Source organism: Diadema antillarum, unplaced genomic scaffold, assembly GCF_040938485.1.
Source record: "Diadema antillarum isolate AM-2024a unplaced genomic scaffold, OU_Dant_1.0 scf00000192, whole genome shotgun sequence".
In the NCBI taxonomy this organism is placed as follows: Eukaryota; Metazoa; Echinodermata; class Echinoidea; order Diadematoida; family Diadematidae; genus Diadema; species Diadema antillarum.
In genome coordinates, this window is record NW_027271081.1 from 4,605,005 (window position 1) to 4,665,952 (window position 60,948).

General features: G+C 38.9%; 2 protein-coding genes across 2 annotated transcripts; one reads left to right on the forward strand and one right to left on the reverse strand.

Moving 5' to 3' along the window:
* Positions 1-15,581: 15,581 nt before the first annotated feature.
* LOC139723507 (monocarboxylate transporter 2-like) lies at positions 15,582-25,720 on the reverse strand. The gene is made up of 6 exons (XM_071634745.1): positions 25,125-25,720; positions 24,500-24,793; positions 23,570-23,919; positions 17,774-17,999; positions 16,682-16,825; positions 15,582-15,958 (listed from the first exon to the last, which is right to left on the reverse strand). Exons 1-6 carry the CDS (start codon positions 25,480-25,482, stop codon positions 15,582-15,584), a joined length of 1,749 nt encoding a protein of 582 aa, XP_071490846.1. The 5' UTR covers positions 25,483-25,720.
* Positions 25,721-51,609: 25,889 nt separating this feature from the next.
* Positions 51,610-60,739, forward strand: LOC139723508 (uncharacterized). Its single transcript, XM_071634746.1, has 11 exons — positions 51,610-51,703; positions 52,193-52,713; positions 52,855-53,353; positions 54,326-54,424; positions 55,159-55,281; positions 55,962-56,084; positions 57,125-57,227; positions 58,140-58,264; positions 58,698-58,826; positions 59,632-59,702; positions 60,731-60,739. The coding sequence occupies exons 1-11, from the start codon at positions 51,610-51,612 to the stop codon at positions 60,737-60,739; spliced, it is 1,896 nt and encodes a 631-aa protein (XP_071490847.1).
* Positions 60,740-60,948: the final 209 nt, after the last annotated feature.

Here is a 60,948-nt window from a genome sequence, read left to right on the forward strand (position 1 = left end):
TTCAAATTGCCGCATTATTTCTTGAAATGTGTGTGTCATTAACAAAGTTTAATTTTGTTCGCAACAAAAGTTCTTCTGATATTATATTTCACTTCTGATTTTGCCCTACCTGAATTATGGTAAAATTCCCTGAGGTGACACATATTTAGAAATAATATTATATCTGCACACACACACACACACACACACACACACAAAACCTTTTCGTATTGTTCATAATGAATCATGGAGATGCCATACAAATGTCATATTTCACGAAAATATGATTCTAAAGTTCAATGTCTTCTACCGTGTAGATTCAGGACAAGTTACGTACAAACTAACAAATCATTCTCTTCCCTTCCCATTGTGTTTGATTCCATGCTTATCAAAAACAAAACCTACATTCATGTCATAAGAAGGCAATCTATTGAATTTCACCTGGTATATTGCCTAGGACCATTTTTTACAAAAACTATATTCTTTTTCGCAGACACCACATTTTGGAATTTTCTTGATAATAGCATAAAAAACTTGAAGTTTTAACGTTTTTTCTTTTAGATTAAGCATTTTCAATATTCCCTTATCACGGGGAAATGATTTTTGAAAGAAGTAAATTTGCATCATTATGCATACTTTCTTTTCATTTATTTTCCTTGATTCATCCGAATAACACAGTCTCCTTTTATACCTCGGTGAGCTCGGTCTCATGTGCGTTGTTATTGACCCTTAATTGACACTTTTTCCTGTGTGCATTTTAATCATGCTTGGAGCATTTTCTGTTTATTCATTTAATGGGTATCGTCTTTGTAAGAGATTTTGTGTATATTTATGTGTTCGGTTGTGAGCATGCTGTGATCTTTTTGTTGTTTTCTTTTACCTGTCTTACCCCTTTCTTTCAGAAAATCTGCCTTATAGTCACGTTTGCCCATTATTATTAGTTATTGCTCATGACGGGTCTGTATTTTACAAGATAGGCTTTTCAACAGTTCCCTCCATTTCCAACAACTTTTCTTTAATACAATGAAATCACTGATAGCTTATTATGACTGTATTTTCTTAGCAGCATTGATTTCATATGTATATGCAATTGTTATATTGTACTTCAGACTTTTGTTGAAAATAAAATAAAATGAAATGAAATGAAAATGAATGACCTTGTTTCATTTCTTGTAGCATTGTTTCAACAATGCACAAAAATACATAATCATGGAAAAAAAATACCAGATCTGATTTAGCAAAAAGTAAGTATAACTAATAATCGTCGAACAGAATTCAGAAATAATGCCATTAAAACCATGTTGCCAATGGAATATTTCAAATCAAATTTCTATGTCAGACACAGAATCAATTCAATGTATATATATATATGTATATATATATATATATATATAGACAAAAAAAAATTTTAATGGTTACCTTGAAAGAATAAAGCGCTGTTCATGATTTAAAGGACAAGTTCACCTTCATATACATTATGGGTTGAGTGAATGCAGCAACATTAGTAGAACGTCACATCAGCGAAAGTTTGGGGGAAATCCGACAATCCGTTGAAAAGTTATGAATTTTTGAAGTTTCTGCTCAGTCATGGCTGGATGAAAAGACTACTATAGCTTGTGATGTCACATGTGTACAACGATATAAAGAAAGAATAAAGGAAATTCAACAAATTTCAATTTTTCTTGCATAACAAAAGAGCACTCGACTTCTCTCTTTCAGAAGGCAGGGGGAATAATATTACCCTTAACATACGTCAGTAACAAGTCGAAGGAATGTGCACTTAATTCGAAAAGTAAAGTTTTGTGAAATTCTCTGTTTATTTTCCTTATACTATTGTACGCATGTGACATCACAAACTGTAGTACTCTCTAAAAAAATCGAGTGAAAATATTCACTCCTAAAAGAGTGAACGCAAAAAAGAGTGAATTTAGAGTGAAATTGGAGTGAATTTTGAGTGAAAATGTTCATTTTCACTCGTTTTAGGGTGACCTCAGGGATCACTCAAAAATCTTCGAGTGATCCCTGAGGTCACTCCAAAATGAGTGAAAATTAACATTTTCACCCAAAATTCACTCTAATTTCACTCTAATTTCACTCTTTTTTGTATTCACTCTTTTAAGAGTGAATATTTTCACTCGATATTTTTAGAGAGTAGCCTTCTCATTCAGCGGTGACTGCGCAGATACATTTGTACTTAATAAAACTATAACTTTTGAACGAATTGTCCTATTTTCCCCAAACTTTTGCTGATGTGTTCTACTAATAGTGTTGCCTTCACTCAATCCACATGTATATGAAGGTGAACTTGTCCTTTAAGTTTGACGGATAATGACTTCCATACGTCAGAATCATGATGTCTAATTGATTTTTATGCTAACAAGGATCTAGGATTATTGAGATGAAAGTCCTAATGATCATCTTGTGGTGTAAGAATGAATAATGAGTATTGTGTCGTCAGAATGACTTTCGGATGTCACAGTGGCTTTGTAACATTACGCAAAGTCGCCGTAGGAATGGGTAAGTAGCGCGCAATAAATGCTTCGTGATGTCACAATTGCTTTGTGACATCATTTCAGAAATAGTGCACTATTTTGAAAATGTCATCATAAACAGGGACGTCATTTTCAAAATAGTTTGCCATAGAGTGTCAAACATGCTGTTATTTTGAAATAGCCTAAAATACATTAAAATTTGTAAGCTCTTTCAACCGTTCACATTTACAGAGCAAAGTTTATATATATATATATATATATATAACAATGAATACATTGGTTAAGAGTTGTAGAGTGCAAGTATATAATTGCGATGCAAAGGCTCGAAACACAATCGCATGAATATTTCTACAATGTCTGATTTTTTGTCTTTGTCTGCTTTGTGACATCACATTAACAAAGTTTTAAACATGGACAAAGTGTGGGAAAGGGTATCTCACCATCCACAGTAAAAAAAAAAAAAAAAAATGATAATAATCAAAATTACAAAAGTATTTTCAAAAATGAGTATAGATTCACTTTGGGCACATTCAATTGATTTCATAGGTAAATACACAATTTACTTAATCCCCATAAAAACATCGAACATTTTACTTCACCTATAAGCAATGTCTATCATGGGGACACATTTTATTATCATTTTGTAACTGGATGATTGAAATCATAAACTTGATAGATATTCTATGTTGTGAAACAAGAGTCTCCTGAGAAAGAGACTAAACAACGCAGCGATATGTTATAGGAATGCTGTTATTCAATTATACACTGCGACCTTTGTACCGGGAAATATAGGTGGAGGCACTGACGTTGTGATGTGGAGATCACACGAAAACTTGAACTGAGGGATGTTAAAGCACCTTTCACGATGATAACAATACACACTATGTAACGTGGTACGCCAGTATAGATTTGCGCGCATTATGGTGTGCGTGTGTGTTATCAAGATTTTAGTAACTCTGAAACGTTACATTTTCATCCGTAAAATACATAGCAGCTCCAGAACGCCTTTATACTTGTTTATAAAGTTTGTATACATTTCGATTAAATTGGTGTTGGAGCGGGCAGGTGGCTGGGAGAGCATGCATGGGCATTGATATTCTTGCTGACCCTCAAATCTCCGTCTTGTATGATGTATTGCACTGTCATGATAACAACGTAATAATAATTGATTTCATAGTGCGAAATATACCATTTTTGATCGATTCACAGGCATTTGAGGGGACAGTATTCCTTGTATACTAAATTGTTGTGTGTAATGATGTTCGTGTGTGCCAATATGTTCTGACCAACATTCACGTTTTCGAAGGTATAATTCATAAAAACAAGATTCTTGATTTGAATTTTCACCCTCATGACGAACCCTCAAGGCATTTCATAAGATAGATGCAACGACAACCACTCGTAGCTTAACTATACTCAAACTGCATTAATTGAAACTTGCTACCCCTATAGCTATTTACACACATTAAGATTCCCGCGTGGGAATTCCCCCGTACATGGAGAGCGGTGTAATTTTATTGAGAGACGGTTGAGGCAGATTTCACAGCAGCGGTCTTATGAATCATAGTGGTAAAAATTTCAGTCAGCCACTAAACGTTCGTCATCGAAAAAGAACTGAGACTGGTAGAAGCACATCTCGTCTGCGTTTCCTAATCTATAGACAAGATGGCTTCATGCAAATTTGAAGAACATTTGGCCTGTCCAGTATGTCATGGCAGGATAGTGGACGCAAGAGATCTGCCGTGTGGTCATTCCTTCTGCAACACGTGCATCAATAACATTATATCCCATAGGCGACAATCGTGCCAGAAGAAAATGGAGTGTCCATATTGTCGAAATATCACAGAGATCGGCAAGCTGGAGAACACCCTGAAGCCAAACTACATGGTTAATAATATTCTTCATGCAATCAGCTCTTCACATGAGAACATGTGTGATCGACATCACAAAAGTGAAAGGAATTACTACTGCGAGCAGTGTGAGGTTCTGGTGTGCAGTCACTGTGTCATCAAAGACCACTCTACTCATGAAAAAGCGCCCAAGACACTAGAGGAAATGGTGGGGGTTATCGAAGATGAAATGGGTGTACTGATCATGCAAGGTGAAGAACAAGAAATCTTTCATACCGAATACAGGAGTTCCCTGGGGAATATTTGGTCAGCGGGAGACCAAAAGTTCCAGCGACTGGAAGACGAGGTCATGGCGGAGTATAACATCCTCCAGAAGCAGTTAGACGAACAAAAGGAACGACTGCTTTCCTCGATCACAACCATGAAGTCAGACTTTCAGCAAGGGGTCGGGTCGGCGTTGTCTGCCAATGAAGAGCTTACGTTACGTGTGTCGGAGTCTCTTCGTACAGCCAGAGAAAAACTATCAAGCTGTGACCCTGTGGATCTCGTCTCCTCATTCAAGTCATGGGCTACACAACTAAAGGCTGACCTCATATACGAGATCCCGCACACGAGAGAAGAACGAAAGGCACTGAACATGGTAAAGCTCCTTCACTTCCGAAAGCGCATGCAATCCCAGAGCTGCGCTCTCGAGATTGGTTCCGTTGAACATCGCGAGCCAAGCATCTTGAGGACGAAGCAGACAATGACACCGAAGAGGATATTATACGGGGCACATAATGAAAATCGATCGGATTGCATGTCATGGAATCACCTGATGAATCCTCTGATGACGAAGAATCCTATACCTTTCAATGGACAATTTATGAACGATAATTTTGATCACTGGATAGCTCACAAACGCTCTGATTATATATTGATTCGTTATTGTACTAAAACGCAGATACAAGTACTTGTTATGTGGTCGTGTAAGGAGTTACGAATGTTAAAGCAGTCATTTCATTAGAAACTATAGGAAATGCAGCTGGACACAATTGTCCTACATATATTATTATGAACTCTTCTTTGAAATCTTGAATTTAACGGATGCATTTATTTGCATTCATGGGCAGATTGTACTGACTGAATTGCCTCAAATATGTCAAACCATACTTATAAAGAAACATAGTCCACTCTCGCCCTATCGGACAGAGTATTGCATATGCCCTCCCAATACGTGAATCAATCATTTTTATATTCGTCTTGCTAGTGTTCTGTACGCGACGAGCTGCTATACCGTTTCAAATTACGTAGCATAGCAAAAAGAAATACAATGTGCTCTTTTTTCTGTATGTGAGAATAGAGAAGGTAACAGAGTACTGACTGACTGACGTGACTTGTGTTATTCGTGATGTTGTTTTATAAGTTTATAAGTTTTGCTTCCCAACGGCAGGCTAATGTTAACGCTGCTGACTAGATGTTTGGGGCTCTAGCGTCTAGTCATCAGTCAGTCTCTCCGACTACCGACATTCTGACCGAACACTATCGACTTTGTTCTCAGTAGCCGATTTAAACTGTGACTATCAATTCTAACTCTTCATTTTCAAATGGAATATAATCATGCTTCTCACAAACAGATTAATTTCAAATTGCTTGCCTGTGCGGATTCCGATCAGTACACTCAAAACATTTGTAAATGTTGTGTTTAAAGTCACTTTACGTTTGTATTTCATTTTGTATATATCCAAGCTGGACTTTCTGTATTATTATATTTTGCTATATTCTATGTGACCGTGCACCTCAAAACGAACACAAAGTCGCACACACTGATTTTGCGTAAGGACTGAAAATAAGTGAAATGGGTCAACCTAGCCGAACTTGACTTTTTCATATTTTCTGAAAGAGCGTGTCTTCTTTTACATTATGCTGAAATTTGGTAACATATTGGTAACATAAAACGCTCAGGAAAGTGTGCTTTTTTAGCGGTTTATCTCAAACATTTTTGGTAGAATAGTGTGATTAGGTGTGTCTTTAGAATCCCTTTTTCATTTCTGAAAAACCTTGTCCACACTCTTCATTTTCAACTCTTAATAACTTTTGAAAGGATAGTGCTACTGCTTTGAAAGTTGGCATTAATTATGGACAGAATGTGTTAATGAGGCATGCTTAATTTCAATTTAATCTGATAATCCCTTCATTGTTGTTACTCTTGTGGTTTACTTCCTGTTTTTTGTCCCATCATCTCACAGCCAGCACGGTTTGGTAAAGATTAAGCGCTTGAATAGACACTGTACTTCAGAGCCTCTTTTCTCAGTTCACCCTTTTCCTAAGTTTGTGCTTTCTTTCCAATATTTAGATAGGTTTGATTTGAGTTATACATCATATTAAAGCTTAAAGTCTGCTCTTTCAGAATATGGTCTTAACTAAAAATTTATGTCTGGCCACTTTTTGTTTGTTTTGAGGTGCAGGGTCACCTATGTACTTTCCATCGAGAAATACGAAAATAAAATTGAAATTGAAATGAAATTGAACTGTATGTACTTATGCATCAAAATATCATCCTTATTGCAACTAATTGACTGATCGTAAATAAGCACTGATCCGATCAGTGTTTAGTAGTAGCCGTCTGCTGTCATAACAAAATCATTGGCGTACATACTCGGGCAAGATTCGAACTTACGACCTCCTGATTGCTAGAGTTCAGTTTGTATCAGAAGGTCGTGGGGCAGTTTGACAATAAGCTGCTATGATAAAAACACAAAACAAAAACTTCAAGCAAGAATTCCTTCACTTTTTAGTATTTTGCTCTGGTACAACATAGTACCGATTTTGTGTTACTATGTAGTACTTTGTATATTAAAATATTTTGTGTCATACATGTCATGCACAGCCCGTGCCTCTATAGACGGGCTGTGTATGTCGACGTCGAGTTTCTTTATGTATTGTTAAATATGTGTATGCTTTTTCCCCTTTTTTGATCGGAAAGTTTTTCTCCTTTTTTGTGTAATATAGATGTGTAATAATTTGAGAGGATTGAATGAATACATTTATTGGTAGTGTATTTTGGTAATTTTGTACAAATAAATTGGTGACTAGAAGTAATGTTTTCTGGTGTTAGGTTTAATTTATTTTAATGTATTGTTAAAATAGCATTCTTCTATTTTGGTTTGAAACAGGTCTTCAAAATCTAAATGTATCATGTTCGTTTATAAATGTTTGTAAATGTTTGTATTTTTGTTTCATTCTTTCTTATAGTGTATTATATTTTCCTTGTATTTACCTGCTTTTGGGCATATATATACAATGAAATGGATTAATGAAATTAAATGAAATGACCCTTTACCAAATTTCAATATATTGAAATATCGTAAGGTAAATGATAGTAACTCTCTTGTAAATTCGCTCTTTATGTTTCGCTTAAATGACAGTCAGTTGCTATCTTCTTTTGTCTTGTTATTTCACGTGAAAAATTGCATACACTGACAATTTTTACTTGCATAAAGCTATGATGGTGATGGTCCTGAAGTCCATACGACACAGTTATATGACTACATATTTGGAAATTTCTTCCTTGTGACCTTCGGAATATAAACAGATAAAGCCCATGTGTTTGTTGTGTTTATTTTTGGGTAAGAAAGCTTTTAAAAACAAATTACTCTCTGCAGATCAATGATCCTCTAAAGAAATTTGATCTAACAAAAACTATTCTCAATTTCATCAGCACATTGTATGCACTTCAAAATTCTGAGAATGTTAAAAATGAAAACAAAATCATATAAACAAATATAATGTTTGGTCATTTGCCATTTGAATTGACTCATTGATTGCAGTGATGTAATGTCAATGTATGTGTACTATACGTTAAATTCTTCCTTGAAAAAATTGATTCACTCAATCTTTTGTGTAACCATGAAACCGACTGTTGCCGTTGCATTCAAAACTGTCAAATCAGCACTTTTGATAGTGAGACAAGTCATGCTTTGCTGTACAGTAATCCAGGTGATATATGCCTAACTTTGTGCAGACAAAGTCCAACAGGCAAACATTTGATGAAGCAGTACAATCTCTCAATTCCTTCTCCCCTTTCTCCGGTCATATCTTTACGCAAGTAACTCTTCTCTTTATTTTTCTCTTTATACGTTATTAATTTTAAGTGGCTACTAGCAAATCAAGCTACACTAACTCTATAGCCCTTCTGTGTTATCCATTGTTTCTCTCATACATTTTTGTAAATCCAACGTAAACAAAATAATTTCAACTCAACTCATGTATATGCTACCAACAATGTGTGTAGGAGCCTCCGTGCACAGTACTCATGCAGGAAGCAATAAAATCAAATAAAATCAAATCAATTGAATCTTCCCTCCAATCATTCGTTTCTATTTCAAATACAATCGCGATAACGCCTACAGAAGATGTCAACTATTTCTTTTTTATTTCAAGATATCATGTGGATTTCGCTGTTTACAAAGTGTATAACACCTAAAAAAGAGAAAACTGTACATAATAATCAAAACCCAGTGTCATAAAACGTACAGAATTACGCTGAAAAAAAAAAACACCAGAACGACAACATCTGGGTGAGTGAAAATACTGCAGTAAAGGTTATCATCGTCGTCCGACATGCAGAGGGATTCCCCTTGTCTTATATGTTTTAAAAGTGGTTGAAATATTGCGACACGGCTCGGACAGACTTTTTGAAATATTTGCCGTATATAATGTTGTAGCTATCGATAGCTAATGGATCTTTGCAGTATGGTAAGAGGTGAGTTTGAAATGATCGTTTTGGGAATGTGGGATCTTATCCCTCCTCACCCATCTGCACCCATCCCCACGCTTATCCCCCGTACTTTTTGCCTCCAGTACGTGCTAAGTACCACTTGCTTACAAAATGACATTTCAAGTTCAAGCTTTTATTTCATATCCCCCCCCCAAAAAAAAAAATATATATATATATAGGCCTATATATATATATACATATACAATGAAACGTTATACTTTGAAGACACCAATGACAAGATATCGGTACAACAATGTAATAAAAAACAAACTAAAGTGAACTGAGATACAAATATATGTTGTAAGTTTTATGGTAAATTCCGAAAGAGAGATATTGGAAATGGAGGGAGGGAACTGCTGAAAAGCACGGCTTGTATAGTATTCAATAATATCACGTATTCCCTATATATAACACAGTGCGTATCAAAAAAAACAACAACACAAGATTTAATTTCAAATTTGTGAAGATTGTGTTAACTTTACACCAAAGTGAGTAGCAACATCTTAAAGCCACATATTTCCTCTTTCCAATGATATCTTATTTATTCTTACACGGTCATGGATGGCTGAGTAATCATTCTTTTTGGACAATGGGTCAAATTGGACTTGGGACCAAGTTTCAGTTTCTGCATTTAACTATGACGTTGATTTTCATAGAGAAAAGCTGAATGTCTCGGCTGGACTTCATGGAAACGGTTTGCTCCGAGGGCCCTACTTTGAAAACTACATGAACGGAAATGGATACCTCCAAATTTTAAATGAACATGTGATTCCTGAATTAATGGAAAATTTTCCTGTGCAACAAATTAAAAGGGTGTGTTCAGACGCCTATGGTGGGCACAGGATGGCGCACCAGCCCATCGACCAGTTGCAGTAACAAACAGATTGGCTGAGGTATTTGTAAATTGGGTGATTGCCTTATTTCATGATGTGGGCTGGCCACCACAATCTCCGGATCTGACTTGTTGTGACTTTTTTTCTTTTCGGTTATCTCAAGAGCAAAGTGTTCATTACCCCTTCACCTGACATTGCAACTCTGAGACAAAGAATCACTGATGAGCTTGAAGGTCTACGCCACCAAGCCCCAATGATTCGCAGGGCTGTTCGTGAGATGGAGAGAAGAGCTAATCTCTGTGTGGAAAGGAATGGTGGCCATGTTGAGGGGCATGGCATGTAATGTTAAAAAGAGATATCCAAAAGAAGACAATGGTAACGTAAGTTGCGATTATAAATTTCATCATTCCATTAATTTGTTAAGTTAATTTCTAATAAGGTGCATCGATTCTTGTAGTGTGTAAACTTGGTCCCAAGTCCAATTCGACCCATTGTCCAAAAAGAATGATTACTCAGCCATCCATGACCGTGTATGAATAAATAAGATATCATTTGAAAGATGAGATACTGTATGTGGTTTTAAGATGTTGCTACTCTCTTTGGTGTAAAGTTAACTCAATCTTCACAAATTCGAAATCACATCTTGTTGCGTTTTTTTCCGATACGCACTGTATATATACGTATATATATACATATATATATATATATATATATATATATATATATATATATATACAGTGTATATACTGTATATATACAAATACATGCATGATAAAACAAAATTTGCTAAAGACTTGTGTGAAGACTTGTGCACCAAATGATTTGCATATACACCTGTACATGAACGTGGTTGCTGCTGAAAGAACAGCTTCATGAAACCCCCTATACACACCTCTCATTTCTTGAGGTCTGGGATCCTGCACGGCGAAACTTTGGAGTAATCCTAAAACACACATTCACTCAAACTGTATATGAGTGCACAGGTGTCAGACACCGGTGGGTAAACAGGCACGAACTGTGGCAACAATGCATAAAGTACACATAAATCGATGGATTTCGCCTGTGTTGAATGATGAGAAAATGAACACATTGTGATGGTTTTCATAATAATCATCTTTATTTACAGCTGTCATTGATAATACTTTCTCATCGTGCTGACAAGATTCTGTTATAACATTTTATGTGGTGACACTTGGTGTGCAAACTAAACATGACAAAACAATGAAGTGCGTTTTTCATTAGAGCGGTAAAAAATAAACACAGATAAAAGCGCAATTCTTTTATACACACAAAATGAGTTATACAGGGCCCTGTTTTATGAAAAGATTAAATCGACTTTAAATTTCCCTAACACACAGGCTGTCATATACTTATAATAAAAATCAACTTTATAATCCATTTTAACTCTTCATAAAAGAGGGCCCTGGTTGGTTCGAATACACAAACCACAAAGCAAAAGATAAATACAAAATGCGCGTTCAGAATGAACGCAAGTCCATTTTTAACAGCAACTTCATGTTGCGCACAAAGCAAATTCAGCATTACCTGAAAATTACTCCATCATAACAACAACAACAACAAATCAAAGATAAGGATTCGGAGCGCAATAAACGTTGACTTACAAGCACAGTGAACATTATCAATCATAGAGCATCATTTTGTAAAAATGGACAAAACATTAAGGCGTGGTGCGAGCCATAACATAACCGAATGCAACAGCTAATAATCATCATAAGTACAACATTGGTATGATCATTGATAGTGGGCATTATACGGTAGATGCAGACAGAGTCCGTTTGCCTCACTAGGCTACACTCTGTGTAGTCCCACTATAAAGAAGTGAACTTCTATATTTGAGGGTTAGTCCAAAAGTCGGGACCCCACTGGGCTCAGAGGTGGCATTACATGCCGCATTTACTGCATCTATGAACAGGCTATAATTATGTTAATGGATTCCTACCCTAAAGGGAAGTTATCATACTCTACAGGTCTATAATGTTCTACACTCAACATCAATATTACAAATCTTTTGATCTTTTTCATATATACTACTTCAATAGTAATCACCTGTACTTAGGTTCTTTTAGAGACATTCTAAGTTATAATTGTATTCGATATGATTAACACATTAAATCAATAGAAAGGACAAATTCCAAGTATCAGTTTGGAAAAAAATGGTGCAGCTGTATAGTGTATAGGTCTAGAGGACATGGTATTGCTTGTCTTGTTTACTTATCACAACACAAAACAGCTGCAAAATACAAGTATCATCGGTGCGCTGAGACGTTAACATTGGTAAACGATGAAAAATCTGAACAATACGACTGGGATAATTTCGCCATGTAATGGAATCCCTGCGCTCGACATGGACCTCCACTAACCATTGCTAACGGTTTGATGGAGCTATTGAATCTCGACCACAAACTAAGGATTAACATTAGAAACCCTTGCAGACAGAGATTATTCAAAGAGTGTATCTTTCCGTCATATTTCAAGGTACATCAGCATTTAACTTTCCTATATAGCTCACATCATTGGGGGGGATCTTCATCTAAGTGTCTATGACCTCTAATCTTGAACTTTGACCTTTCATACATTTCATGCAATTCATTACTTATCAATTTCGATACCCTTCTGAAAAGATACTACGCTCCCTTTTTTCTGATTAAACTATAAATATGGTACTATACCAAGTATCTGTACAATGTTTAAAAATTTGAAAATAGGCGCTAATAATTCATAATCTTATCATTTATCGTGTTCATATGCATTCATCATGTAAACCCACTCAGAAATTCTGACAAGATAACTCAATTTTTCTCCATTCTATCCACATATAGACTATACTTGTGAACATCCCCAAAGAATCATAGTAAGAAGATTGTTCAAAAAATTGACTTTGAAATGGTTTTCCCCATAAAACCACCGAAACAAACCTATAAATAAACATAGGCACACGTTACACTGTATGCACTTTTGGTGCATTTAAACAAAGATCGATGACAGCGTTCTCAGACAAACAAAAGAAAAATATTACATCAGATAATTGTTTACCTTAATGGGAAACAAAGAGTATTGCTAGGCAACAAACATTACATAAGCATGCTGATTACACCGGTCTGTTTACTTATTGCAGACTGTTGAACAGAGCCTTAAAACCACTAAAACCTAATTTAGTTTACCTTCTAAGCATGAATGAGAGTAGTGAAATACATGTACAAGTCTCACACTGGCAAGTTTGGGACCTGGATAAACCATATCCCTGTGACGCCCGATCCTCGGAGGGCATTAGCATTGGGTATTAACCCCAGAAGAGCAGGGGTGTCTTGAGGCCCCCCTTTCCGGAATTCCCCCGAGTTTCCTGGCTTTTCCTGTTAGCCTAACTTGACTTTAAAAAAAAATAGTGGTGATGAGACATACGGTTTGCGTATACTGCTACACATGTCCATCAAACTGTATATGGGTGCTTTTAATTTACCCGTGTGTCGTTCTATGGCAAATAAATGCTAAGTTCCAAAAATCAACACCACTTTCATTCTTGACACTTTAACGGAGACTTTTGATGTGATAACACAGTGATACAAACAAGACTGAAACATTGGATGTTCATAATAACAGATTCATAAGAAAATCAAAGAAACACGTACAAGCATAGAACTGCATCAACCCTGAAAGCAACTAAAAAATGCGACGAGCAAACGCAATATAAAGAAAAATCTTAATTCTAAATGACTGCCATTTGCACAATGGAAACCAATTCATCCAAAATTACACAAAATAATGTCCTAATATGAAGGCATTAAAAAATCGAAAAAAAAATCGAACTCATTACCACACCCTCCCCGCCATGGCCATAAGAGCCACCAAAATAGGTCAGTCAATTTAAGGTTAGACTGCCCTTTAATTCATCTCTTTGCCCTACCTAGTCACATGACACAGCTTGCTTTGCGGATGTATCTAGATTGAAAAAGAAAACTGAAATGAAAATTTGAATGTCTCGACATTCTTGCCGATTCTTTCCAATGAATGATATAGCCACATTACAAAACGTTTTTATAGGTTAGGGAAAAGCCTCCACTTAGGCCCTTGCAAGACTTTAAGTCATCACGAATGACTTTACAGGCCATCAGGAACGCGCTCAAATTCGGGATTATAGCGTACAGTATTATTCTATTCCTCTGCATACGGCACTTAGATTTCCTGTTTATTCATCTTTACTCCTTCATGACTTCTTCTTCGTCGTCTTCTTCTGCTTCTTCATCCTTCATCTTCATCTTCTTCTCTTTTTTTTTTGAGAACATACCCTCGGCACAGCACAGCAAGACTCATCCATCATGTCCATCCTCATGTCTTGGAGACTGTGTGCTGCGAAATTGAGGAGCACCACTAAAAAGAGCTTGGCACTTTAATCGGTTCACACCCATACCCGTTTCCTGCGATCATACAAACTGTCGTAAACCGAACGCCCTGCACAACTATGATAAGAAACGTCTTGAAGTAGCCACGACGAGACATATTATGTACAACGTATCAAATTTAAAGTGATTTGATATCAATGCACGGACAGACACACACTACTAATTTCGCATACGCAATGCAATTGATTAAACAAAACACACGAATTGGAATGACACTTGTCCCGACACCTGTTTCGAAGCTTTTCCGATCTGAAACAGATTCACATTTACTTCGACTCCAACGAGGATGACGTCACTCTTGGATCGGCTCCTCGGAAAAATGGACACCAAAAAAAGCAGTATGAGGCCACAGGAAAAAAACAGTGCCTTACCTCATGGCATACGACGAAGTGCAGAGAAAAGCAAAGCAAGTCATATTCACCAGAAGAAATGCAGCTCGTCATGCGTGCTGCCAAACTCACTTTCTTATTGGTTAATATGATCCCACGTACTGTATGCCTGACGCATGACGTGTGAAAAGACTATGATGTCCGTGCATGAAAGCACGCTTGCTTTGGCGGTAAATCTGGTAGTCTGAGGTTCGTTTTATCACGTCGAGGTAAGGTTGTGCATAGTTCATACCAGGGAATATAATTAGTACTATTGTGATGTTACTCTGGCATAAATAGCAGTAAGCAGTCTTTGCAAATCTACATCGGCGTTCTGACATTTCATAAATTTTGTTCATACCTTTTACTGTGCGAGCAAGAGATGTTACAAGTTACAAAAATAGCAATCGATAGCTTTAGGCACCATTGACGTGTAATAAATAGGAATTCTCTTTATTTACTCCACACATTCTTCCAGTCACATTAAACCACTATTTAGAATTTACCACCACGCACAGAGTAACATACTTCCTCAACATCTTCTCAATATTCTAGCACGCGCACACAAACAAAATAGGCACGGTCATACAAACAAAAAACCCAGGGACGCAAAACGAGATATGTGAATAGTATCTCTGCTCCATTTCCCCATGCATGGTATAGTCCCACAGACACACTCATTCAGACATCACTCAACCTAAATAGTGTTAAAAAATTATAAATTAATGAATAAAAACGACTGCAGTAGGCTGGCTTTGATAACATTGCACTTTTTCAACTGAAGAAAAAAAAAGGTCGGTTCCACGCAGGATTTGGTCAGGAGCATCGCAGTGAGACAAGCCGCGTGTAGGCCTACTTGCAAAACTCGTTATAGAGATACTCCTACACGACGGTGACCTTGTCGATGACTGCATACTTTGGTGGCTCTTTAGGTGGAAAGGCCCACACCTCTGAGTATTCTGGAGGCGGCGGCGACGGCGGCGGGGACGGCGGAGGCTCGGGGCCCTGTCCTAGCGGATGCCCGGACGAGCTTTCCGCCTCCTCGCGTTTTGCCTCGCGCGCGGAGTCGGCGTCGAGGCAGCCTTCCTCTTCCGCGACGGCGGCGGAGGACTGTTCTAGCGTCTGGGCGGCGAACTGCATCTTGTTGCGGTAGTTCTTCATAAAATACACGGCCAGGTATTTGGCACACGCCACCAGCCACAGCACGGAGAAGCAGTAGTTGGCATACTTGTACGTCCCCGTCAAGTCAAAACTGAGACCTATGAACGGCAGAGTAACAAGATACACAACATCAGTCACACCAATACAATACCGAGTGAAAACGTATAATACCTGTGTAACAATAATTATGGTGTGATTTTTGCCTTTTTGGTTTCAAGCAGGGCTTTATCTTGCCTTACAGCGTCTCATGTCCATCTGTTTCTGTTTAATCGCTCAAAAAATATACATTTGAAAAGCAACGTTCATTTACCTGCCGTGACGACATTAAAAATCTACTTCTCCTCCTAACCCACGCAGTGAAAGCCAAACGAAAACAGTTTCACAGACATCTGGAACGCGGATGATGAGTTTGACGTATAAACTCCCATTTTCAATGATTTTCCAAATTTTAGAGTGAAATGAGACATGTCCGTTATATGGACGTTAACGCGAAACTCACTGTGCCATAGTTAGTCGCAATCTTTTCCATGGAAAACCAAATCTCTGAGATAATTACAATGAATTAGTCATCTATAGGTGTGATAAATCTGACGGCATGTGGGTTGATTTTTCTGAGCATAAAATGGTCCTCTCAAAGGCGAACAAGATGACAAGTGCAGAAAAGTCAAATCGAATGCACTGAGACTAGAGAACAAGATACAATGCTCGACTCACACGATGCAATTAAGAACCTCTTTCCAGACTTTGACCTAAGAATTTACTTCGATTTCCGCAAAATCAATCCACGTGGTTTTGACTGACGGAAGGTTGACGACTCTCACCTGGTATGATTGGGGCCAGCAGGCAGCCGAGGCCTGTCATAAGGAGGATGAAGGCAAAAGACTCCTGGTGGACGGCGTGTCCGAATGTCTCAACGGACGCGGCGTAGATGATCGAGTACAGGATAGCTCTGGCTATTCCAACAACTGCAACGAAAAATTAAACAATATGATGTGATTATAGGTGTACTACAGTCAAACCTGTCTATAGCGACCGCCGTCTACAGCGACCACCTGCCACATGCGACCACTAAACACAATTCCCAAAAGAGAAAAGCCATGTTAACGACATTGCCTAAAGCGGCCACCTGTCTATAACGGCCACTTTTTCCGTCTCACTTGGGGTGACCGCTATAGACAAGTTCGACTGAACATGTAGTTGTAGACATGTACTAGTACTGTGCGTCCTTGAAGAGATTCTACCTACAAGAAGGCCGATCAAGTTTGACTCAGCGCTGCTGAGAGGAACACCGAAGATTAAGGGCTATATGGTATCTGAAAGATTACTTAAAAATTTTGGGTTCGACTTTGCAAACAGAATGTAACATCAGGTATGGTGTCAAGAGGAATTTTGCTCTTTAGTTGGACTCTAACACGGATTTGTTGCATTCTTCTGTGTATTACCAGATATTCGTAGACGAAATCTTGGAAAACTGAAATGAGGACGACCAACAGGATTTTTTTTTTCTTCTACGTAATATAAGATATAGCGTGATAATATCAAGAACTTCATTGGAAAGATACGATATTGAGAATTCTTGATCAGACAGAGATTTGGGATTTCAGGTCGGATCATTTCGCCAAAAAAAAAGACAATGAAAAGGCCTTGCTTGTCGACAAGGAATACTCTGAAATTTTCACACTTCTGATGCTTGGACACTCTTGACGAAATGCGAATGAAATGTCTGGCTAGTTTCATACATATGTTTGTTTATGCACTGTAGTGCATGCAATGTTTATTCAAAAGAACTTTACAAGAGCAGTTAAGACAATGGCATATTTACTACTTGGGTAAACAACTTTTGGGTGAAAAGAAAATAGACTCTGCTCTGAATGCAGACGGAGTGGAGGCATGATATTTCACTTTCAACGCACCAGTAACATATGTAATCATGGCTGCGGCCTGTGTCGTAACTGTAAGCATGAAAGTGACCCCCGCGTTGGCCAGACACACAGCCGGGATGATGAGAATGCGGGAGCAGGGCAGCCGGTCACCGACAAACGCCACGACCAAACGCGCCCCCGTGTCGACGAAGCCCAAAATGGACATGTACAACGCCGACCGCTCGTTGCTGTACCCCGCCAGCGTCATGATTTCCACCTATGGCACACAAGGAGGCAAAAAGAAACAAAATGGATGCCGTCAGATACCCACATCACTGGCACACATGCCGTAGCGCCTGTTAGAGCGATACGCTACATGTCACGAGAGTGTTAACTTAAAGGAAGTGACTATACATAAAGGCAGAATTTACTGAAAAATGATTTTAAATTTGTGTTAAAATAATTCTAAAAAATATACCAATCTCAAGGGGTCACCATTAATGCCATTTAATTGTGATTTTTTTTTCTGGCATGATAAAGAATGAATACATAAATTGAAAAAAAATGAAGATTGAAAATATGAATTGAATCCGAGCAATTTTTCCTGCCTTTAGGAGTTGAGATATTACTTACCTTCATATTATTTCATAATTTCTTATCAACTATAAAACCGAAAGACCATCAGATCTGATGATCAAATTTGTTTTGTCTCTCTCTTTAAAAAAAAAAGGGAATTAAAGAGACTATTTCTTTATGTTGGTCAAAACTCCTGTACTGGGTTAATTTTTTGGCTTTTTAATAAGACAGCAATCTGAAAAAGTGCAATCCAAGTTAGGAGAAGACATGTCTTCTTTACAAAGACCACACAACAGAAATGGGTTGCATATTAAATTGCAAATTCATACACATCATGCGAGCCATGCTTTACCATGAGGTACAGGTCTCAGATTTACACATCGGTATATATATGCTAATATGCGATGAAGAGGTGTAGATATCTATTCTTTTGAGCAGAAAATAACATCATACATGAGCTTTACAGTGGGAGTATATTGGTGTTTGATTTTATTTGAAGCATCCATGGCACAAACGCAATGTTACAAATATATTCTGGGAAAGCATGATACATGGATTCTTAACAAAATGCTTCTCGGTATACATTGGATTTGACGATAGACACTACTACACGTGACTTGTGTGTATTCTTCGTTTCTGCTGCTACTGAACAAAAGTCGACGGAATATCAAAATGAAAATCAAGAGGTCACATAACAACACGCATCGGTCATCTCACTTCATTCCAGTTGTTTAAAGTTGTAATAATATCCCAAAATTTCCTGGAACAGCTTCGGGGGGAAAAGAAATTGCCGTGCAGACGTGGCGAGCTGATTACAAGACATTTACAAGTCTGCATATCAATGAAACTATTTTAAACACTTTGTTTGATGTTTAAAACATCTTTCATTTCCTGCATCTATTAATTTGATGAAATTTTGCCACTCGCCATGAAAATGGTTTAAAAATCATGTTGGATTTTTGTTATTCGATGATAAGTTTTCCCACAAAGATGAGGAATATTTAATAAAAAAAGATGAAAACAGAAGGCAACAAGTAACAGGAAAAACTGAACACGAGAAATAATATCTTTTCCTCATCTCATTTTGTCATATATTCGCCATAAACCTAGGGAAGAATTTAAAAATGGTTCAGTGAATTAAAAAAAAAAGAATTTTCCAGACGGGATGCCATTGATGGCATGTATCCTGAGCAAAACATTATGAAAACGAAATGGAAAAAAAAAATGACGATCATTAAAAAAAAAAAATACGATTGATGATCTATCGATGTTCGTCGAGATCGAAAGATGGAGGTCTCAAAGTGACGTCAAAGTTGAGGCGATATCGCTGACTGTCGCTTTGAAAGAGCCATGGAGTCGTCGAATGTATCAGAGAAAAAAAAAGTAAAAAAAGACCCTCTTTAACTTGAAATCCCCAGGATATCTAGATAACTGACTGCGGTCATTTGGAGCAACCTCTGCTAATGTGGAATGGTTGTCAAATTGTGGGCTTTTTTTAGTACGTATTTTGGAACAATTTGGAAATTTGCAGTGAGTGAAATAGAAAGTAAAACGATACGAATGAAATGTCTGCAACCAACCATAGCGTAGAACCGACATTGCCACTCGCACGGTAAGAAACATGAAGAAATGGAGACGCTAAATTCATTCATCTGCACAGCGTCACTGCCTGATTATGAACGGCAAATAAGTGCCAATCTTTGCAAGCTCGACTATTTTCTTGCCATTCTGAGCAAGCCAGAAAACACTAATGATTAAAATGAGAACGTACACTTTTAGCTCTCACTGCAGAAACATTCTCATGGTCTCCAGCTTGAAGAAAATTGACCAAATGTTTTCAAGCAAGAAAACTTCATACTTCTTTTCTCTTCATTATCATAGATTTCTTTCTACTTCGTACGGCTTTGAACTGGCCTGTTCATCTAATTACTGCATAAATTATACACAATTGAAGCAGAAAGAGTTTGTATTATATGCATATTACACACTTTTGGCAGGCTTCTTCTTGTTTCTTGTACATTGCGATTGGCAAATTACTGGTTCGTACGAGCAAATACAGCACACATGGCTGTTTCAAATGAGGGTTAATCCAGTCTGCTTTGTTCCTCACATACTATGTTTCTTGAAAAATGTTTTTTTTTTTCACTTCACATGCCTGTACTTCAATCATGAATCTAAAGCAAAGTTGGCCAATGGGACGAACGCGTCCTTGGCACGTCACGCATTAGTGGTGATAGTAATTTGGTAGTGAGATCTCTTTATAAGATTATGATCAAAATCAGGTAGCTTTATGCAGCTAGCATTCGTTTCACAAACATCTCAAAATGTCTATTAAACAGCAGTTCATCTAAAAACAACTTTCCTTCACCAATTACCTGCGAGATAATGGCGTAACGCATTTTTTAGGCTATGAAACGATTTTGTTGTTTTGTTTATCACTTCTGAAATATATCCAAATTGCACTCTATAAATCATGATTTTAATTTATGTAAAGCAGACCATATCTTCGTTTTCGTAACACGAAGAAAATAATTCTTGTTAGGTTTTTCTTTGTCATAACTGTGATGGAGGAACAAACCAGACTGTTTTACTGGCGCCTTATACTCACCAAAATGGCGCCAAACAGAGGAAAGTGGGCAAAAATTACATGGTACAGGCAGCATCAGTATCCTCCTTGGGTTGTGACACAATTTACTTTTGAATTTGGCAAACTTTGAGAAGTTCTTTTAATCGTAGCCTAGAGAAACTAGAAGACTTACAAGGCATCTCCATCTTCATGTCAAACATGTGAAGAGCCGTTTTCTTCTGTTTTTTTTTCCAGGTGCGAGCGAATTTGCAAGAATGATTGGTTCAGAATGCTGGAAGAGCATTACTCAGCTCAAACAATCAGATATAATTCCTTCGTGAAGTGCTTTGAGAAAATAGTGTATGCCAAAGTGGTTACTTGCACACTTCTTTTTCAAAAGTGTGGTTTACTGCGCAAAAAGGAAAATGAAAAATCATCCATGTGAAGACGCTTGACAAGAACTTGCAAGAAATCATAATTAAAATGTAAGTTTTTGGGGGGGTTTTTTGCCAAAATGATTAAAACAATTGCCAATGTCTAAGGAGTAGTGCTTATACTGAATCTCAGTACCTCCGGCATCATTTCAGATGGATCGGTTTTAGGTGTGTGTCAAAATCATTGCTCTGTGTGATCTAAGAGGAGAAATTTGTCTTTTTTTCAGTAAGCAGTAATCTTTACATGAGTTCTGTTGACTTCAAATGGATGATACGGAAGACAATCGCTTCCAAGAGAACAAACCTCTTCCAATTATTGAGGTCTACACGTGGGATGTCATGCATTCACATCTAGACGTCATTAAGATTGGAAGAAGTTTGTTTGCTTGAGATCTTTGTTTCTGCTTTCTTGTGCTCATTGGTGCTTTCACTAACAAAAATGAGCTTGAGATTATATCGATTTCGTTAGGTTCTGATGCTGCCTGTACGGGAAAAACAAACTTACGGCTGGAACACTCCCCGGAACAACAAGATTCGCTGTCCGGTAAACCCTGCTGATTTAATTTCTCCCAGTCGACCACATTCCCTTTCTCTCTCCCTCGCTTTCCACACATCCGGGTCGCTAGTTGAGGTTGAGTTCATCCATACAAGCCGGGAGAACGGCGTGCCTCGTCATCGCGGATTAGCTATCTGGGGGCCTCCTGGATTCTTTATCCATTCAAGAAAACCAGATGAAAGGCCTGGGTGCCGGAAAACGTGTAATGCCTACTAGAGCCAGCGAATGAAAGCAACAGCCTAAGAACGACTCCAATTGAAGCATGCATGACATGTGCTTGTGTGAGTCATGTGTTGTGTGTGGATGACTGTGTGTGCTTGAGCATGGCACTCAAAATGTGTGTTTCACCAAGTTCGCATGGCGTTTTTATGCACCTCTGTGTCACGTCTAGTGGTTTGGCTCACCTTGCTAGTGTTCAAGTGTGGTACGATGAAAGAAAGACCCATTCTGGATCGTCATTCAATTTATGGTGTTTCACGCAAACATGTATAGGTCATGTCACCTTGCCTGCTTTGATTTTCTTCTTGGTGTGTGTGTTTTGTTTTGTTTTTTTTCACTCTGTAAAACTGAAAATGCGATGTTTCTGCTAATAGCATGATGAGTACATATCGTGCTACATTCGTTCTTGTAGGATGTTCCCTACTGGGAAAAATAAATGAATAAAATAATATCCTTCCTTGAAGCTTGAGCTTAGATCTATCAGTTGGTATTGGCTCATTTTATCTCCCTCCTCTTTTCGACAACCCAGTCTTTTCATCACCTTTTCTTAAACGGAGAAAGGATCTCGCAATGCAGCTCCCCAGAGTAGCTTCATCCAGGCTGGTCACGACCCTCGACCGACAGGGTGAGACGCCCGTCTAGGTCCAATGCCACCCAAGAATGGACGTCCCCGGGTCCAGACTGCAGGGCCGCGTTAACACTCCGATCACCGCCGGGCCCATCACGGTGGAACCATCGGCCACAGTATTAGCCTGACCCGGAAGTCAATGCACGTAGTGCTTCCACTTGGGGGAGCGATTTCGTGTGCCACGAACAGGTCACGCACTTGCAGAAGACTCTAAGTGGCTGCATGTATAAGAGAGAGGCATGGCTAGGCAGATGCGGGACAAAGTCGAATATCTACTACACTTGATGTTGTCCTGGATATGCCTCAATGGACATCTGCTATCGACGTACACAATTTTTTTTCCTCTCTCGCTCTCGTTCTACTTTGAAAGGTCCGAAAGATAACGATTAAAGCTTGAGTATTATCAACATATAGGGACAATCAAATAAATATCATTCCCTTTTAGGGGGAGGCAATTCATTGCTGCGGGACTCATGCAAATTGGCAAAATTCAAACGTAATGAAATAAGAAAGAAACACATGTGACAAAATCTACATGGTCTATGTGTAACTTCATGTAGAGGTAAATTATTCTGACCACGAGAGGTTTGGGAAAACGGCAAACTGAGGTGTACGTCAGATACATATTGAAGAACTAAAAAGGCAAAACAAACCGCGACACAGTATATATGTGGAGGAAAAAAGAAATAAACCTATAACTGCCACATAAAAGCTGCTATATTTCGTTCGGGTTTAAAGCACACATGTTTATATTGTGATTCTCTTTCTGTTATCTTGTTTAAAGTTCTGTTTCTCTCCGTTTCTGTCATAATTTACGTTTATAAAGGCTGAATTTTAATACAGACACGACAAGCACAGGATCACTCACCAGATTTATGGCGTTGCAGAGGAGAACCATGCTGGATATCAGCGTCGCCAGACCAAAGATCCAGTGCATGGGGTCCTTCAGGAGCAACTTGTAGTTGTCCTTGGATTTACGCAGCTTCTCCTTCTTCCGTCTCAGAGCGAGTTCTTTGGCGTGCAGTTTCCTGAGTCTGTCCTCGTCAGGATTAGGGGTAGCTTCCGGCGACCTGTCCTGCGGGGGCAGGGGCGGCAGCCTGTAGAGCGAGCTGCAGGCGAGGCCGCAGACAAGGATGACGGATGATATGACGCGGAGAGACGACCTCCAGCCGAAGCGGTCGAAGACGATCTCCATTACAGGGCAGAAGATAAGCATCCCTGTGAAACGTTGTCGGGTTAATTAGGGACAAAACAATCATCAAAACAGGTGAAATGGTTTGCAAGTTCCGAAAGAGACGATAAAAAGTTTAAAGAGTACCCCCGTAATAACGAACACAGTTATAACGAAATTCTCGTTACACAAAGAAAAACACTCAGGTCCCAACATTATTGTCTACTTATCTTTATACACTTTATTGTTTGGCTATAACGAAATATAACAAAAGAAAACTGCCGGTCCCGAGAAACTGCGTTATAGCGGACAGTTGCCTGTGTATGATTTCGTAGGGAGCTATTACGATACATCGTTTGCTACGGTCTAGATTTATAGCACCCTGTAAGACCCAACAAAATAACTATTATAAGTAACACTCTGGTAACGGTGGGGTGACATGATAACCTCATTACACGCAAAATTAGAGAGAAACACGAATTCTGCAATTCTTCAAGTTGTTCAGTAGACTAGGTCACTGTGTTACTGCAGACAGATTAACAATCAACGATTGTGTCTTCACCTCAATTATACGGCTCTACAGGTGCCATACAGGTGCTATATAGGTCTACCTTATCAATGACTCACCTATAGTCGCTCCTACGCCGGGCAGCGTTGTGGGCATGGCGCACTCGTGGCTTTCGAAGTAGGCAATGACGACGTTGATGGTGCTGACGAACACGAAGTTGATGCCGACGCCGAACAAGAGACCAATGGTGATGAAGAGCACCCATGCTTCTTCTACGTACGTCGATGCGAAGAGGCCGACGAAGCAGAGAATGACGCCGACCACGGTGATTAAACGAGGTCCGAGTCTTTGGTAGATTGCGGTGATAAGTGGCGACAAAAGAACTAGGGCCCAAGCGAGAGAGGCTACCCAACCTGTGTGAACAAAATCAAAGGATTCGGTTATTGGCGCTTTTGTACATCTGGAGACATAAACACAATGGACACGCGAGGACATTTCATTTACCGTAATTTGCGTCCTAAATCCCACCCTCGATCGGCGTGTGACGACACGAAGAGCGTGTTCCACTCGTACGCCCGTCGAGATGGCCCATGCACTAGCTATACCGCTGAAATGCTAATGGAAGATCGAAAATTAGCTAATCACTGCAATGCCTTTCCAGTTTAGGTCAATTTGGCCCAGATGCTGTCGATTACGCCGAGCTCTCATCAACTGCTTCCTTAGGTTTAACATTTCGCAATTCACCTGTTTCTGTTGCCGAGGATTGCAGGTCCCTTCTGAGGCACATGTAGAGGACACCAAAGCTGTTGAAAAACCCCATAAAGCACGCAAACATTAACGACGAGGCTATGGTAAGAAGCCATCGGTAGTACCGAGGGCTCTTCCATAGTGTCGTCATCAGTGATGTCATACGCGAGATCCCGCGGCGACTTCTGACGGCTTCGTCGAATCCCTCGCCGACATGGAGCTGCGGCGTGCCGGGACCGATGCTCTGCTGGGACGAACGGAGAGCGGCTCGCAGAGGCGATTCGTCCGGCCAGATGGACGAGAGGTCCCGCTGGGAGACACACTCGTAGACGATCCGGCTGCTTCCGGAGTTCATGCTGTTCGCCCCAGTGATCTAGTCGTGCAGCTGTAAGGCAAGAGGAACAAACGTACAGACGTGATTGAGCCAAGCCCACACTACAGGCTGATGCAAGAAATGATGACATTTTCAGCGGAGCAACTTTGCAGGCACATAAACATACGGAGGGTACACATCCAGCATGAGACCTAAGTGAAAATGAAAGGCACTTTTAAAGAAAGATTTATGTGCACATGCATAAAATAAGACATTTGCATTTAATAAATCATGTAATTCGTGTGTATTTTTGTCCTTCTTTGTTTGTATACGGTTGAAAAAAATAAACAAATAAAAACACACAACTGACGAGACAATAGAAGGACGAACCAGAGGTGGAAGAAAATCACGCGATTGTCTTATTACAATATCGAAAACCTAAAGAAGAGTTTATGACTGAAATGTACTTTTCAGGTTGAATGCAAAACAAGAACAGTAAAATATGTCTTTGTTGCGTACGCTTCCAAGTTCTCTTATAAACGATCGTATACATCCATCTAGTTGCTGACATGTCATGCTATCTCGAGAGCAAAGAATACTCATAAGAGTTTCATTATACTCATTTAAGTTGGTATACGCTGCACAATGTCTATCTTCGTGTGGACAAAGGGCTACTCCTGAAGCCATACATTTTTATAATAGCGAGATTTAGATCTGTGACGCAAAGGCTATAAAAGACGACGCAGCCTCCCGGGTTGAACAATGGCAACAGCTGCTACGCGCATGTGCAGAACACCATTTTCGGCCTAATTAGCGTCGTCTTAGCGTTCGCGTCGCAGATTTAAAGCTCGATAATGAATGCAGAGATGACGCACTTCGAAAAGAAGCCGACTTCTCGGTCTTCTCTGGAATCACTTGTTTGGTTTAAAAAAAAAAATGTTGCTATTTCATAGCGACTTGCAATAATCATAAAAGATTAGTCGATTTCTTGACGTAAGTCTACATGCGTAACCTCATCAGATAAAATCTCCGTGGAAACGTTTTTTCTATTTCCATAGCAAACCAACAGCTTACTAATATCTCTTTTATCATCATTATTTTCTCTCTTTTTTTTTTTTTGGTATGATTTTGATTTTGATTTTGCCAAAGGTAATTCTAGGCCACAGAGTGTGTGTCTGTTTATTTTATTCTTTTTTTTTTTTGGGGGGGGGGGGTACTTTAGGTTTAAGATGAGGTGCTCCTGTAAATTTCGCAGTATAATGTATTACGAGTTACAATCAGCAATCTATCAACAACTATCAGCAATCTATCATCACTTTGCATTTACGCGCAATTTTCATGTGTTAGAGTGATACACATTCGGTGCTCTACACTCGGTGCTCTACACTCTACACTGCTCTTTACTCGGTGTCAACTGCGGCGACCTATGACCATGCGGGCGTGGATGCCATTATTCTGGAAAGCAAAACAATCCTTGTGTTGGCGTATACGACTCCGTGACTCGGTTTCACTTCAGTTCCCGTATCACGATCCATGATCCAAGACGAAACAGGATTCGCCTGGCTATCACTTAAGTACCGAAGTGAGAGAACCGCCTTAAACCGGATCAAGATATGCAAAACATCATCACTGCCAAAGTCAGATAGCAAAAAGGGTTCCACTTAATGGCCGTAATTACATATACCCGCCTACACGAAGCAAGCTAGGTTGCAAGAAACCTCACAAGTACAAGGTTTCGGCCAAGTCACGTTGCTGCACTGTTTGTTGTTGTCTTTCTAGTCCTGCTTGTTTTATGAGAATGGTAACCCGTAACGTAAGCTTGAAAGGGATAGGCCGCAAAGCGAAGACTGAGTGGACTAAAACAATATCGTGCCCACACGCAGAAGAAAGATTGATGTTGAGGCATTTTGTCATTATCAATACTTCGAAGTGTTATAAAAATATCCCACAAACAAATCTTTTCCAGGAAAACGTTTTGAAAAAGGAAGCTGTATCATATTACATTGCGCCCTGTGCCGTCTCTTTTTTGCCTGGTTTCATATCGTTAATACAAAAATAAACACACACAAACACGCAAACAGTTGAACAGTATCGGCGAATTCGATACGGATGATAACTTCCGTGTGTGTTGGGCCTCCGGCGTTTGTCGGGTGACTTCACGTGGACTGCATGTGGACTGCTGAAGATCGATGGGCATGACAAATTCAGCTTTGCCTGCGAATACTCGTGATCAACTGAACAATCCCGTTTCACACAGCGCAGTATAACCATGGAGCTACAACGTACCTCCATAGTCTAACCATTGTGTTTGTCACAATACTCACGGGGTCGCATAAATTGATAATAATAAAGTCTTCTTTATCCAGGGTAGCCTCTTCAGTGTTTCTACCAGAGGGCCCTGCCACTATTATTACCCTCGTGTTGCCAGCTACCCATTTATACACCTGGGTCGAGAGGGACATGGTGGGTAAAAACTTCTTGTCCATAAGAAAAGGAAATAATATGTAGGCCCTACGTCAGAAATATAAGATAAGATCTTGAACATATTGAGTCTGCTGCGATATGTACATGATCTGAATTATCCCATTTGATATAAAAAGTAATGGATATGTTTAGTCTGATTATCATTATGTGATGTAGATGGCAACATTATACGTGCAAGTAGTGCAAGTATAATATTGAAAGTAATCGTACACCAGCCCCCGTGGGTCTCATTATGACATTGTGTCGAAGAGCCAATTACAATTCGAGGATGGCGTAATTATCCTCATTAGCTCGACATAATTCCTCTACAGACCTCTAGCGCGTGAGTGACGGCGACCTATACATGGCCCAATAACATGTAATGGCTTTGGATAAGCGAAAGAAATGTAATAATCGGTGACTCATTCATGAGCAGACCAATTGAAAGTCAGGTGTCAGCCAACAAAATTACATGTGGGTATCATTGTCAAACGAATCGACAGCATTCATTGCGTGACTCCTACATTCCTATAATGATTTCTTTATTTGATTTGTTATCCTTTTCAGAGAATTTCGGAGGAAGGAATGCCCTCCTTTAATTTTTGTTTTCATTGAGAACCACTACCCTTTAATTTATGTTTTCATTGAGAACCAAAAGTAGTTGATACATTAATACGAATAGTGACTCGATGAACTTTTCCTTTCGAGAAGGTCAATAGCATTTTGCGCCAGTATAAGGAGTAACACCGAAACTCGATTCTTTACACTTGACCCGTCACTCGCGTGCGCCAACGCTTTAAATTATACACGAAGACACTCCGACATCATGACATTATACACAGCACTGTCTAGACGGCTGCTGAGCAGTATCCATTATGCATTCACCTGATGGTACCGTTTCGTGTCGTGGTGCTCATCGAGTCGCATTCGATGAGAGACGGGGTGGGGGGTGGGGGGGGGGGGGGGGCCTCCGCTCACAACATTAAGCCTGCAGAAAATGACCGGTGCCGTGGGGGTGACTCGTTCACGTACGGACAAATCTTTTCTGCAGATGATCATGTCTGTTTCACGCGAAGCAATAAACAGAAGATGCTACTGTTTATCGGTGTGGTTTGAATACACAGGCATAGGCTACTGACATATCGGAAAACAGACAAAAGAATAAATCGCTCTCTTGAGACTGAGGTGCCCATCAAGAACCCATCAAGTCGGATCCTTCGATGTGTGATTTTCCTAGTTGTGAAAGGGAGTGAAAGGGCAGGAGAGAGAGAGAGATGAAGAAGGCGGAGAAGAAGAAGAAGAAGAAGCCTGTTAGAAGGAGAAAGAGAGAGACTGCAAGTTGGGAAGATATGACGAAATAATTTATATATCTTCTCCTCGTAGATCAAGATTTTTCCCGATGAAAAACGTCTACGACTATTATTTATGCCCTGCAAAGCACACTCAGTACAGTGTATAGAACCCAGTAAATTCACTACGCTGAGAGTCGCATGCATGCTGTGTTTCTTGCGCTGAAACACACTGAAACGATACCCTTGGAAATACAATTGTAATCGGTACCTCATAACTAACTCAGTACACCACATTGTAATAAGCGAGGCACTGCTCCGACTACGGATGTATTGTAGAGCCGCTGTACGTCAAGCACCTAGTCTTCGATCCAGCCGCGAGTCGGCAAGCTTTTCGGCAAGCTTTGTCCAGGGTGGCGAACATGCGACATTTACTTCCCACCTGCTTCCAAAACAGTCAGCGCCTAAAATTGATAAAGAATCATTTCCAAAATTCAAGTGAGCGGTACCGACATTATAGAGCGCTCTTCTCGAATACACTGATCTTGCGCTGCAGAAAACTGCTTCTCCAAACATACCTTTCATCTGATGGGCTCGAGAAGGTATAGTAGTGCAAGGGCACCCCTGTACAAATACGCAAGTTAGTACATGTAAGATGAGCAAAAGATGAGTGACGAGAACAGATATTATGTGTGGAGTCATATACCGAATAATACGTGTGGACTGTGAGTATATTGCACAGCTGCAAGATGACTGATAGCGTGATGACAGGGATCTTCTGGTGAAGGGCCAAGTCTGCCGCAAACCAACGATACTGATAGGGCTGACAAACTTGCACCTTTTCATATTATTCTTGGCACCACTTAAAGGACAAGTTCACCTTCATAGACATGTGGACTAAGTGAATGCAGCAATATTAGTAGAATATATCAGTGAGAGTTCGAGCAAAATCGGACGATCCGTTAAAAAGTTATGAATTTTTGAAGATTCTGCTCAGTCATCGCTGGATAAAAAGACTACTATAGTTTATGATGTCACATGAGTACAACGATATAAAGAAAGAATAAAGAAAATTCAACATATTTCCAGTTTTCTCGCATAACACTCGACTTCTCTCTGTCAGAAGGCAGGGGGAATAATATTACCCATAACATACGTCAGTAGCAAGTCGAAGAAATGTGCACTTTATTCAAAAAGAAAAGTTTTGTGAAATTCTTTTTTTATTTTCCTTATATAGTTATATGCATGTGACATCATACACTGTAGTAGTCTTCTCTTCCAGCAGTGACTGCGCAGATACTTAAAATATTCGTAACTTTTGAACGGATTGTCCAATTTTCCTCAAACTTTCACTGACGCGTTCTACTAATATTGCTGCATTCTCTCAATCCTTATGTATATGAAGGTGGACTTGTCCTTCATTAAATTTAAATAGGCAAAAGAAAATGAAAATACGCAAATATCAAGAAGAAATACCGACGAGGAACAAACCTCCTCCCATGAATGACTCAGCGGAACGTCTTGCTTTATATCTCCCCTTTAGGTATCATCATTATTTCTTCTATCTTTTTTTTTTACATTTTTCTCAGCTGTGAAACGCTTGAAATGTTTTATACGATAAACAGATTCTTGTGCCTTTCAGAGCAAGGATCCGCAGAGACGAAAAGTGTCCACAATGTTAAACAAAGGTGGTTGAATATCCAAGGCTAGGAATTGCTGGTATTTTGAGATACTTCACACACATTAAAGGGATCGTATAGTTTTGGTTGAGATTTAATTTCAGGTTTCTAACATTTTTGGTGAGATAATGGGAAACCTCTTATGAAATATGAAAGAGCATGTAATTCCATGAGGAATTCAACGTTTATTTGATGCAAATAGGTTTTGAAATGGCTGAGATATCCAAAACAGAGCGATTCTAATAAGTGTGGGACCCACACTTTATTACGATCGCTTTGTTTTTCTTTGTTTTTGGATGTTTCAGTCATTCCAAACCCGTTTTTCATCAAATAAACTTTGAATTCCTTTTAAAATGGTGTGCTCTGCACTATTTCATAAGTGTTTTCTTGGTATCTCGCAAAAAGTTAAAAGCCCAATTCTCATCTCCACCAATACTGTACCATCCCTTTAAGTGGTCATTATTTTCTATCGAGGTATGGAGTGAAGTATGGAATCCGTCTCCCTTGCTTTAGGGCAGAACGCAATATTTGGATGAACACACACACACACACACACACACACACACACACAAACACACACATACACACACACACACACTCTCTCTCTCTCTCTCTCTCTCTCTCTCTCATACACAAACAGCTCTGTTTTATCCAGATCCTCCACTGAACTTCTATGCCAGTGGAAACGAATGACCGTACTGGAAGGCCGGAAGTCGCTATTATGTAACGACTATGTTTGGGAGAGTTCCTGGAGCTGCGGCTACAACATTGAGATTGGTGCATGAATTACAAGGTTCTGATCGAGATAAATATATGATAGCTTGCCTAACTAGAATTATATTAACGGAGTGACTGTACCATAATGACAATCATGCAGGCGTTATACTGCCCCGAAAGATATTCGGCTCTGATGGTGCACATTAAAGCATAGGGTCAGGGTTTCTTGAGCCATATCGTATGATTTCAGGTATATATCTTCTCAGGATCCAACGGCAACTTCGTGAAAGGTGGCAAAATCTTCGTGTAGTCGTGGTGTTTCCTTCGTGTGTCCGTCGGGTAAACTTATAAATAAAGATTTACATCTTCGTGTAGCCTTCGTGTGTAGTTCAGGGCCCCATTTCATAAAAAGTTGATATGATAGCAACTCTTGCTGGAATGGCAATTGTCATAGTAACGACAAGAATCCAGCTTCCTGATTGGCTGTTACAACTGGAAGTTGCCATTCCAGCAAGAGTTGCCATCCTAACATCATTCATGAAATGGGGCCCAGGTGTTATCTTGTGAGTCGGTGACCATGGAGCTACAGCACAGTGTAGCTCCATGTTGTGACCTTCTTCAGTTCAGTTCAGTTCAGTTTTTATTTCTGCATTTCAAAATCAATACAAATCAACAAATCAACAAAATACTCACATAGTCATTTACACAGCTAATATTCGTAACGTTTGGATCTTACATACATTTTCTTTTATTTCAAGAACGAATATCATATATGAAAGGAAGCAATAGGAAATGATCAAAATGAAATGCAGGGGACCATCATCATAAGCTAAGCTTGACGAGGAAGATGGCCCCAGGTAAAGAGATACATAAAGTAAATCTTGCCACTCACTGAGTGGGGGGTAATTGTGCAAAGGGCACAACGAAGAGATACGTAAAGAAAATCTTGCCACCCACTGAGTGGGAAGTAATTGTGCGAAGGACGTGCGGTGCAGTGCGGTGTGCACTGTGTTGGGATGAATCTTGGTTTGTCCGTTGAGTGTTATTTTGTGTATCAGTGTGATGAGGTGAATGTTACTTCAGTTATGGCCGTGAACTCATTGTTTAGGGTGTTTGTTGACCAGGTGGTATGAATATGTATCGTACTTACTTCGGCTCTTGATTGGCTGTTGACCACGTCAACTTCGCTCGAAATTGAAAATTTCCCATTCGTATCGCCATCTTGGGTCAATTTCGGGACATTTTGACGCCACCCTGACGGTTCCCCAACACCGACGAAGTCGTATTGTAATTTGGCTCTTTATGTGTGCTGAACACGAGTCGTTTGCTTGAAGCTCACTAGTAACGGCAACAATGCACTTAAAATAGTCAAGAGGCTACCGACAGGACTGTAAAGAATACTACAGGTATTATTGTTTACAACGATCATGGAGCTACAATGCATACAATCTGGAACGCACCGGTAGTGCATCGTGAAAATGTCTTGGGTATGACACGGAGAGGGAAAATAAAACTTATGAAGAAATGCGGCGGTGTTATGGTGTAACGGCATGTAGCGCTATATAGCAACGATGACTTGTTTCTTTAACAAAATGGCGTCGACGAATCTCCGTCGTACATGGCCCTTGAGGCACGAATCAACTATTCATTAACTTGTTTACTTGGCATTTCAGCTCCCGTGAACGCTGGGCGAGCGGTGCTGGGAGGCAGAAACTACCGTGGGGTGGTGCTGGATGGAGAGAACACGAATGTTGGATAAGAGTGATGATAGATGTGTATGAAAATTGACAAAATAATAGAGTATGTCAATCAAAAACATAAGGAAATGGAGACGCAACTAACACACAAGTAGCGTACCGCATATTCACAATAATATTATCTTGTGAACGAATTTTTCCCCCTCCTGTCTCATCAAATTTAATTGCCGCAATATTCTCATCCTGTTCGCAGCCATTTTGTGCAGAAATATTGCTTAACGGTCAATTGCGTGTGGCTACAGTAGATTAAGGCGCAGTTTCACAACTTGCGAAAGACTTTACGAAATAATAGAGCACTACGAGTTACACATTAATCTGGCACTGAGGCCCTCAAATTACTGTGACATTATATGCATGACTTTTTAAAGGATTGTATAGAGTTGGTTTGGATGGGGAGTTCAGATCTTGACTTTTTGCGAAATAATTAGGAACCACTGACGAAATATCGAAGAGCATACAATTTTAAGCGGTATCTAAAGTTTACTTGATGAAAATCAGTTTAGAAAACTTTAATACATCCAAAACCAAAGTAAAGCAATATGGCACTAATGAACGATGGGTCTCATCTTTTGTTAGGACCACTTTGTTTCTGGATATGATATCTCAGCCATTAAAAAATTCCTCTTATAGACTTGCATACTTTTTATTTCATGAGATGTTTCTCATTATCACACACACACACACACACACACACACACACACACACAATGGAAACCCATCTCAACAAAGACCTGTTCCTTTAATTCATGATTCACTGCAGGCTTCTAAAGGTTAAAGTCGAAGTTCCAAGTTGGTCTCAAAGATATGACGTAGCGCAAAGAATATAACATCTTAATGCTTCATCGCTGGAAGGAAGGCGCAGCGAATTTCCAATTCTGTCATCTCGTTGCCATGGTTACACATCCTCCCGAAATATCTAACTAGCTTCCGGAGATGCGGCGTAAGAAGAGATCATAATTGTAACGCCGTACTAAAATATGCACGCGTTTAGTCATCCTTGTATCTTCTCGAGCCCTCTCATCTGCGTGGGCGATGTTTCCTTGGCAATGCAAAGACCCCAATCCTCCCTCTTTCGGCGGGAGATCTCACGCTTTGAGGCCTTTATCACAAATTTTCCTGTTCTCCCACTTGAGTTTGAATTCTCCCAGTCTATAGGTGTGTTTCTCCTGCTTAAGATGTATTTCTCCCTTTAAGCTTAGTTTTCTCCCACCCAACTTCAGTTTTGTCATATATTTTCAAAAATAAAGCTAAGATAGCACGTACCAGAGAGCATCAACCCAGTACATATCATCAAACCCTTGAGCTGGATCTGGGTCGCAAGGGACGTTGTGCTTTGCGCACCTGAAATTTCGCGAATTATGATCCAAATCTCCAGTTGAAGAAATCTCCACATTTAATTAATGCTTGGGGCCCCGTTTGGGGTTGGAGTCTCTGGAAAATGTTAGCACATTTAGGACAGTAATGTTTGTTACACTGAAGAGCGCCTACAAAATATGGTTCAATATAGACTATAATGGCTTCCCCAGCATACATTCTAACTGTGGTATCTATACAGTAGCCTACTGGTCGTCTGTATGACCAAAAGCACACAGGCGCGTCGCTGTCCAACCAGGGAGGTAAGACCTCCCTGGTCCAACCGAGCGAAACTCCTTTCATTGCGATCAGCTGTCCGCATAACCGGTTAAAGGTCGATATTATTATGCATTGTACATTGCAGCCAGCGCTACACAAATTGGATGCAAGGCGGAAAATCTACTTCTACCTCGTAGTTAAGCCGACAAAACAACAACCATCATAAAACATGGACCAGCTTTTATACCATCTATAGGCCTCCCTCAGAAGTCAGAACTGAGTGCCAGTAAAAAGGCTTCTCACATCATTTAACTTATAACACAGGGACGCGCTACACACACATTGCACACACATACAAACACATCCACACCCATTCAACTTTCACAAACATTATACAGACATTCACATGTCGAAACAGTTATATAGTCTAAATCACGCTTCTCTCACTAATCTCTTCTCTACGGGTCATCTCTAACAAAGTTGAAATATGTACCCAGCTGAACCTTTTAAGATTTACAAAGGCATAATGTTAAATCCAGCTTTGTACAAATTATAGATTCATTTTCTCCGTCTTTCTAGTAAAGAATGTAAAGCTAGATTCAGCGCGCCTTGAACGTTTAAATTGTAAGTCCATACCTGCAGCACTGCCAATGTCAACATTAAAATGCTAAAACTTGAAAAGCAAAATAATTCTTCACCATTTCCATGTACAATGTATTCAAAGTAGATGAAATTTTTTGCATTATAGAATATGGTCACTATAATTGTTATATTTCTCGTAATGCTAAACGAAGTTACAATGGCATCCTGTGTTAGCAAAGAGTTAAATTCGTGATGTAAAATGTTCTGTGAAGTCAGTAAAGATGTAACTCAAACGTTTTACTTTTTTTCTGAGTTCAAGGTCGAGAGAAATGTGATATAGAGATAGGAAATTTGATAATCATTGATTGCATTCATAAACCACCTAGCTTTTGATGTGATTCGTAAACCATCTGTTCCGTCCACTGTGAAAATCATGGGAAGGGGATAAAACAACTTTCGGCACACGACGCATCAAATGATTTTACTACAACACCCTGTGTTGTTTATACCCGCAAATGGATGCAACGGCCGTTCTCACTCATAGCAGTGTGAAACGAGAAACATATTTGCAGAGAGAGAGAGAGAGAAAGAGAGAGGAGGGGGGGGGGAGAGAAAAGAAAACACTTTTCATGCGCAGTACGGTATATCAGTATACGTCCACTTACCTCTCACGTTTGGTGAAAAGCCAAGATGCGCAGGATCACAAAGAACGGAGCGAAACAAGGCTAATAATGGAAGACACAAATGATTTTTAAGAAGATTGGTAGTCCTATAGCTGATACCCAGTCTCAGTATTACCTTCACAGTTTCATCATCCGCCCCAGAAAATTTACAGTTTGATCAGCTCCGCCACCCGAATGATCGGTAAACCAACTCGTGTTTGCCAACATCTAAATAAACTTACCCCTTGAAAGTTGCGCGCTATAGTTTTCATTCCGGTCTGGTCTGTTGAACTCAATCAGATCGAATCTGAAATGCTCAATACTTTTGAACCATGTTAATAATCATAATTATGGAACACTTACCTTATATGTGGAAATCAAAAGGTTAATCCGAATCATCACCTTTCCGATCATAAGCCTCATTTTTTCTTTAACAGTTTGGCATAATATTATTTGGCTTGACTCGGCTTGACTCAAAAATATTTCGTGCAGACGGTATTGGGTATAGTGAATCGCCCGTGAGATGACAAAACTGCTCTCAAGAGCTCTGATTTAAAAAAAAAAATGACTTTCGTATATAGCTTAAAAATCAGCGTTAAGTTTAAAAGCCGCGATATAATGTCTTGATGTCATGATGACAAGCATATTAACCTCAGATCGAACGTTAATGATGGGCATATAGAGCTACATGTATATACTTACCAAGTAAAAACTGTGTGTCAGGTTCAGAGCAACGACAGCGGCATCAACATCACACGAAGAACTGTCGGAGAGAGAGAGAGACCAGAGCAGACGCAAATGGAAAAAATGGCTGCCACAAGATGTCAGAGGCAAATCGATGGAATTGTTGCGATGAAAAGTTGACGCTGATTACAGCGTTTGATTAAACTGGGGTCTGAGAATCTTTGGTGTGAATCAGCGACGAATCTTAGGTCATGTCTGTTATTTGGTACAAAATTGGACACGATTTTAGCAGGGAGGATTGTGAAGGTGACCGTTAGGGAGATTTTATAACGAATCTCAAATCGATCACAACACGCAAGCAGCCGACATGAAGATCATTCCGCGGTTTCACTCGGGAAAGAAAAGCAACTACATTGTAGATGTGCACGCACCCGGTACCCAATCACGTTGGCTCTGGTGTGCGAAGCAACAGACAGCTGCAATGGGGGCACCGGTCAGAACCGGTGTAGAGTATAAAATTAACATAAATTATTAGTTTCATGCTATTGCGCGCAGGCGCAGTGTTAACGTCGCCAGAGGCTTGGCTGGGGTTGATAATCAGATGCATGTGGAAGTCCACCTGCGTTTGTGGTAGAAGGACGCTTTCGCGTATAGTCTAGTAAAAGGCGTCAACTGACATAGTGAAATACAGATTGTACGTGTACTGTTTATTTCATTGGGGTGGCGCAAGCATGACTTTCGTATTCCTTTACAGCGTGTCATGAGAAACTATAACGGTTCCGGATTGCTATGAATCACAACCAACACAAAAAATTTGAAATGTTTATGATATTCGATCCCATACAATCCCGGCTAGTTAATTTTGCCTCGGGGAGAATTAAACGGCCGCGGACTGTCCTTGAACAAGGACTATCCCTTTCAACATTTTGCAGAGGCTGCCGCTTATGTTCTCTCTCAACAAGGCGAAATATATATAGTATACATGTACCTTTGTCACGTACCTACCATATTCAGTCGGAAATCTTGCATACATTCAAACTCTGTTCAATTAATCATTCGAAGGCACACCCAACGCTTTTCTTACATGAACTTAATAATTATATATCTTGCCTTATGTGGCGAGAGGGAAACCGAGACTGAATCGTTTATTTAGCTCGAGTCGTAATATACTTCCTTTATTTACTGAGCATTCAAACCAAATATTAACTTTTTTAAAGAGCGCCATCGAAATCAAACTGGTCATGATGGCGGTTTCCTGTATTTTCTAATTATCATTTAACGACAAGATGATACATGGATATGTTAATTAGATAATTTCTGAGGCATGTAATTATTACATTGGTTAAGATGTTCTCCTAAACTGTAATGAATTATACGTTGCACCTTGCAGGTCCCTTATACTAGTATTAAGTTATGTGTCTACAGTATGTTATATTATTTAAGTATCATGTTCTGTTTGGGTTTTGTGTGTGTGTGTGTGTGTGTGTCTAACAAAATACAGGAATTGAAAAATATAAATATATATTACCATGTACAAAACCCATACAAGCCAAACAAACCCAAACCAGATTGATTCTCGGCGACGAAAGTACGGTGCAGATAAATACGGATGTACAACTGGCTGCTGGCCATCTTCGGAAATAATATGTTCATTCACGCGCGTAATTGCCCCTACAGATTGCATAACGCAAACTTCGTATGATTGCACTTTTCAGGCTATGAGGTTCTCATAACTTTAACCGTGAACCCCACGCTGTGCTCCACTCTCTTTCGGGAACTATACATTAGCTGATTCTACATCATGTACATTGTACGTCTTATACGACACATGGACTCCAGCATAATTAAACAAAGATGAATAAAATTTTCTTTACCAAGCCTATGGGTGAGAACAGTAAACAATATGTCAATGAAAGAATAGCTGGGAGGAAGTCAGAGATAAATGTTTTGCTTTCCATTCATGGGATTCTGATATTGCATACAAGTATTTCAATGTGGTACGAGAAAGTACTCCGCTTTGTAATGATATCGTGATGCTCTATTGATAGGAAACAAAAAAGATTTATACATAAATGTACATGTATGTTGTACAAGTATTCGACATCAGGCCGCTACCAAAAACACCTTATCGTGCAAACATGCGTGGGAAACGTTGAAATGTCACCTGGTTCACATCTCGTGTTCACCTGAATAAAACTTTTGCCGCTCCTTTTGTTTAATGTGATTGAAGTCGTCTTCATCGTAACAGGTAGGGGATTACACTTTGTGTGAAGAGGTATCCTACACACCTAATTGGTCATCAAACTGAAACTTCTATCGAATTTTATCGCAGACAGAAATGTTACTTGTGTGAGTACAGCAATTTCTTACAGTGTTCTGTGCAATTTCATTTGCTGTTTATACGACTTTACTGATGCAGATGGTTGCTTGCCGAATTCCTGTAAATGTTTTCAAGCATTTTCTTTTTATTAGCAAAATCAATTTGATTTTCGCCCAGTAATTATTTGCACAATGCGAATTGTGCGCTTTTTAGTTCCTCTTTCCACGCCATTGCCTTGACAGATCTGGTACTTTTCTTTCCGAAATCAAAACAGAAAGAAATATAGAAAGAGAGAGAGAACGTAAATGTTTTTATATAGGGGCAACATCGTGGAGAATAATAGAGAGGAGAAAATAGACTCATGATGACCCCTTTGCACTTATTCTTTTGTTGTCGGGCAGACGCTATTGTAAACTGGTTTTCTCTGGTTTTCCTCCGTCCACATCAATGCATGTACAGTGGTTGATGACTATAAGGTAGCTTGTTCGTCGCGACGTGAGTTGAGACAAGATTTCGTCATTCGACCACAGGTACTGCATGTTTATCCACCGAGGGCGCTCCACCCAACCGAAACGCAGATGACATGTAGGCCAATACTTCGAATGATGATATCGTTCAACGTGAATTATTACACAGCTTTAATCGTAAGGGCTTTTACACTTGTGTTTCTTAACCCCGGACTTTCTCTGACCCAGGACTATCGTTAGTCCCGTACCAATTTTTTCAGCTTTTTACACTCGCCAATTAGTCCCGTACTATCTCTTGTCCGGGGCTAAGGAGAAAACTGACCTTTTTACACTCGTATTTCTTAGCCCCGGACTTTCCAAACCACATGAATATTCATAATTACGCTGTGTACTGTACACGTACACGCACGCACCGGCAGCACTTGATTACCTCGTTTCTGATTGGTCAGTGAGGGTCGGACTTCGTCTCCGTCGCTTAGCCCAGGATTATTTTTTCGTTCTGTTTACACTCACTTGCTTGGCACCGCAATTGCGGTGCTAACCCCTGCTATTTTGCAGGGCCAGATAGTACCGTACTATCGGTGGGGCTAGCCCACTTTGGCAAAAACGAGTGTAAACAGAAAGTGGGCTAAGGATAGTCCCGTACCAACGGTGGGGCTAAGGCCCCCCCCCCCCTTAGCCCCACCGTTGGTCCGGGGCTAAGCAAAAATTTACAAGTGTAAAAAGCCCTATAGAGATGCATTATAACAACTTTAATCTGCATAGTACAGTATACAGGTTCAGACTACGCAGGTTTACTTTCATTCCGATCTCTGTCTCACTGCAATTCCTTTCTTTCGCTCAGTTGATTTTTATGTTGCTCCTTATATCCTTCCTCGCGTTTCCTTCTCAAATTCTCCCATTAATTATGTCTCTTTGCATCTTTATTTATTTTCTTGTCCTTTTTGTGTGCCATAGCAATTTGCCTCCTATACGTCTGTCACAACATATAATTCAGTGCAGGTGTATAATACGCATTTGAAAAAGTCACTGACCGTAAGTTCACAATACACTCAAAACAGAATCCAAAGCGGTCACAGGCGGATTCGAACGATTTTAGAAAGGGCTTCCACTCTTTTTCTACCTAAGTTCCTCTAGTTGTGACAAGCGCTGCCACTTCTTATAAATACAATGTTTTTACCTGCAAGAATAACGCGAAATTGTTATCACAGAATTCTAGTATGCGAATAATGTGACAGTCTTGGAGTGTCTGCTATCGATAACATGAGCGAGAAAGGCGATGGCGGCGGCGACGACGACGACAACAACAACAACACATTCACCCCAGCAAAGACGTTTGTAGGCCTATGGATGTACTTCTGGTGCAATCATTCTCTCTCAAGGACAACCAGGGAACTTGGCAATGCCGGCAAGGAAAAAAAAACCTGACAAGACATACCGATTAAACAGAAAAAGTGAAATAGGATCTTGACGTCACGCGTTTATGGCTGAAATTCAATGTCTACGTAGTAATTACAAACCTGAAAAACGGTGTTGGTGGTTTTGGGATCTTAAATCATTGAATATAACAACAACTCATGAAGGGGGATAAGATATGATGAATGGGTGCAAGTCACGAGCTCACGTAAAATGTTTCACAAAATGATGGATACTTTGCTCCTTTTCTTTTGTTCTTCCGCTCTAAGCCTAGAACGAGGCAGCCCAAACAATTACTGTTTCCCTTTATAGAATAAGTGTGGCGTAAGTCTACTTTTATTGTTCATACAAGCGTTTTCACTGTTATCAGCAATATGTATCACTATAATCATCTTCATCATTGACTAAAATCATCATTCAGGTCACGTCATGAGTGACGTTTGAAACGGTGGCAGAATTGCAAAAAGGTACATTGTCTATCATATAAGTCAAAGGGGGAAATAGATTGTAAATTAAAGATTCCTCAAAGTGATTTACGGCCATCTTGTCAAAATATGATGTCACCGTTTGATAAGATGGTGGGATGATAAACCGTATGACGCGCATTTTCTTAAAGGACATTCTAGAACCAAAATCATACAACAAGGCATGTTTTTAATCGCGGAGGAGACACGCAAAGATAATGAACCACTTCAGTAACCCTCGGTGTGCTTTAAGTGCGCATTGATGACACCAAAAACCTCATAACATTGTACCCATTATCCAAAGTCCCTCCAACAGTAATGGTCAATTTTTTATTTCTCAATGCAAGACAGATTTTATAAAGTCTGATGAAAAAGGGTGAAGATCCACTACAAAGAAAGAAAGAAATAACAATGTCAAATACAATGCGAAGAATGGTGATGATTACCCAGTGACCTAAATCAACAAAGTTGCCAAATACAATACGACGCCTCTTGATTAAAAGACGTACGCTTTCAAACGAAATTCAACAAACATGCCACAAATACCTCTGGTTGATATTATGAATACCTGAATATAGGAAAGGTCCGAGTCCATATAAGAGAAAATTTCGAGAAAATTCAATTCAATTCAATTCAAAGGTTTCATTTTCACTTCTTTCAACAGAATGTACAAAAAAATATAGATTCGGCATGCGTTTGAAGGAATGATACATAGATAGCAAAGAATAACATTTGTCAATAATCATTACAAAATTAGGCATTTTTCATACAGACATATTTATACATTGTGCGAAAAAAAGTGGAGGTACCCACTTAAAAGACTATGCATGTACAACGTGGGCACCTCACAAGAGGAAAAAAAAGTAAAAACTTAACTACAAGTGTGCGGGATGAAAAAAGAAGTGGAAAGGGGAAAAGGGAAGAAGTAGAAATACAAGTAAAGAGACGAGACAACTAAGAACAAAAAGCCTAGATCAATCGGTACATTCAAGATCAAACCAACAGAGACTATCAGCCATATTAGAAGTGTAGAGCGTTGAAAGTGACGAGAAAGTGATATATACAATTGTATGGAATTGCTGATAGCAAAAAATAGACAAAGATACCAAATAACATTGTCATATTTTTATTTTCAGTTATAGGAATGCTATGATAACAAATTGAAATGTAACACAGTCACGTGAATGACTATTTACATTTTGATTACATACTTAAGAATGGTTTTCCAAGTATGATAGCCAAATTTGAAAGACATTCTTATATTTAAATGTTCATATGATAATAAGTATTGCTCCTGCCACAATATTGATCCGGTTTTATTTTCTCCAAAGACATAGGGTTAGAGCTGTAATAGGGTTTTAGGTTTAGTTTGATGTGAGGATTAGGATTAGGGTTTGGGTGACGTTTGTTGGTATGTTTGGCTAACTCGTGCAAACAGTTATGAGAGCAATAATCATTGCAGGAGCAAATGACATAATATAGAACCTTAAATGCATACATTTTTAAATGATATTCTTTATTGAATGCCATTCAACGTCAGGCTCATTTTCACAATAATACTAATTCAAACAAGAATAAACCATTTTTGGTTGGGTATATACAGTTATGTTTTGCATTAGTGGGTATTCTCGCATGTACGACCCTTTATAGTATGTTTGTTAGTAAGAAGTTATCTAAATATTTGAAAAAAGCATAAAAAACACAGATAAGTGTTTAAATTGTTTGTATCAAAGAAATGTTTTTGTGTTGAAGTAATAACTTTTTAATTCATTTATCCTCTGTAAAATTATGTTGCCTCGAGAAATCAATAAATTCTATCATTTGAAAAAAAAGAATAAGCAGCTGTTCTTCTCACTTGTGTTGCGGAATAGTAGGTAAATGCACACACACACACACTTTTTTTTTGTTTTCAGTGATCTTTTTATTAATTCCATTTCCTTTGAGAATATAACAATTCAAAAAAAAATTACACACATTCTACATAACATCTGTCATAAATCATGTAGATATTCCTACAGTTATGAGACATAATCCATAATCCATAAAACAAGAATAATCATTCAATTCATTTTAACGCAGATATCAAACAGAAGAGAGGAAATAGAATGAATTATCCGATCATTCCTTTTTAACTACAAAACAAACAAGCAGAATCCATACATGCAATTGTGAGCAATTTAGCCAAACACTAAAAAAACAGGAAATGAAATTTCTATTATATCAAAAGAACGATGACAACAACAACATAAACCACCCTCATTCCCACCTTTCCACCATACCCATGCAACCCTCAACTACTCATAACTTTAAACTTTAAACCCACACACACACACACACACACACACACACAGATACACACATAATCAAATTATATACACACTTGTGTCTTAGTGTGTGTAGGTATTTGGGTATGTGTCTTGAAGACAACTGACTGCATACACTTTGTATCTCCTTCTGACAAAGATGATGAAGAAGAAAAAACAAAAACAACCCTGTCATTGTTATCAGCGATTATATCGAGTATAGGCCTAAAGCTGACCGATTGCATATTATGGAAGGGCATGGCTTTGCAGCAACTCAGTTGGGAGTCCGGACATTAATTGACAGATGGTGATGTCATGAGCAACAGGTGACTCACGGGGTCAAGTTCAGCCTCAGACACAATCCCCGCGGCGCGACTTCCATCTCTCTCTGAGGGAGAGGCAGAAATTTGGGTGCGAATGTGGGGAGACATTGACACTATCTCGCCAAGAGAGGGCGTCGGGATTTAACTTTCGAGACCCTACTCGGCAACGATTAATCAACTTGCCCTGATGTGCTCGTTCCTGTCCTAACCATGAGCAAGATAACTTTCCCAAAAATGCTATTCCTCCACTGTAACGTTGAGAGATTCAACCCTGTGTGCTGTACCGCAGTGATGAACATTAACACGTGACGCGAAGTGTTCTTCAAGTACATGTGTAACATAATGCAGGTTTACACGAACTTTTTGCCTCGCAATGATCAACTTGTAAGTTCATAGTCTCCTTCCCAGGCTCTTTCTCATATCAGAGAAAAGCGCAATCTGTTGTCCAAAGGCAAGGGTTTTTTTTTATTTGACTTGATTTGATTTGATTTATTTCTGCTTAATTCCGTTACATCAGATATGATTATGTACATGTCATTTATGACAAACAGTATATCGACACATAGTTTTTAGTACAATAGATACAAGACAAATACAAACAGCTTATGGAACTTCAACAGAAGGGTCTCCAAAATAAGCCGAGGCTTGACGGTATGGAGACTATATGCTTACCTACTCTGGATAGAATAGGGAATAGAGAAAGAGAGAAATAGGGAAGGGTAGGGGGGTAGTTAAAGAGTGTATGTGTACCACTCCAACTACTTTATGATGATAGGAATGATGATAAATACAATATGATAATGATATTAAAGTTAACACGTTCAGTTGCCTGTGCCGGAGTAATAACCGAATATTCACTATGAAAATAATAATATGTGAATACACAGTATCCTATACAAATCTGATATGGAATGAAATATATCGTGCATATTTTATGTACGCAGTATATGGTAAGGCACATCGTACACATACATCATTATACATGCTCGTCGATATACATGATGTACCTATCCTATACATACATATATATTCATATTCATAATATGGATAGATAAATAAATCGATATACATTGTATGTATGCACACATACATGCATCATGTACCACGTGCATATTCATATACATTTGATTATTGATACAATAAAAGAATCAGAATGTTATCCTGGGGAATACTGCTTAAGGAGGTGAAGTTTTACAGCCTTCTTAAATGAATACATAATGGTCATGTTTTTGATTTCGATGGGAAGGGAATTCCAAGTGTCAGGGCCGGAGTGTCTGATAGAATGATGCGCGAGTGCGGTTTTGGGGTTAAATAAATGTAAATTTGTGGATTGTCTGGTTGGATGAGAGTGAATCTCTGAATTTGACCGAAATATTCTGTTAAATATCGGAGGCAAGAGGTTTGACTTGAGACAAAACATAAATACAGCTTTTTGGAGAAAATTTATTTCATTTATCTTAAGGGATTTAAGCTGGAAAAACAGTGGGTCGGTGTGATCTCGAGAGCGTGCTCGACTGCACACTCGAATTGCTTTTTTTTCTGTAGGAGAAGTATACGGTCTGTGTTACATTTGTGGGTTGCCCAGATAATGTTGCAATACGATATATATGATAAGATTAAGGCATTATGCAGGGTAAACAATACATGAGTTGGTAAAAAATACTGAAGCTTTTCACTCTCTCTCTCTCTCTCTCTCTCTCTCTCTTTGTCTGCCTCATGAAATTCCACGTCATGCTTCGAAATTAAAGAACCCTTGTCCAATAACATACTCCAACCTACATGATGTCCACATAAACACCCGATTCACACAGTGTATCAAAGTATCGAAATGTATATTTTTGGGTTCCCTTCAAAGCATTACATGATCGTGTGTTTTCTACCAAAATTAGAACTGATGAATGGGTGTTTGATACATAAAACCGTTCCGGAATTGCACTGAATCGATTTTTTCCTTTCTCTCTCCTTTTGTGCATGTTTGTTGTGTGGTTGATTGTTGGTGATCAGGTTCTGTGTTTGTGTGTGTATGTGTGTGTATGTGTGTGTGTGTGTGTGTGTGTGTGTGTGTATGTGTGTGTGTTTTGTTTGTTTTGTTTTTTATTGTTCCATATTCCACATTTCAACAAATACATAAAACATAAACATCACAATACAAAAGCCTGGATGAATTGTCACGTACAGCTTATAAGACAATAAAACATGTGAAATATGAGGAATCTACATAGAATCTACATAGAATCTACATCTACACATGTGTGTGCTTATATGCGCTTGTATCTGTGCTGGAGTGAGGTATACCTGGAGTGTGCCTATATATAGAGGGGGAAGTGCTGATGAGGTGATTCGGGTGAGCGATGGAGGGGTAATGTTTTATAGGTATGGATTATGTACAGACATTGATCATGTACGTTTGTAAAGCTTTTGTGTGTATGTGTGTACATAGGTATGTAGGCTTTTTGTTGACCCCTTAACAATAATTGATTTCATTATCTAATAATTACTGCTGTGACGAGTATATGAACGCAGTTAATGGGTATATTTGGTATTGTGTATTGTACATACATATTGGTTTTGCTGACCCATTATCAAAAATTGATTTCATAATTATTGCGGGGATGACTATATTTGTGAAGCAGTTACTGTATATTATTTGTGTGTAGTAGAATAATCAGAAATTGACACAATGACAGTCCTAATTACTTTGTAATATTTTGTAATATGTTTGAAACGTCACGCAGCTAGCAACAACAACTGAATGTTCATTGTAATCAAGGATGGATGATGGAATCGAAATAAAATACTAATTGAAACAAAAACACCGCACACGCTAATACATACATACACACACACACACACCCACACACACACACACACACACACACACACACACACACACACACACACACACACACAAATAGTAACGAAGCATAGTGGAGGAGACTTCTGACTTTCAAAAAGATATCCCCCATTCGACTCCTGTCAAAGTGCTAATGATCTTGGACCGGATGTTTCTACCCGCCATGCCAATCACTATAGAGAAATAAAGTATCAAGGTGCAAAAATAGACACATGGCAATGATGTCATCGTAATGGCAGGACCCTCTTATCTGGTAGTTGCATCTAAGTATCTATAACCCGTGGGTCAATAGGACCATCTCATTATCATGATAATGTATCTACTGTAGCATATTTGATATATTATTTGATTTCATTTCATTTGGTTATTTCTTCATCATATCTTTAAATGATAATCAAATTAAACAGCATTACCAAACATTCAAACATAATATCAACGATACTAACAGTTCTTCTTGAATCAGCAAAAATAATCTATACAATGAATTATTATGGAAGAAAACCTAAAAAAACCATGGTATCCCCAAATTAAAGCCAATCAGCATCATTCAGTGATTAATCATCACAAAAGTAAAGTTACAAACAAAATATACACAGGTAGATTTAAATGCTCACACTCTAGGCAGCTCTAGGCATACATTGCTCTTGAGTGAACAATGAAAACATTCGGGGGGGGGGGGGCTGTGCGCAAAGACAGCTCTCCTGTATTGTACACGAACAGCAACAACAGCTTCTCTGGTATAGAAATATTATAACAAATGACGAGGAAGTGAATGACATTCTAAAAGAGAAATACAGCTAAGCTTCGATAAAGATGTCAATGTACTTATAATAAATTTTGACTTGTATCTATAGTTATCTATAACCTTGTTGACTGAGAAACTAAGCTTACCGTAGTCATCTATTCCCTTTGTGCATGTGTACTTTTAAATGTGTCATTAATTGCTCTTAACCTACTTAACTTTCACAGCAATCGATTTTTTTTTTCTCTGTTCTGAATACGATCTGTCTAATGTAATGTTCAGCTGGGATGTACTATGTTTGTAAATGTGTAAATAACATTATCAAATTATAGTTATGTAGTTGTTACATTCTGTCTGTTTCTGGGCATGAGCGCATTTGTCAAAGCGGATGGTGGAATCACCCCCCCCCCCCCTTGACATATCGATCTCCAGCACCCCTTCCGTCTCCCTCTCCACTCAACTCTTTGTGTCAATCCTCGTCAATATTATCGATCAGAGGAAAGGTCCACAGTCCTTGAGATAATATGTCTCGTTATACATCTACGAAATGTTCCGGACAAAGCCGTCCGCTGCAGTGTCAAATATAGAGAGCTCACCTCCGACGAGGGGGCGTAGCAGGAGATTTTTGGAGAGCAGGGGGATGAGAAGAGTACATTCCATGAAAGTATTGTTCTTACCTTTATCTTTTCCGAATCACTTTTGCAACTTTACTTTTTACGGAGGAAAAAAAACAGAAATCCACGCGAGTCGTCGTCACACATGAGTACGCAAGTAAAAACATAATTAAGTATCATCATCTTCAACCCCATCAGCTCTCCCCCCCCCCCCCCCCCAATCCCCTTTCTCCCTTTTGGTCCACCCGCGAGACAACTTTAGCCATTTGTTAGCTATCGAGAGGTGACAGGTTGCTCCCTCCCCGCGCGTCCTTGTTAAGCTTTTACAGATGAGAGGAGGGGGGCTTTTGTCTGTACCTTTTTCTCTCTTGGTCCACCAGTGGTGAGGCACCTGTGTCATCTGCTTTTCCGCGGCCGTGCCAGATGATGAGGACCTAGACATCTTACTGGGATAGTATCCGAAACATGGATTGAATTATTTTGGACTAAGACATCATCTCCTATTTCTTCTGATTTGAGTTCTGCGAGGTAAGTGTCAGTTCTTGCGCCATATGATCCTTGATTTCCTGAAGAATGCCAAACTCGTTGTATTTCATGTTACCATGCCAGAGTGGGTCCCACCTTTTAGATTACCAAGGACCACTTTGTTTTATTTTTTATTTTTTTTTTTTTGGGGGGGGGATATCTCAGTCATTCAACAAAACCGATTTTCATATAAGAAGCTTTTAATTCCTCTTAGAATTGTATGTTCTTTTATATATCATGTAAGTGGTTTCTATTCTCTCCCCCCCCCCCAAAAAAAAAAAAAGTTAAAAATTGAATCCCCATCTCAACCAAAACTATATACCATCCCTTCAAAGTTGTGTGATAACTCCTTGGTGTAACTTTGGTCGCGTCAAAACTATACAGAAAGCATGAATGATAGACTTTTTTAAAATAAAAATTTGACCGTTTATCAAAAACTTATCTAAAAAGTAGCACCAGCTGATTTATGAGTATGCATTTGGGGTCTTTTGCTGTTTTAGTGTATTGAATATTTTCTGCCAAAGTTACCATTTGTTGTTTTTTTTTTATCATTGGCCTATAACACTTTGCATTGTTGTTGTTGTTGTTGTTGTTGTTGTTGTTGTTGTTGTTGTTGTTGTTGAACTCATTCTTTATCTCGTTTTTTTGATTTTCCCCAGTTACCAACCCACAAATTTTGCGATAGTCTGCATGAAAACCTATTGAAAAACTTTGAAATTGACTAGCAATTTACCAGCGATAAATGACATAATCATGAATCAATATATTGGTGACACGACATTTGCTCCTACGACAATAGTTTTATTGCTCCGATCTTATTTTCTCCATGGACTTGGGCTCAGTGTTAGGGTTGTGATAGGGTTTTAGGTTTACTCTGAATTGAGGATGAGGCTTAGAGTTATAAGGTTATGTTTGTGAGTACAATTTATGTTTGGCTTAGCGTGCAGATATTTCATGGGAGCAATTGTCGCTGGAGCAAATGTCATGGAACCCAATATAATACGTGAATGAGCGTGCAATGTCAGTGTTTAAACTTATAATCCTGAATCGCCATGAAGATTGCCATTCCATTCTTGCTTTATGCACAAAAATTAGGATACATTTAGTGCATTTGAATGTACACTTAACTTCAAAGACGCTTTTCTCAAAGATAGCATACCTACATTTTTTTCATCCTCCAATTTTATGAATTAGGAACATCCGATAGCGGTGAGTTACATATCATTAATTCAGAACTTTTTCAGTATATTTGAAAGTAATGAGAACGGCTACCTATCGCAATGCTTTGTGGATTTTGTTGATGAAGGCTGACAAATGTTAAAGACGCAAAAATAGATGAAAGAAGCAAAATATCTCTTAGACGAAAATCACTCAACAAACAATTCCAACATCTTCAAGAGGGATATGCTGTTGTTTCCCTTATACATTATGACGCACGAAATTCCTGCGTCTTTAGTTACACCTTGTCTTACCACACGGAAACGTTGCGATCGATACCTCTGATCGATACCTATTGTTAAGAGGTAGAATTTGCAATTCGCAATGAACAATGCCTATAAAAGTCCCTGTGGTACAGCGAGTGTATTCGCATATAACTAATAGAGACCCTAAGATCAACCAACTAGGATGATATTAGATGAAAGGGTGCCATCTTTGATTAAGATAGGTACCCCGCATTGATAAATACTTCACAGCGTCTTCAATTATTTTGTTCTTGCGATAAGATCTGTATAGACATGGGACACCTATAAACTTTATCTAGTTTTATTCACCGTCTTAACAATACTATATATTTATGGGTATAATTTAATGTTTAATTTGGTCAATAGATCCGAAGCAATATGAGCTAGACTTGGTAACTACACGTTTTTCCTTTTTTAAGTCATTGTAACTGGTGTGTGGGACCCATAATATGCAAGTTTCACTTTTTTTAGTGTCCTTCCATCCCCAAATCACTTATCACTGACTCAAATGTTTCACTTCTGTAATCATCATCAAAGGTTTCATGTACCTTGCTTCTTTACTTCTTATGCTGTCATCTCTTTCCTTTTATTTGCATTGTATGTGGTATTGATTATGTTGAGATGTGGCGAGAATAAAAATGACCTTGAACTTGAACTTGACAGAAGTATATTTATAATTCTAGTAGCCTTCTTTGGGACACCTTGCATGCCATTGGGTTGATGATTATGCGCAGGCCCTGTGATTATGATATTACATACACGATTTATACTATCTTGTCTCTGCTTATGTCGTGTAAGTAGGCCGGATATGTGGTTAAAGATTAATTATATGAAGAAAGTCTTACCACCCACTGTAAATTGTTTTAATCGGGCATTTTCTTTAAAGTACTATAATCTTATAATTGGCAATTTATGATTGATGTCTAGAAGACCGAACAGGGGTTTAGGAAGAAAGCTCTACGGATCATTTGCACCTCTCGATTTTTTAGCTTTTTCTTTTTCAAACTTGGCACGATCAATTCGGTGCATCCGTCACTGGAAACGCTTGAATAATGCGAGTAAATCATTTGTGCACAGCGCATGTCTTGAATTTCAGAATGAAATGATAGATTTTATAATATTGATGATAATCAACAATATGACGAAATTAGATTAATGATCATATCAATACTGTCAGTTGATGTTCTGACTGAAATTCTTAATTTCCTTTTATGGTGCCATCAAAATGTTAACATTTTGAGCTTCTCTCTCGTTGCTATGCAGAACTGTAGCAATGGGCTTACCGAGAGCGATCCTGGTTCTTGGAGTGGTGCAGTTGGTTGCCGTGACAACGTTAACCTCCCCCAGTCCTGTACGTGAAAGCAGAGGTAAGCAACATCATCGTAAAGGTAGAGGTTAAATCCTCATGCATCCCTGTCCTCCAGTCCAGCAGACAAGCAATGCAAACAATAACTTCACGAACATAACGAACCTAACTCCTATCTTGTCTGTTCAAAGTAACCTGCCACTTCATGTTCTAGATGACTTCATTTGTTTATATGATATGAATACAAACTTCATAGAAATAAGACTTAAAATAGACTTCAGTGGACATATAAAGTTTCCTACCTTTTTTTGAGACTGTGATTTCGATTTCAGTCACATTTGCAAATAAGATGAGGTCATGTTGCCATCACCTCTAAATACTTATCATATTGATAATCCAAAGTTTGTTATCACGTTTGTTATTCCATGTTGGGACGCTATAGAAAAAGAAATCATACTCTGTTCTTCAAGTCTACAATTGCGAAAATGTTACATTATAAGTGAAGAAAAAAAATCTAGTTCCTCTTTAATTGGTTTATTTTCTTCCCCAGATGGATTTGTTGAAGAACTCGAGGCCCTGAAGGCTATAATCGATGACGCCATAGCAGGAAAGACAGATACAGATGACGATATTTTAGGCGATGATCTCGTGGACGAACTTCGAGACCAACTTGTCGTAACTGTGAAGGATGATCCAGGAGAAAGCGTGGTGAACGATTTGATGGAGTTTGGATACCACAATGACGCCGACGATGAAAAGGATATCTTGAACTTCGATGAAATCGATAAAGTAATTCCGACGTCGATGCCTGATGTAATACAAGGGGTGGACGTCGACGGTATCGACGAACTCGTCGATGAGCTAAAAATGCTGGTAGATAAATTAAACGATACCAGCAAGAATACACCTCAAGACAAAACCCTTATCTCCGATGCTAAACCTCGTCCTACTGATGCACCCACTGCCAGTGACGAAGTGGTTGACGAGCTGGAGAATCAGGAGATTGTCGATGAGATCCTAACCGAAGTCGTCACCGATATTGTGGAGGTCACGGAAGGGCCCTACACCAACGTCCCAGATAAATCAACACACCTTAAATTAGGCACGACAACGGCAGATGTATCGGAGGACGATGCTAGAGAGCAGCCCGGGCAGAGTCTCGGGAGCGGTACTCGGCAGGAAGGAAAACTTCCTTTGGAAGGAACCGATAAGAATCTTGCCACCGACATCGATGGCGACTATGAGCTCATTACAGACGTGACAATGGTAACCGAAATCATTTACGACGTCATCCATGAAGACGTGAATGATGATGATGACCCTTTTAAGATGGAGCAACCTCTTGGTACAGGAACCCAGATGACTGAAATGGGCACACCAGCCACTGGGATACCCTTGTCGATGAATGCACAAAATCAACGAGAGCGCTTTGATTTTCCCCTGGATGTCAGTACAGTGGAGATTGATCAAGCGAGTCTTCTTGTTACCGAAGTAGTCACGGAGTATCAAACCGATGTCGAGCTCGGCTTTGACCCCCTGGCGAGTGAACTGAGAGACTTAGCCAGATCTGGAGATGAAGGACAGGAAAGAATCTCGACTACAAGTATGGACAGCGATCTCGCCGTGGCAACGACGCCATCCGATAACAGGGAACTGGAGATGGAACTGGATGAACTGGTTGCAGTGACGGACGCTGATGATGAAGATGATGGTAAGTGTACTCGTACATCTGCAAATGAAACATTAAATTAACATCAACTGCGAACAATACAGACTATATCTGGTGACGATATGACCAAAAAAAAAAAGAGAGACAGAGTTAATTGAAGCAACGCTGTTTAATAGCTGTGATGGTTTAGGGGATCATAATTTGTATTGCTTGCTTCATTTCTGTCTACTCTGGGTACTTTTTTTTTACTTAGATGTCACCTGGTAAAAGCAAGAAGTAAAAAAATGGTTAAGGTTATAATGCTCTGAAAAGAAGAAAATGACAAAAAAATAGCAGTTTCTAGTAGTAGTAGTAGCAGAAGCAGTACGTAGCAGCAGCAGTAGTAGCAGTAGTAGTCAGAAAACGAGCAGGAGGAGGGAAATGATCATTATTACCCTTTTATACATTTGGCATGCTTTTCCTCGATGATTTAATTTAACCAAAAGAAAGAAAGAAAAGAAAGAAAGAAAGAAAGAGAGAGAGAAAGAAAGAAAGAAAGAAAGAAGGAAAGAAAGAAAAGAACCTGTTGGTTATTGTCAAATCTCATATCTGAAGTATCAGGTTCAATATACGTCTACTAGGATTGCATCACCGCTATGTTGGCTACCTGCCTCCATTGTATAGTGGCGGGCAGGATGCGAGATATCGTGAGTCTCATCCGTTGAGCTTTAAACACACTTCCAGCGATTACAAAATCTATGTGAATCTATGTGAATCGATGAGAATCACGTGCTTGTACCTGTCAAAACAAAAGTGGATTATCATACCCCGACCACAATCATCCCATGCTTCAGATGGAAAACCAGAGATATTTTGAGCGTGGGCCCAATCTCTGCATGGAGCAGCACAACAAATTATGACATTATAACACAATGAAAACATGCCACGAATAATTATCATGAGAACAATGGCTCCTTAACATCAAGAGTGCAGATCATGTCAGGTAATTTATTTCTTATCTGCCTCCTTGCGTAGAACCAACGTTTGTCTTCTCAACACCATATCCGACGATTCTTGGATCCACGGAAGTTCCAGAGGTTGGTCCGGACATGCAAACGGCCAAACCATCAACAGGTAGAAAATAAAAGAAAATAAAAAGATTAACAAAAATATTGTAGCGTTTTTGAAGGTTTGCATCACTTGTGACAAGATTCGAGGATTCAAGCATGGTTCAAGCAATCTAAAACAGAAAGCCACACCATCCACAGCACATGTGTATAGATGTATTACAAAGTATTGAGATCAGCTAATTCCTTCGTAGGTCATGTAATATCAATAATCCAATTAAAGCTTGTTGTCCTTTGCAATTATGTCTTCATCGATAAACTTATGTGTAGAAGCTTAATACAATCTTTTGCAAGGTACGTCAAAGATGACATTATTGTTCTTTACTTTACAAAGCATTTTAAAATAATCCCGATTCCATTTGCCAGTCCATAGAAAAAAAAAATATAGATTTAATTTCCTCTCTGAAGGTTGTATATGTGATGTATATATGATATATGATATAAACAGAACAAAATTTTAAATACTCCATTTTCTGGGGAAGCGCATGTTGTAAGAAACGAAGTACCAAATAGGCTAGACATGTATTTGCATTCTTCGATTACTAATCTGTTTGGTGCTTTCTTTCATGATTAATGTATAATTTTCGAGATAGGCCTAGAACAGAACAGCTTAGCAGTTTGGGTTTTCCTGTAGCCAAGTGTTTTTTTTTTCATTTTTCCCTAGCTATTAATGACACATTTTGAATGTCGTATTTTTTTTCATGATGTTTTGTTTTGTCTTCATTTTGCTTCTTTAAGCAGACAGAAAGTGTTCAGGAGGTCGCTACGCATGCGCAGACGGGAGTCAGTGCGTGTTGCCAGACACAGTGTGCGACACCATGTTCGATTGCCCTGACGGATCCGACGAAAGCCAAGATATCTGTAGTGAGTGTTTTCTTGGTTTTAGAATCATTTTGTAGTCCATTGATTATTCAACTTTGATTGTAAAATCGAATGAATGAATCAAATGGAGTGGAGCTGTGAGGGGAATTTCAAAGTTTTACAGGTATATTTACGTCAGAACACATTAGAATATAAGACGTGTAAGAGGACTGGTGATTTTGAAAATGCCTGACATGTTACTTCTTGGAATCTTTCCAGCGGTTCAAATATTATTATTATCAGGACGTTTGCTTGAATTTTTTAGACTGGGATTACTGTGCTTTTAGGTTCGACATGATTCAATACTTTAAAAGTACTGTTTACCATTGGGAGCTGTGATTTAAAGGAATGTTCGAGTTATCACATTTGATGCATATGTGTATAGGCCATTTGTATAAAACAAGACCTTCTACCATATTAAATATTCGCAATAAAGCCTAAAATATGAGGAGATATCACTATTTTTCTCTATAAACAATAACTGTAGACGGTGTATTCTGGAAACTGTTCATATTTTGTATATTTAACAATACTTAACATTGATTATACTGATTACCATTGTTACATTGGTTGTTTCTATCCCTAACTCACATTTCGGAACTATTTTGAAGTACTAAAGCTGTGTTTTTGTATTCGTCTGCAAATGGTAAATAATGCCTATTTATCATCTCTCCAACGTACAGAACCGGACAGACAATGCCCTACAGGATTCATCAAATGTGGGCGGTCCTTTCAGTGCATCCGGGACACCGACTTGTGCGATGGAATCTTCCATTGTTACAACGGGGCAGACGAGAAGAGTTGCTGTAAGTAGTTTTGAACTCATTACTACGTGGATTTGAGTGTGCACTGCAAGAGGGCTACGGCGATAACCGTAACTTGATGTCAAAGGGTTAAAAGATTTATATCACTATATGTCATCCCGCATTTAGTCTTGTTAACGAGTCAAATTTTGAGACCCTTGGACGCACTTTGCTTTCAATTTCATTTCAGCGCAGACGAAAGTGGAGGTTGGGTCACTTTACACTACGTATGATTATTTCGAAACGAGAAACGGAAGCCGTTAACGCTCAGTTCTGTGTTGCGTTGACGAAGAGCATGTAACGAGATAATGATTGGCCGGACCAAGTTTCATCGAAGGCATTGTTTTGCAAGTTGTGTGATCATTGTGGTCACAATAAGGAAACGTAAATCTACAAGCTCTGGGTAAATGATCTGTATTCATTCGAAAAACTGGCAGAACTCATAATGCTCACAGTGTCAGGACTCTGGGTGAAGGTTCAATTACGCTAAACCTAACCTAGCCTTTTGACAAGGCCTCTTGCGCGAAGCGATCCCAGCCGAGAGCGAAAGTAGGCCCTATGGGTCTCGCTTGTCCCCGCACAACGAGAGGGCCTTGTCAAAAGGCTAAATCTGACCGGTATGGATCGAAAAATCGCAGTAAAGAATATAAATGCAAATCTGAAAGCGTTTTCTGTAGGTATAAGGAAGGGGGAAGGGGAGTGTGATTCATTATGTTGGTTGAAAGTAAAAAATGTTCATGTTACATATGCACCACAATAAACAATTTACGACGATTAGTTAGCGCCTTACAATGAAGACCGTGTAACTCCGAGAAAGCTTACTCTATCCTCACACAATTAAATGAGCAAAGAAGCATTTTTCCATCAATTGAAGATACAAAATTAAGCTTTATATTCTACGACAGGTCCAGCGTAATTTAAGGATAACATACACTCAGATAAACAATCTGTATGCAAACAACTCAAGTGAATGTGTAAATGCCTATGAAAGAGTTATAACTTGATACTGAAGTTGATGTATTATCCGATTAATTTTGTGACAGTGACTTGCATCGGGTCTCATGGGGACCGAAAATATCTGGAGATCGAAGATTTCTGTGACGGGGTTCAGGACTGTGACGACAATACCGACGAAACATCAGAGAGGTGAGGATGCTGTTACCATGGCAACAAAACAAGGACTGAAAATATATGATAAGAAACGGGCCTTAAAATGCTGGTGTATTCGAATTCATGCATATTCCTCGAGTTGGCTACTGGTGTGATTCTACCATATTCATAGTTGTTTTTCTTCATTTAAAAATCGTTTAAAAAATGAAAAATACTTCTTTTATGATTTATGTAAATTAATATGAGCAGCTTCCTCATCTTCATACAAAGTCTGCCCTTTGTCTTCTAAACGCCTCGTTTATAGATTTATCTATTTATCTACATTTTGTACGGAGCATCACAAATGCAATTTTTCTGTTATCACTGATATCAATAGCCATGATAACGTTTTGATAACGCCCCACACTTTGTGGCAGAAATGATGAGTTAAAACGGCGCTGTAGTAATCCCACAATAATGATGGCAATGGAGAAGCAGTAGCCCTTAAAATGTTGTAATAGGGTGAGATTGAAGAGAAATGGTTGTAAAAGGATCTATGAAAAAAACTACTAGACCAACAAAAATTGTCTGATAAAATCTTTACCAGCAGAAGCGCTAAAGAAGCAACAGCAGCATGGTAACATTATGTGGTGATGATGTGGTGGTGGTGGTGGTAGTAGTAGTAGTAGTAGTAGTAGTAGTAATAGTTATAGTAAGTGTAGTAGTAGTAGTAGTAGTAGTAGTAGTAGTAGTAATAGTAGTAGTAGTAGTAGTAGTAGTAGTAATAGTTATAGTAAGTGTAGTAGTAGTAGTAGCAGCAGCAGCAGCAGCAGTAGTAGCAGAAGAATTAGTATTGCTATCAGTATAGTATTGCAGGCGTAGTTGCAGCTCCATTATCATGTTTACCCCATGATTATACAACTTCATGTTGTAATCTCATTCGGCAATTATCCACTGTTGTTTAAACAGATGTACGAATCCGTGTCCGGATGGGTTCTCTAAATGTGCAGATGGACTGCAATGCGTGAAGGACGAATTATTCTGTAACGCGTTTACGAACTGTCGGGACGGTTCGGACGAAGGGAATCATTGCGGTAAGAGAAATTCGATTTTCGATACGTGGGACAAGTTTTTAAGTCGATACAACAAACCCGGAAAACAAATTAATGCAGAAAGGCCATGAAGTACAATATCTACTAACTACACAGTACATGTTCTGACAGATCCTGTCCTTTCAGAAAACTGTAGAGAAACTGCAGAAGACAAAAAAAATGAAGGAGAAGAAGAAGAAGAAGAAGAAAAGAGGAAGGAAAAGAGGAAGAAGAAGAGGGGAGGAGGAGGAGAAGGAGAAGGAGAAGGCGGAGGAGGAAACAAAGAGTTAAAATATTCAAAGATACCGTGAAATTTTGTCTTGGCAATCATAGAATCTCATCGTGTAACTGAATACAGATGTTCCTCTCAATCTAGCTACTTTTTATGTCCTTTCGTCTTTTGATGATTCAAAATCTGTCAACTTCTTCGGTACAGATCGCAGCCAAAGGGACTGCGAGGCGTTTGGCATGTTCGCGTGTGACGGAATCTGTATGATAAAGTCTGCCCTCTGCGACGAAACTCCGGATTGTCGGAGTGGTATCGATGAACGTGGCTGTACAGCAGGTATGATCATCTGACAAGGTTTTTTTTTTTTACATTTCACAGTACAATATTGTGCCTTCACATTAAAATTATGATAATGATAATGATGATGATAATAATGATGATGATAATAATGATAATAATAGCAATAATAATAATAATGATGATAATAATAATAATGATAATAATAATAATAATAATAATAGTAATAGTAATAATGATAATATTAATAATAATAATAATAATAATAATAAATGATAATGATGATGACAAACTAAAAACGACCAAACCTAACTAGCAAGATTTAATGTTGATTTACAAAATAACGAGATTACAATTTAGGTCTTGCGACATCCCTTGTAACCAGAAGCAAAAACAAACATTATCCATGAAAAGATGGATCAGTAGGTCTCAAAAGCAAAAAGTCATAATTCTTACATTGTTAGAACCCAAAAGGGTTGAAATACAGATGATTTGTCCTTTACTGAAATCACCTCTTCCAGCAGTAGGTCAAGAGCAACTGATATCTAGAATGACATACAAATTCTACACCAAGGCCTTTTCACTCAATTCATTGCAGATTATTGTAGGATAGCAAAGAAGACAGGCACTCAACACCTATACCTTGCCCGTGAGTGCATAATGTTCATAACGTGTGTGCTTCAGTGCATTTCTTCTTTTTTTTTTTTCTAGATTAAGAGGAATTTGTGCTTAAATGTCAATTGTTAACACCTTGACTCTATCTACAGGTTCGAAAAATTTCCCATTATCATATTTCCCACAACCTAGATTATTATAATGTGTACATTTTCTGTCCTCTTTTCAGAGTTCTATTCATGTCCCGACGAGTTTACACTGAACAAGGTCAAAGGTGTCTGCGTGCACAACAGTCTGAAGGTAAATAATATGAGGGCTGCCATTGTACGATGAAGACCTCAGAAGGTCTTATTTCGTGGGAAAACACTCCGGGCAGATCGCGATCCCACATACTTGACATAATATCATTATATTCTGCCCTCGTCCATTCTGTTTGACACGAATCAAATTGCGTGAACCAGTTTGAAATTGTAAATAATGTAGAAACACATCGAGCATGTACAATATCATAAATCATAAATAGTTGTCACGCACAGCCGAACACACAAACCCACACGGTATTTAGTTGCTGCTCCGAATACATTCTCGTTTCATATCGTTGCAAATTGAATCTGAAAGACTATAACGTAATGATTACAACTAAAACAGTTAGGGACCCTGTTACAATCGAGATATGTGTGATCTGAATTGATTTGTTCGGCTGACAGTTTAAGTAGCCATTGCGTTTGTATCGAGTATAATTATGTGGACCTATACCGACACCAATCTAAGATCCGTTAATCACAGTTCGTTGCGTATTAAGGTCCTTTTGATGATCAACCAACAGTCATCTAATTTGACCAATAAGGCGTAAGAACTGCAAATATGCGACGGATTATTTTGACCCACTCCCCTCTTTAAAAAGATCAGTGTCACGACCCAAATGAGGGCGCCCTAGGAATTGTCCACTGAGGGTTTCCTTATTTTTTCACTGTTCAGTGCTTGGATGGGTATTCCGACAAAACCAACGTATGCCCTCCGATGAACACATTCAATACCGAATGTACCTTGTTTGCAGGTTGTTCGTGTGCAATTTCATTGGCATTTATAGCTGAGCACTGATGGTCCAGTAAAGAAGGTTAAAAATGGTGTAACCCATTAATGTTTGCAAGAATGAGCACGGAAACCAACTTATAACATTTGTTTCTGTTTCTATACCAACATGGATAAATTATAATTATCTCATCCTAACAATTGTTGTCAGATCCCCGATGACTAAAGTGGCATGAATGATACTATTGAATCGCACCTGCAAACTGACTCTTTTCTAATTTTTTCTCCTGTCACAGACACCCTAGGGAAGAAAATCTCGCGAGCCACGTGACTTCGACGTCATCCGTTTAACGTCGCTGCATAAAACTCTCACTATTTCACCAAGAAAGATCTACCTACATAGCGACTGGTTCATAATGATGAGAAGAACAAGGCTAAACCATGACTGATCTCTGTAAGAGATCACTGATAACTACCTCCTTGGGCATACTGACCGCACCCTATTTTTCGGCGG

Excerpts from the sequence above, each read along its gene's own strand:
- LOC139723507 (XM_071634745.1), bottom strand. The coding sequence starts at position 25,482 with ATGAACTCCGGAAGCAGCCGGATCGTCTACGAGTGTGTCTCCCAGCGG. Across the intron at positions 23,920-24,499 it reads CGGCGTAGGAGCGACTATAG|GGATGCTTATCTTCTGCCCT; the intron begins GTGAGTCATTGA and ends AACGTTTCACAG. Across the intron at positions 15,959-16,681 it reads GCTGGCCCCAATCATACCAG|GTCTCAGTTTTGACTTGACG; the intron begins GTGAGAGTCGTC and ends TGCCGTTCATAG.
- LOC139723508 (XM_071634746.1), top strand. The coding sequence starts at position 51,610 with ATGGGCTTACCGAGAGCGATCCTGGTTCTTGGAGTGGTGCAGTTGGTT. Across the intron at positions 52,714-52,854 it reads CGGAAGGGCCCTACACCAAC|AATCTTGCCACCGACATCGA; the intron begins GTCCCAGATAAA and ends GGAACCGATAAG. Across the intron at positions 55,282-55,961 it reads CGAAAGCCAAGATATCTGTA|AACCGGACAGACAATGCCCT; the intron begins GTGAGTGTTTTC and ends TCCAACGTACAG.